The sequence below is a fragment of the Hemicordylus capensis genome, chromosome 4 (assembly GCF_027244095.1).
Source record: "Hemicordylus capensis ecotype Gifberg chromosome 4, rHemCap1.1.pri, whole genome shotgun sequence".
In the NCBI taxonomy this organism is placed as follows: Eukaryota; Metazoa; Chordata; class Lepidosauria; order Squamata; family Cordylidae; genus Hemicordylus; species Hemicordylus capensis.
Window position 1 is genome coordinate 294,843,214 of NC_069660.1, and position 72,089 is coordinate 294,915,302.

Consider the following 72,089-nt stretch of genomic DNA (forward strand, 5'->3'; position numbering starts at 1 on the left):
TCCAAACACCCCTCCAGGGAGTTATTCACACATGGCTTCATGCTGTGGGGTATCTGAAGAGCGAATCTGCCTTATAGCAGATTCGCAAATGTTTAATTTGGGTCGGTTCCTCTCTGCAGTCCCTGCAGATCTTTTTCCTGTGTTCATTCCCACAGCTTGCTTCAGGTTTTTTCTCCAACCAATCACATTCCCAGAGGATGAAGCAAGACACCTTTTGGGGGGGGGGGGTTTAGTTTGACAGTTAGTTACGGAAGACTGGCTTGCCAAGCAGCCAGATCAAACAACAGAATGCTTAATGGAAGAACCTGCCTAATCTGACCCAAATCTGACTGCCTTCATCAGCTCATCTTCCCACCCCCACCCATACCATTTACGAGGTCATGTAAGCTTAAAGCAGAAATCATTGCTTTCTCTCTGTGATGAAGAAAAATGCAGGCTCAGCGTATCAACTCAGAAACAAAGGGCTCAGGTTACATCAAACCTGTAGTCTCCATTCTGCATATGTAAAGTTGCTGCTTCCATTTAACTCAGGAATTTCTCCCTCCCCCTCCCCTCCTGGACTCCCTCCATATAATTTCACCACACCACCACAGCCCGCCCCAGCACTCACAACTGAAAATCACTCAGAGCAGACCCCACCCAACACAGCTGTCAAACTCCCCTTCATTGAGTTTTGAAAAAAGCTGAATTACTGGCAATGGCCACTCCACACATCAAAGTATGAGCAGTGGGGCATACCAGAAAGCTGTTTTTCCAAAAACAAAACAAAACAAGCTTCCACAAATAGAATTTTTTTTATCCCAGACATAATTCTGGCCAAGCTAGAATGCACAACAGTAATTCAGGGAAAAGCAGAGTTGGGTGTGTACTGGTTCCTGATAGTTTGCAGGGACTTTGGGGTTAATCCAGCTCATTTGTGGACTCACACTCTCCATTCCATAGGGGATGCAAGCTAAAAGCCTTGTGTGTAAAAGCTCCTGGTGGTATCTTTACACTGAGTCATAGGGCACTCACCAGCATAGGCCCTCCTCAGTAACTGGCCCCTCATCATTGGCTTTAATTAACCTACAACAGTCCTGGAAAATCTCATGAGTTCTTGGCCTGAAACGAGACCTCGTTCTGAAATCTTGTGAGAGCTCCAGCAGACTATTTAAACTCTCAGCCCCATCACCATGGTTGGACATTACTGGGGCCATTTTAGCCTACAGTCGTCCTTGCCAAGCCCATAATTGGCATTTTAGCCTACAGTCATCCTCACCAAGACCATAATTTATTTATTATTTCTCTGTTTTATTTATTTATTTATTTATTTAGTTAGTTAGTTAGTTAGTTAGTTATTATTTCTCTGAGCCATTTTTGGGAAGGGTGGTATAGAAATTGAATAAATAATAATAATAATAATAATAATAATAATAATAATAATAATAATAAAATAATTGGCCACAAGGCAGGGCAGCGGGCAGGGCACATGACACATAGGCCGAGCTCTCTCAGTATTTAGGGTAAGTTTCCATGCTTTCTCCTGCCTTGCAACCGCCATTCTACAACAACCATATTAAAAACATATACATCCAAGACTTGAATCACCAGCTGAAGATCTATAGTCCTGAATGCATCTGGCTGGAAAGTTCATATCTAGATGGATAATGCAATCACTCCAAAAAAGACAGTCATATTCGTGTCCACCAACATGAAGATCCAAGTAAGTAGCTGAATAAACCAAGGAATTCATAGAACAAAAAATGCCAAACGGGTTTCAGCCATTTGTCGGTCTTCTTCAATGGCAATAAATATTTATGACTCCTTGTAATCAATCAGATAGTTTCCAAAAGCAGAAGTAATGTTCAACCCATGCTTAACCTTCTTATAAGAAAATAATATCTAAAAAATTATATAATGCAAATCGTGCATGAAGTACCCAAATATCCATTTATTGTTATAGCTACAATCAACGCCCAGCACAATAATCCCTGTATCTATCTGACTTTGCTATATTAAATAGTCCCACCAAAAAACAGACTTTATATAGAGAACTTGGTGGGGCGCACTTTTGGTTAAAGTAGATCTTCACAACAACCTTGTGAGGTTAGGCTGAAACAGGCCCAGAATCACCCAGTGAGTTTCATAACTGAATGGGATTTGAACTTGGATCTCCCTTATCCTAAGCCAGGGCTGGACTGGGGGAATTGAGAGGGTGGTGGAATGTACGTGGGGAGGGCACCAGGTTTTGAGCAGAATGGGTGTTTAAGGGTGAGATTATTCACTGCTGCTGAGTGTGGCGAGGCACAGGGGCGCCCTGCGGGTGGGGCACACCAGGAATATGCCCTGTTGCCCTGTGGGCCAGTCCAAGCCTGTCCTAAGCCAATATTCTAACCACTACACTACACTAATCCAGCACCTGGCAAGTTGTCTTGTGTGGCAAGTGGACTGTGTTCACCTTGGAAACCATGGATTGTACAGGCCTCCATTTAGCACCTCAAATGGATATGAAATGAAACCATATATTGAAGTGTATTTTGTTTGATTCAGCTTTTGTGGATTGTGCCCCATCCGAGATGATCATTCATCCAGCTCTGAAGAGCTTTATGTTGAAGATTTGGAAAGATCTTACTCTTTTAAAAATATGCTAACCATTGACTTAATGCAGCCCCATTTAATTCAAAACCTTTTGTAGTTTCTTTGAAGAATATATGCACCGTGACATATAGCCTTTACTAAAGCCACAAATAACTTGGGTTTATTTGCTTTCTTGTTACTTTATTTGCAACAGCAACAGATGGACCTCACACTAGTTTTCAATCAAAGACACTTTGACTCCTTCTTTTTTTCAATATTCACACAGCAAAGACTGTGGCTCAGAGCTGCCATAATTCACAGTCAGGTATATCAAATAATTAACAGAATACAAGGGAAGGGGGAAAGAGGACAGGACAGAGGAAACACATTGAAATAACTTCTTGTAATAAGTGTAAATGAGGATGCTGTGACCAAAGGGTATTAAAGAATGAAAAGTCAGGTTGCCAATGTAGAAATGACAAATGAAAGTACAAAGAGGAACTGTTAATGTAACTGCTCTAGATCTCCTGGGCTCCATTAAAGTAAATGTGCAGAGTGTTTTATGCAGATGGGAAAGGCCTTTATCAAGGTTTGAAGCAGTGATCAACAGGGATTAACATTTCTCTGATGCTGACTACTGTAAAAGGAGACATCTTCAGAGGGTTTTATGAGACAGGTCCCATCCATAATGGGCATGCTACAAAATCAGATGCTGATGTAGAACAGCTTTCATCATCTGCTAGTGGGCTTCTCAGAGGTATCTGGTGGGTCACTGTAGGAAACAGGATGCTGAACTAGATAGGCCTTAGGCCTAATCCAACAAGGCTCTTATGAATGCTCTACCTTGGTGTACCTACTTTCAAGAGCCCACAGCAAGCAGTGAAAGATAGCTCCCTGTCCCGGAGGTGATCGTGATGGCTGGAAGTTCTAATGCCCTTCCAGGTCATGACTAATTTACACTTGGCTGTTGAGCCCAACTGTAGGCACTCTCTGCCTTGTCCACAATGCTCCTAAGGAGGAAGAAGATGGAAGAGGTCTTTGCCCCAGAAATGCCTGATTTGGGCTTCTGTTGTTGTTCCATTCTAGGACATGGCTAAATGTGTGTATGTGTGTATGTATATATGTGTGTGTGTGTGTGTGTGTGTGTGTGTGTGTGTGTGTGTGTATATCTCCATGTCCTAGAATGGAACAACAACAGAATCCCAAATCAGCCATTTCTGGGGCAAAGACCTCTTCCATCTTCCTCCTCCATCCTCCTCCTATATATATACCCTGCCCCTTCAATACACCACTTGAGGCAGCTCACAAAATTAATAAAATGATACAATATAAAACAATTAAAATAAATCAAAAGTTAAAATATCAGTTTAAAACAACATTTAAAAGTTCCAAGCTTTAAAAAACTACCAGATATAAGCAGTGGATTAAACATAAAGCCTCCCTTTGGTTGTTCTTTAAAAGCCCTGAGGCAAATCTCTTCCATTCTAGAGTGGAGGTCGAGTGGTCACAACTGAAAAGGCCCTGTATCTAGTCCCTGCCAACCAGCACACCTCATTCTCTCTTTCTTTCAAAATCCCCCGGCACCTCAGCCCCTCTTTCTCTCCTTTACAGGGATGTGCATGAATTGTTGATGTGTGCTTTTTAATTCAATTCAAGGCCAAATCAAAGCAGCCAGATTTGATTTGACCTCAAATCTAACCTCCTCAAATCAGCCCAGATTCTATTTGTGTCAATTCAGATTTGATTCAAACTCTAATCAATATGAAAAAAATTAAAGGGCTGGGGGGCATGAAAATAGGTGGGGTGATAGCCCAATGGGTGGCAATGTGATGTTTTTAGGAATTGTTGCGTTTCGAAACGAATAGAAATTGAGTTTTGACTGGTTTTATTTTTTCTTCCATAGGGAATAATGGGGATCTGAAGCAGTCACATTATCCCCTGTGGGTAATGCCCAGGTGGCCCAAAGTGGTTTGGAGGGTAGAGCACATTGGGTACCAACCACCCCACAAACTGCAATAGAGATTGCAGTAAAGTGCACACTGGTGCTGGGCCCAGATGCACGCAACCGGACCAACACAGCCTCCCTGCATGCATGGTACATGGAGGGCACCCCTCTCCTATTGATGGTGTTGCATGAGAGGATCTTGTATTCTGGGGCGAGCAGCTGGAGCAGCTGCCACAAGCCGACATTTTCCACCATCTGGAATGGGTGATCATCCACAGCCACCATCTCCCCAATGGTCTGGGCTATGAGATATACTTTAGCTGATCAGGGCATGAGACACTCAGCTGGGAAAAGGGCGGGAGACACTCAGTTGGGAGACACTCAGGGCAGGAGACACTCAGTCGGGAGAAGGGCCTAGAAGGAAAGCGGCTGGGCTGAATTCAGCAGAATGTGTCCCACACACACAGTGCCAGTGGGCTGTGGTGGGCACAAACAAAGCTGCAGGGATTTAAAGGTTTTTTTAAAATTTAAAAAATGGCACAAGGCAGCAAGCAGCAGGTGGCTGGCTAGTGGTTGCGGAGGGCAGGGGGCTTCAGCAGAATGTGTCCCACACACACAGTGCCAGTGGACTGTGGTGGGCTGCCGGAATTTAAAGAACAATAGAAACCAACTTATGCCAACCCTTCCCTTCCCTAAAACCACCTAACGAAACCTCCCACAGAACCTCTGTTTAAAATAAAAAGAGTTTTAAAGCTAAATAAATCTTTTTTTAATGAAACCTTAAGGGGGGGGAATCTCCCTAACCCAAACAGAAAAAACAACAACAATACAGACAGATGCACAAGTTAAAAACTATTTTGTGTGTCTGTGCGTACTGTAGTGTTTGTAGTATGTGTGTACATGTGTGGTGTGTGAAAAATAAATCATTGGGGTAACTAGGTCTTCTCCCACATTGCATTCAGTATGTATGATCCAGGTAGTCACTCTCCTCATAGGAACACAGGAAATTGCCATATACTGAGTCAGACCATTGGTCTATCTAGCTCAGTATTGTCTTCACAGACTGGCAGCGGCTTTTCCAAGGTTGCGGACAGGAATCTCTCTCAGCCCTATCTTGCAGAAGCCAGGGAGGGAACTTGAAACCTTCTGCTCTTCCCAGAGTGGCTTCATCCCCTGAGAGTTTTCCTCTCTCCACAGACCAGGCAGGCTATGTGGAAGAAACAATTGTAAGAATGAGCTCCGTTTTGCAATCAGTGAAGTAAAGTACCTTCTGTCAAAGCTCTCAGATTGTTTTAGATAACAGAATTTCAAGGAACGAAAGGTTTACTTTTTTTTAGAAATCCCAATAATTTTAAATACAGAATGTTATTTAGAAACACTGTGCAATTGCTTAGGCCTTATAATTAAAATGTCATTTCTTTAATGTTCCTAATAAGAAAATAATATTGCCTTGTTTGAAATGTGAATCAATCAGCTTGAGTGGCAGCACATTCTGCTTTTGATTACTGGTTTGAACTTGATGTAATGCATAAAAAGTAATCCTGGAACTTGAGCTAGAACATGAGAAGATACTGTAGCTTTATCCGGTAGACTTATAGCAAAAGCTCATTTGGAGTCTCAGTGGGAGACCCTAATAAGCTAGTAGATATGTTAACCCAGCACTAAGGGGCTTTAATTTAAATCTCTTAAAGAATGAACATTTCTGTGATTAAGTTTTACACTGAAAGGGCAAACACACGAGAGTGACCTTGGTGCTTATGGGTTATTCCAGTGGTTCCCAAACTGGGAGCCTCCAGATGTTGCTGAACTACAGCTCCCATCATCCCCAGCCACAATAAATTGTACCTGGGGCTGATGGTAATTGTAGTTCAGCAACATCTGGAGGCTCCCAGATTGGGAACCACTGGTTATTGTATAAAACTTTATGTCACCCAGGTGTTAGCCTTGGTGCTATACAGAAGATGAAACTGAGGAATGGGGTTGTAATTCAGTGACAAGGCATGTGCCTTGCATGCAGAAGCTCCCAGGACCAATCCCTGACAACTCCAGGCAGGACCGAGAAACACCCATGTCTGAAACCATGGAGAGCTGCTGCTTGTCAGTGAGCTAGGCAAGCAGCACTGAGCTAGGTAGACCAATGATCTGAATCAGGATATGTTCCTCCATATGTTCATAAACGGAAGGATGGTCAGCTCACTTCAATGCCTCCCCACTCTCTGTTTAGACTAAAACATCTGAAGCTGATCTTGCTGCATCCGGGCGGTGGGGGGGTGGAGTTTGAGATGAAGCATATCAAGTAGGATTTTGCAAAGCTGCACTGCTTTGATTCCAGAGCCACCTCATCACTTCAAGGGCCTGATTCGGTTTGGGGCTTTGGGAACGTCCTGGCTTAGCTTCAGCTCCATTTGAAGCTGTTGCTTCAATTTGGAGTCAAAGCCTCACTACCATCCCATTACCTTTTTGACCCTAAAGGAACTTTCTGGTCTGGGCAGGGGAAGGAAACAGTCTGAAGGCAGTTCATCTCTCTCTCAGTTTTGCCATTTAAAAAAACTCCCACATGGTTCCCCCTGAAGTCTTGGATATGGTGTGGGAACTCCTGGGAATTGTAGTCTTTTCTGGGGCTGCAGCCATGGAAAAGACTGAAGTTTCCAGAAGCACCTACACCCTTGCCAGCCCTGCAGGGCAAACCCTACCTGAAATAATTTTAAATTACAAGCTTCCATGACCAGCACTGCTCCCTCTCTGCCTGGAGCAAGATGAACCATCTTCAGTCTCTCTTGCCCCCACCAGGTCCAGTAAATGACTTACATAAAGTTGCAGCATGCCCCCATGGAAGAGGGATGCTTCCAGACTCTGTGCTCATCCTAACCACATCCTCGCTACTAGAGAGCTCCTAGAGCATCTATGGCTCTTATGAACTGATCCTGCTCCTATTGGGAAGAATTGGAGCAGTGTCACTACAGCAGTTACACACTTAGGAACATAGGAAACTGCCATATACTGAGTCAGACCATTGGTCTATCTAGCTCAGTATTGTCTTCACAGACTGGCAGTGGCTTCTCCAAGGTTGCAGACAGGAATCTCTCTCAGCCCTATCGTGGAGAAGCCAGGGAGGGAACTTGAAACCTTCTGCTCTTCCCAGAGCGGCTTCATCCCATGAGGGGAATATCTTGCAGTGCTCACACATCAAGTCTCCCATTCAGATGCAACCAGGGCAGACCCTGCTTAGCTATGGGGACAAGTCATGCTTGCTACCACAAGACCAGCTCTTCTCTCCCTCTCCTCTTCTTAGATGCCATGGAGGCTCTGTGAGTTCCTAGCAGCCAGGATACAATTCAGATGAGCACAGAGCCAGTGCACATTCCCCTTCCATGGGCTGCACACTGTGTTGTATGGAAGCCATTATCTTCAGGAATCATGAGAATGGCAAGAGGGTGGGTTAAAGAATGCTTCAATAGCCTACTCAAATTGGCCCAGTTCAATTTCAGCCAAGCTGGCCTAAACCAGATGGTAATTCAGTTCAGGCCAAATTGGACCAAATCCAAATAGGCTGTCAATGCTTCATACAGCCCCAGTATCGAGTGCTCCACTGCAGAATCATCACAAATCATGACATCTCATCAGAGCTGTAAGCATGCTATATCAATGTACTGTAGTTTGTTTAACTCAAAGATTTATTCTGGTTTCTTATTATCTAGAACCCGTAATAAATATTAGAAATGAAGGGAAAGAATTAACTAAAATTAAAAGCAAAAGCAAACATTTTGAAAAATGGATATATCATCCTTTGGGTTGGAACAAAACTATTGGGCAGAAAAGAGCCTTCTAATAATTAAATTGTCCTGTTGTTACACTCATGGGCTTCTGCCAAATTCCTGAATACCCATCTTCTGTTTTCAACCAGCTGAGAAGGAAGTAAAGAAACAAGACCGAAGAAGACAAAAAGAAGATAAGAGGTGACAAGGTTGGTGGGGTCAGTTTGCAGTGTGTCAGGTGGGCTAGAAATTACCCTAATGACTGTCATGTTGGGGTAAAATGGTGGTTGTCACTGCATTCCAGAAAGGTATCTATATGATGTAATATATATACAGGGTGGCACAGCAGGGAAATGGCTTGACTAGCAAGCCAGAGGTTGCCGGTTCAAATGCCCGCTGGTATGTTTCCCAGACTATGGGGAACACCTATATCGGGCAGCAGCAATATAGGAAGATGCTGAAAGACATCATCTCATACTGCGCAGGAGATGGCAATGGTAAACCCCTCCTGTATTCTACCAAAGACAACAGCAGGGCTCTGTAGTTGCCAGGAGTCGACTACAGGAGTCAATTACAGGAGTCAACGACACACTTTATGAGGTCATTCACATGAGGTCACATGAGTCTATGAGGTTATTCACACAACCATCCTTTTCTGGATAGGAGATGGTTAACCAGGGTACAGAGGCTCATCTAGAGCCTCAGAACCCTCCTCTCCTCAGTGACTGTCAAGCTGGGCTACCCAGCTTTCTTACCCTGCCCTTAACATAGGTAAGACAGAAAATGCTGGCTTTCCAACCATTGTTTTCTGTCATGAGGGTGACCTCTGAAGCTTTTGCAGCTCCCAGGGCCAGCAACCATGGAGTGCTGTGGCTTGTGAGACCAGGGGAAGGAGTCTTCATGCACTGGTGTGGGCTGCTTCTCTGCTTCCCATGCAATGCATTCTGGGATAATGGACAACTTCCTCCTCCTGATCCCAGCTCTCCCAGTCGCTGCCACACTAGTCATCTGTGTGTGTGATTGGCAGAGGCAAAAGGAGCCTCCCATCATCTATGGGAAGGTAGGTAGGTCATTTGGTCATGTAAATGATCACTCAAGGTGCTAGTTCTAGGAGCTTTGTGTCTTCACATGGGTGGAGGTGGGATTTTCAAACACATAAAACCATTCATTTAGGAACTAAGGTACTATTTCACATCTGTGCTGCTTGCATTTTACTTAGGGCGCATTGGGCTGGAATGAAATCTAGCTGCAAGTGAACCACTGAGAATTCACAGACTGTGCCTAATGTTAAATTGATTCTTTGGTTGACGATGTGTGTAAGAGTATCTCAATGTCTCCAGGAAACAGAGCTATTCAGAATACTTTAACCTGGTCAGCATTGGAGGAGACTGATGGATTCAAAGTTAACTCTTTTTGCCACATTAGACTGTGTGAGACTCTGTGTACAGGAAGAGTCTGTTTCTACTACATTGTACTGGGATCATGGTGTGCTGTGGTTCTGAAATTTACGCTAGTGCTATGGGATCCAAATCATCTGCTTTACTCTGCTTTATGACCCCCACTTTTAAGTGGGGGTCAACAAGGGACTTTGGTAGAAAAGGACAACATGTTTATGAAATGAACCAGTGTAGGCATTATGAAGGTCCAGCTGAAGATGTTAAAAGATGTTTAAGTAAACTGTTTGTAGTAGAACCATCATCGGTAAATAAGCAATGTGAATTTTGTTCGTGAGTCACTGAACAAGAGCAACAAGTCTTGTGAATTAAGAGTGCAGTGCAAAAGTGGTAATGTCAATCCAATCGCATCCTTGGAGAAGAAGACTTTCAGTTTTTGAGAGTTGCATTAAGACAGATTGATTTATAAGAGCTTTTCCCACAACCATATGTGGGTGGGTTAGAGGGTGAGGGAGCTCCTACTCCATTAGCAAGAGATTATCAGAGCCTCTGCTTGGGTTAGCTAACTCAGGAAACACACAATTAAGCCAGACAAGGTATTCATTGCTGAAATTGAGAACTGAAGGCATACAAAGAGGCTCTCCAGAAGAGCAGTGTGGAGAGCCTAAGAGGGTTCTGCGGGGAGAGAGGGCTTGACCCACTCTCCGCGCAGATGAGTAGGCAGCTTACCCTGGGCAGCCGGATTGGCTGTGCACATGATTACTGGCTCCGTTACTCCATTGGGGTGGTGGGGCTCCATTGAGGTGGTGAGGATTGGGGACCTCCCAGCCCCTGGAAGTCCCAGCATGCCCCCCACAAGAGTGCGGGGCATTCTGGGGAGCCCCCCGATGCAGGGAGGCTTGTTGTAGAGCCATGCCATGGTGATACATGATCATATGGGATTAGTGGAGTGTGCACTCTGCTAACCTCATTTGGGGGGGCAATTAAGCGGGCTTGCCACCAGGAGCCGCAGGAGTCACCAGGAGCCGCGGGCTTGCCACCAGGAGCGGGCTTGCCACCAGGCTCCCTTAGCCCAGTTTCCACCACCTGTGAGACTAGCCTCAAAGTCTTTTGAAGGTCTTTCATGCCTTCCCAGCATGATTTGCACTGCCAGTAAATTGGAAAGCCTCATTACATCAACAGATGCCCTCTGATTCTGAAGCTTCTGAAGCTATAGGATCATAGAGTGTGCTTTGCAGAGTGGCACATTCACAGATGGCAGCCCCTGTAGCCAGAGCTCTCTATTGTTTCCAGGCCTGCTGCATCCTGGTGACTGATATAAAAGGTAAATGGACGCACATGGCCAGAAAAGCAAGGTAGGAGAGCTCTCCTCTCCTTGTATCTTGGTTAAGAGCAGGATACAAAAACTGGGCTACCCTGCTTTTAGCAACCTCGGTTGGAGGGATTTTCATGAGTTCACACAATCATGCGAATCAGGGTATAATGTCTTCTAGCCTGATATAAATGATTGTGTGAACAGGCCTATTGTGTGTGCAAGGTTCAAGTCTGAGTTAATTAGTGAATGTCCTCCGTTGAGCTATTGCTACTACAATGGTTGAGGGATCTGTCTTTCCCCCACAAAATTCCTAGAACCTAAAGCAGTTTCTTCTATAAGTAGGTGCTAATAAGAGAGTCACAGTGCAACCCATCTTGCTTGCAGTAGTTCATAGGTTCTCCATCTAAGTGCTTCGGAATTCAGAAAATCAGACAGTTTGGTAGCTAGATCTGGGAAATTAAATCCACCCTGCTCTGTAGGCCATTGCATTTGCAATAGGGAAATCCTAAATCTTTTACCAGTCCACAATAAAATGAATGTAGTGTGAAGTCATTGAACTATATGATGTACAATTAAGGCAACTGTGCAAGCAATAAACAATATATTTTTAGATTTGCATTTATGTAGAGAGTCCCCATGCTTTTCAAGAGAGCATAACTAACAACTAAGCTTGTTGCAGTAATTACTAGGGCTGTAAACTGAATCAGAGCAATAATCGCATCCGATTCAATACTGTTGCCCTAGCAGCAACATTTAATTTGCATTGTATCATTTTTGATGAAAAATTGGTAATATTGGTAATTCAAGCATGAGATACAATACAGATTTTTTCCCCTGTATCATATCAAGCTGTATCAAACTCCATCTGATAATCAGATAGCTCTTGTATGCTTTTCTCGGTTGTTGATGACATCACACAACTTCCTTGTTGTCAAATCTGGTGATGTGTCATATATGGAAAATGCTGAGTGGGAGAGACCAGTGATGTCAGTGACATATCTTTGTCAATGCCTTAAGCTTGCAGCTGCTCAAAGAATACTGCAATTGGTTCATCTCCCTTCCAATCACAGTGCTTGGGAGATGGATGTAAAATTGTATAGTACAAAGTGCCTGAACCAAAACTCCACCCTTCTGTGAGTGACTCCTTAGAGGATCATTGGGAAGGTAGTTCTCGCCAAGGAAGGTTGCAGCTGAATATTTTACTTCAACTGTATGTATCTGTTCAAAGCAAAAGTTTTAAGGGGAGGGGGGCACCTGATTATCTGAAACTCTGATACTCCTGCATGAAATATGGGTGCTATCAAGCCCCAGGCCACCTAATGGTGCAGCAGAGAAATAATTGACTAACAACCAGAAGGTTGCCGGTTCAAATCCCCACTGGTACAGTGGTCCCTCTACTTACAAACTACTCGACATAAGTATTTTTCGAGTTACAAACGGCAGTTTTAGATCCGGTTTTAGATGCGTTTTTTTCGACTTACAAATTTTTAGATGGGGTTTCCTCGACTTACGAATTTTACATGCGGTTTCCTTGACTTGCCTGCCTGTTTACTGCCTGTTTATTCTTGAAAAGAAATGTTCCTGTGCAGTTTGCAAGCCTTACTGGGGGTCTGGGTCTTTTTTCTAGGCTCCGGAACGCATTAATCCGTTCCCAATGCATTCCTATGGGAAACCGCTTTTCGACTTACGAACTTTTCGACTTACAAATATGCATTCGGAACGGATTAATTTCGTAAGTAGAGGGACCACTGTACTATATCGGGCAGCAGTGATATAGGAAGATGCTGAAAGGCATCATCTCACAATGCATGGGAGGAAGCAATGGTAAACCCCTCCTGTATTCTACCAAAGTAAACCACAGGGCTCTGGGGGTGCCAGGAATCGAAATTGACTGGATGGCACACTTTACTTATCAAGCTCCAATAAGAGTCTACCAACAACTCTAAGAAGCTCTGCAATGCCTGAAAGGTTTATCTGATTTACAATAATATAATTTGATGATTTCCCATTATTTTGTATGGCCATGTATGGCCATTATATCCCATGGTAGCGTTGTACGTTTTGCTTTTTTTCTAGGATTTTTTTTTGGGGGGGCCGAATCAGGAACACCCCCATTTTGTTCTTTGTAAGAAACCAGCCAATCTGAAACACCCCAGTTTTGCTGTTTGTCCGAAATTGCAAAATCTGAATCTGAAACATTTTGGATTTTAAAAAACAGCCCCGGGGCAAAAGTTAGTGGGTGGGGGTGGTAGTGCCCAATGCACTGATTTTTGGTGAATTTTTGAAGTTTAAGATGTTCCTGATAGGGAATAATGGAGGTTTCAGCAAAAGTATACCTTCACGTTGGGGGGAAAGGGGTGGCCCAGAGCAGAGTAGGGTGGGTGGTAGTGCCCAGTGGGGGCAAGGAAGCTGCAAGGAAGCTGCCAGAATTATTTCAAAGGAATTGGGCAGAGGGCAGGTAATCATCCCTTTGCCCAATTCCTTTGGAATCTGGGTTGTGGCAGCCTGGCAGACACCCATTGGGGCTCTACCACCCAACCCACTCCTGCCCCTAAATCCATTCCCAGGCTGGCATGCAGTAGCCATAGGAGGCTGGCAGGCTGGGTTCAGGCTGGCAACATGGCAGCAGGCATAGGCAATGGCATGGCATCATCATGGCAACTTGAGGCATGCCATGTAATGCAAACTAGTTCTCTCTCTCTCCTCAATGAGGCAGAAAGGCAGAATGGTGACTGCTAACTTGCTAAGTGAATTGAAATCCCCATCTTGAACTCCCCCACCCTTGCCCCTTCTTTGACCCTTTCCCTGGCCAATGTGGGGTCAGTAAAGAGTGGCAAGAGGGAAAAGAGCCAATGCAGAACAAGGAGGGAATCGTCAGCAGGTCAGCCCATGCTTTAGGTCACCGATAGGAAGGCTGGAAGGGCAGGAAATTCAAAGATACGTCAGACACAAAATGGAGGCCGATTCAGAGATTGCCACAAAATGGAGGTCCGAAACAACAAAATGTTTTGTAGCCAAAACGGGGAGGTTTTGTTTTGTATACAAAACTTTCAGATCTGGGAAATGGGTGTTTTGTTTTGTCTATAAAGCCCCCGAAACAGGCTGTTTTGGGGACAACACATTTTGCATCTGAAACATTTCACACAGCCCTATTCCATGGGATGATGTGTCAAACAATTTGATCCAAGCTGGTACAATCATCATCATCATCATCATCATCATCATCATTTACATTTTATATCCCACTCTTCCTCCAAGGAGCCCAGAGTGGTGTACTACATACTTAAGTTTCTCCTCACAACAACCCTGTGAAGTAAGCCAGGCTGAGAGCAAAGTGACTGGCCCAGAGTCACCCAGCAAGCATCATGGCTGAATGGGAATTTGAACTTGAGTCTCCCTGGTCCTAGTCCAGCACTCTAACCACTACACCACGGTGGCTCACCGTGCACGATTTGTCACACAATTTGTCACAATTATCACATGCACGATTGATTAATCACTTGCATTAGATAGGAATTAGACTGATTCTGATGATTTTGTTTGTGCACAGCCTTAATAATTATACATGTGATATGCAGCAGTGATTCAGATCTCACTTTTTCAAATCTCGGATATGATTTCAAGGGCATGGGAACAGTTTCACATACTGTATATGGGCATTTGGAGTGGGGGCAAAGGGAGGCACCTGCCCTCCCCCCCAATTTAGCCAATCCCATTTAATTCAAAGGGGCTTACTCCCAGATAAGTGGGTATAGGATTGTAGCCTTTGTCACCGCCGCCCCCCGCCCCGCCGGAAAAAGTCCAGTGTGCCCCCATGTTCACACATCTCTACTTCTAAGCCTGTGTTCAGTAAATGCTCAATTCTTTGTGGCATTTTAAACATACCTTAACTTCTACAAACCACCACATTCCCCAGCTCTTGACAAAATGTATAATTTTACTGCTCAGTTTGCTATCTTTAAAATGACTTCGTTCCCATCAGTGCAACATTTTCCTTACCTTGATTACACTGCTTCAAAATCCATTACCCTTCACCAGGGTAGAAATAATTTCACCTTGATTGTATTGTGTCACAAATTTTGCATGTCACTCAAAGCATAATAGACCCAACATCTTTTTATTTCATTGGCACTAGTTGAAAAAAGACAGAAAGTCCATTTGCTTTGAATATACTAGAACAAAGCTTAAATGTTCCACTTACTGTACCTTTAACATTTTTTTACATCACATGTGCCTTTCTAATCTCTAACACAATAGTAGTTTAATATATTAAATGGATTTCAGTTCCTTTCTTCCTCAAATTTAAGCTCCTGACCTCTACATACAGAACTTGCCTTTCCTGTATCATGCAGCTATCTACACATATATCTATTTAAATTTGGGTTTTCAGATTTGATCTGATTTTTAATTAATTTTAAAATGAGTTTTTAAACCGCTTTGTATTCTATTTTGTATTTTCTTTTCACCTGTTTTTGTCTGTTATTATTTAATGTGTTATGTGTTTTTATTGTATGTTTTAATCCTCTGTTGTGAGCCACCCAGAGAACAATTTGTTATGGGGTGGCTAACAAATAAAGTTGTATCATCATCATCATCATCATCATCATCACTACTACTACTACTACCCAGATTCAAACCGGGCTGGCCCTAGGGTTTTTGGCATCCTAGGTAAAATTTGACTTAGATGCCCCCACATTCAGCTGCTCACCCATTTGCCAAGTTGATTACTCAAATGGTCACCATACATGCACATCAGCTAAGTGAGTGGTGGGGACAGGGTATGTGATTGGCGTAGACTTCTCACACAGCTGGGTGGTGGAATGAGCCATCAACAGTGGAATTGTGGGTTTTAAAAGGTATAATCTCCTTTCTCACTGACACCCTCCCCACCCTAGCTGCCATTGCCCCAGCTGCTATGCAGTGGGCAGCTATTCATGGTGGGGACAGTGGTGCCCCCCAAGAATTGATACCGTAGATGACCATAAGATTCAAATCATCACAGGTTGATTTTCTCAGTAGATCTGTTTGTATTTCTGGTGTTGGTTTTGACACGTAATCTAGGACAAGAAACAATTATTGCAAACTGTTAAAAAGTCAATTTGAGTTAAAGATTATGAACAAAAACTTGTGAATGGTTTTCTTGACCTATGGGTAATCTAGAGATGGAAACATGCACATGAGACATCCCATTGCAATAGGGTATTAAAAGGCAAGACCAACACCATGTGCCCTTGAGTCAGTGTCGACTTCTGGCGACCACAGAGCCCTGTGGTTTTCTTTGGCAGAATACAGGAAGAGGTTTACCATTGCCTCCTCCCACATAGTATGAGATGATGCCTTTCAGCATCTTCTTGCCCGATATAGGTGTTTCTCAAAGTCTGAGAAACATGCCCTCAGAGATTCAAACTGGCAACCTTTGGCTTTCTAATCAAGTCAATTTCCCCGCCACACCATTAAAAACTAGCATCTAACAGCCAGGTCAGTGCCCATCACTGCATCAGAGGTAGGCACCAAATTCATTATCAGTGCTGATCACTTGACAGGGGAATGACAGAACTGATTTCAGTCCTTCCTTTGCCAATCAAGAGACTTGTGTCTTCAAATGTGAAGTTCCATCTATTGGTTGATGTGAGGAAGTATGCACAAAGTCCATTCTTTGTGTGAGGAAGTCTTAATCAACATGAAATAAGGTTGCCAATGATATAAGCTGCTTGTACCAGATGTTGCATATTTTCCTTGGTTGTTGGAGAAAAGATAATAATCTGTCTAGGAATGCTTTACATATCCCCATTATGCAAATGGTCTGATTTTATTAGCAACGTAACATATTGGAAAGAACCTAAAAATTACCTTACTGGTTGGACCGAAAATCCTGCAGAGAAAAACTGTGCTATACCACACAATGGAAGAATGAAGAAAAGACAAGCTAATTGGTACAAGAAAAATTATGAACAAATCAAATTTCATGAAACATTTTGAACATCCATGTTATTTTTCCCTAGAGGAAATTGTTCCACACAGGCTATCCTAGAGAGAGCAGCTACATAACCCTACAATAACTGTTGAACAATTCCCCTCAAGGCAGAACACAGATTTTGAAATGTGCTGGGAAATCTGATAACTAGTTTGTTAATAAATCTTCTGGAACCTATTGAAGAAACCACTTTTTCTTCATTCAGTATTCTAAAACTTGACATGGTTGGATTGAGTTCTCATGTTAATATGAGAAGCAAACTGAAGATGCTTCAGGTCAGAAAACAAAGGTTGTCCTTATTGAATGATGAAATATCATGGACAGCCAATGTGCTAAAGAGAGGCACCACACTCATTAAATCTGCTGGTCTGACTGGGCCTTATGTTCTTTTGCCTGTACCTGAATAATCACAGCTGCTATCACAATGAAGCACAAGGAGAAAGTTCATTGAATTCATGTTCTTTGTCAGCTTTTAATAGTTCTGATTGCCTAATTATCTGCTCCAGTGCAACAGTAAAATGTTGCAACATTTCATTTCCCCCTCAAGGAATGAGCACAGTCTCTAAGAAGTTACCATCTGCTCCTTTTCTTTAAATACTAAGGTGGGGGGAAAAATCCATCAACGCTCCTACTGTTGTCAACTTTATGCCACTATTTTTCATTCTGGTTCACAAAGGGCCCGCTTTCCTCCAACAAGGACTTCATGCTCTCATTTGAATGGGCTTTGGCTGCAGTCCAGAAAGCCCTGAAGACATGTGCAAGGGCTTCCATGTGTACATTGTGATATCTTCGTGGCTTTTTAATTCACAACAGTTTCTTCTGATGAAGTGCCTACAAAAGTTCCCCAGGTTGTAGGGATGGGTCGTTGGTACCATGCAGTACTGCTTCTGAAAACGAGGGCTTGGTGCACAATCCCTTGGGTAGGGCCATTTTCATGATTACAATATTCTCCATAGTGACTTCCGGAGCATCTATAGAGACTTTTCAGCTATTCCACTTAGCCCGTTATCTTGCCAAACTCTAATAGGCTTCTCCTTCTTAAACACCCATTTCATTCTGATTCTAATTATATTTTCCCATTCTAGGCACGCTGGCTGACGAATTAATATGAATTAGAGGAGCCTAATTTTATACATATGTTGGGACACAGTATTAGTTTACAACCAAGAATCCACACTGTGGATTCAATTGCAACTTCCATGGTCATGCAAATGGCCTATGTGCCAGCATGGAGCTCCAAAGCAGTCTGGGCTACTCAGGGGGAGGCTGGTGGTGGGAGAGCTGCAGCCGCCCCTGTCCCCCACAGCTGCCACTGCAGCCCCCGATGGTGGTAATTTTAAGGCAGTCTCTACCTTTAGAGAAGCCCTCCCCCCCCCACTTTATTGGTAAAGGGGGATCCCCACCAGATTTCTTTTTACCAGTAGAGTTCAAAGTCAGCTCGGCTTGAACTGGGCCCAGTTCAGTTCAAACTCAGACTGGCCGAGGCTGATCGAGTTCAGCCTGGAAGCCATCGAGCCGAGCTGGCTAGCTATCGAGCCTGACTCGAACCAAGCTGGCTTACACACCCCTACTGCTCGGCTGCACACAAGCAGCCTTTCCCTGGTGATTGCCTGGTGGAAAACCTCAGGCTATCTGGTGAGGCAGCACCAGGATTGCCCCAATCCCAGAGCTCCACATAAGCAGCCCTACCCGGGTAGGGTTGTGCAAGCCCAGGTAGGGCTACTCATGTGAACAGCCTCTAGGATTCACAAATGCTTTCCTATGTTTTGGTCTTTTGACACGCTTTACTCTTATTATTTACATGCCCCCCAAAATCAGTCTCTTCCTTTCTTTCTTTCTTTCTTTCTTTCTTTCTTTCTTTCTTTCTTTCTTTCTTTCTTTCTTTCTTTCTTTCTTTCTCTCTCTCTCTCTCTCTCTCTCTCTTTCTCTCTCTCTCTCTCTCTCTCTCAGTGGTGATTTGGAAAACACACGCAAGAGAAAAAGAACATGGCTCCTTCAGGAAATGAAGTCACAATGCCTATCTATGCTACATGTGCACGATGTATACGTTATTTAAATCAAACAAACAATCACCATATTTTCCAAAGCACTGTGATACTCATACATAACACTATGTTTGCCTACACTGAAGCAATTTGCATTTTTGCTCTTTTAAAACACACATGGCATATTCATATTTATTTCAATAACTAATTATGAGCTAATCTTAGGCCTTGCACCTAATTTTTATTATATTATAGAATACATTTCAGAAATTAGGCACCATATTCCAGAGGGGGCGGAAATTAGCTGCTGCAGTGACTGAATATGCTTTGGTAAAATGACAACCAGAGTTTGGATAATAAACAATAATTTGAAGCAACTGAGATAAATTACCTTTTTCACCCTTTGACGTGTATGTTAGTTAGAAGGTTTCATCTAAACAATAATCTTTCCAATTTCTAATGTATCTCTTCTTGTTGTTGTTTTTACCCGCTATTTTCACGTTTCAATTACATCTCCTATTAGAGTTCTGTAAGTAAATTTGAGCTTGAAAATATCAGGGGAAATGTGTATATTAAATCCAGTCATGATAAAATACATCAGCTACCTTTATGCATCAACTTCAAACAAATTAAACTGTAACTGGAGGCCTGATAAATCATTAAAAAGTACATGACTCTTGTGTAAGATTGTCCATCACTGACTTTAGCTTTGTCCAAATGCAGGAGGACACTATAATATTGCATTCATTTCTGCGTTGACCCAGTTTTGTACCTCGATGATCAGATGGCAGCCTAGATGATCAATCAGTCAGGAGTGACTTCACAGAACTTTGGTGCGTAAGTTTCCTAGAAAAAGCAGATGTAGAAATGGCGACACATTCCTTGATTGCATCCAGGTTAGATTACCTCAATGAAATGTACTTGGGCTGTAGGGTTGCCAACATTGTGTTGGCTAAAATCCAGATGGGGACTCCGAGAGGGGGTGGGAGGCCCAGGGGCATGGCCACCTAGAGGCGGGGCTTATCATTTTTAAAAAAACCCTTTTAAAGCCGTCGCTGAGCGGTGGCAGAACAGGGATGGCGGCGGGAGCTCTCCCGCCTCCCAAACTATGTGATTGGCTCTGGATGGGGCAGAGCTCACTGGGGTGGGTGCACTAGTGACAGGTGCACTGTGGCTGAACTGAAAGCACTCACTGCCACTGAATGACGGCAGGAGGGACGGCCGTGCACAGAAACCTGAAATTGGCCCATCTGCCTCATTTGGGAGGAAGGCGGGGCTGAAAAAGGGTCTCTTTCACCGCTTTATCTCCGTGATTCCATCCCTCCTGCAGTCAGCCAGTGGCAGTGAGTGCTTTCAGTTCAGCCGCAGAGTGCCTGTCGCCAGCTCACCCGCCCCAAGCAAGCCCTGCCCTATCCAGAGCTATTCACATAGTTTGGCAGGCAAGAGAGGTCTTGCTTCCGTCCCCAATGTGCCGCCACTTAGTGGCAGCTTAAAAAGTTTTAAAAATTTTGCAAAAAGGTCAAAAAGCAGGAGAAATTGAATCCCAAACAGGACAAGCATTCCCCTGCAGGAAGTAGGGGCATCCCGTGCAGTGCGGGACAGTTGGCAACCCTATTGGGGTGCCTTTGAGCATTGTTTGGAAACTTCAGGCATTCAAAATAACAGCAGCTACAGTTTTAGCTGCTGTTAATTCAACAAAAAAGGCATGTTCTAAAGTGGAGGCCATGGGTGGATTGAGCCAGTTCCCATCAAATCCAATGGGACATAATCCCAGGGAGGGGTTTGCGACAAGGGTTTTTTTTTCATACATTTTTGCAATTTAAACTGCTTTGAGACCTTCTTGGTTGAAAAATGTGTTGCAGAGTGTGTTCTGTCTGTGTGGTTTACAGAGCAAACACCAATGAAAGGTTTAAGATAAATTTACTTGTGCGACAAAGGCACTCAGAGATCAGTACAGAACTTACTATCTCATACACAAAGAAACAGGAACAAACAGGAACAGGAAGGAGAATAGAAACTCCTAACTAGCCCAACCAATACAGAGGAAACTATAGTGCCCCCACTGCCTTCATAGTAGATTACATGCAAACTATACAGCAAGCTAGGCTGCAGCTGTTGCATTCCTCAACGAAGCGCTATATCAGTGGCGCATAATCTGCACAGCAAACTTCATATTATTCGGGCTCAATGGCTGTGTGGGTCTCACCGCTGAGTTGCTACTCCAAGAAAACATGGGGGTGGCTCCATGCAAATGATGGTGTGTGACAGTGCAGCTCTGCCCGATTCCCAGGATTCCCAGGGGGAGTTGTGCAGAGCTGTAGTGTCGCATAATGTCATTCTCACGGAGCCACTTCTATGTGTTGGAGTTTGTGATTATTTAGCAAAGTCCAAGGAAGCTACCACTCCAGTTAGGAATGCAGAGTTTAGTGGTTGCAGCTATTTAAGGAATGTGCATGGAGTTCACTGTAAAGTCTAAGCTAAATTGATTTATTGGTGAAGTACATTTGAGATAGGAAAGACCTATCCGATCTATCAGCTCCATATGAATAGGTGGGGGGGGGGAGAGAGAGAGAGAGAGAGAGAGAGATTTCCATCTTCTATTTAGGAGGAAAAGAAGAGGACTGACTCACTACAGGAAGTCTCTGAGGAGTCAAAGCAGGAGTCATAGAGTAGAGGAAAGCAGGGAGAGGTAAGGAGATCCTCATTAACTACCTCTACTCCCAATACCCCTAGTGGCCATTAGGAAAGTTGGTGCAAAAGGTGGATGCACTGGGATTCCATCTCCAACACTATGTTCACTAGAAGCAATGATGTAGCAGTGAGTCCCACACAGGCAGCAAACCCTCCTCCTCTTAAGTGCACGTCTCTATGCACAGACTGGGAGCCAATATTGTTCATCACCATCATCATGAAGCTTGCAGGAGAGAGAAGAGGAGAGACAATATCTGCTCCTAGGTAGACCCCAGGGTGTGAGACTGGGTGCCTGCCTGTTTGCCTCTCCTGCTGCCCCCCTGTCTGTTATCTGTCCCCCAGGACTGGCTGCTGTGCTGAGGTGAGGCCTTGCAGGATTGGGGCAGGGGAGGAGGGTGACTTGGCAGTTTCCTGCATTCCATCTGCCTAGAGCTGCCTGCTCAGGGCTATATAGGCTTCTGCCAGTGGCGGCGGACCCGCCACTAGCAGGGTTGCCACCAAAGGGGCGACACCAAAGGGGATCACCCCTTTAGGGGAGCCACTTCAGGGGACAGTGAGGGCGAGGGCCAGGTCTCTTGGCCTGGGTATCTTTATATGGCGGGGGGGGGCATTTAATAGTGGAGCTTCTGTTTTAATTTGTCCTGGGTGAGACATCCTTAGAATGTGTGTGGGCTTAACTGGAGATGGGGAGACAGAGGGCATGTCCACTGACTGTGGGGTGACCATTCCAGTTGTGGTGGGGAACAGAAGAAGTAACCTTGGCAGGTCAGTGGGCTGTTACAGGGGAAGGGGACTTGGAATTGGTCACTTTGGGACCAATTTGTCTGGGGCAGCTCGGGAGTTCATAGCGGCCATGACGACTATGGGCCTATCCCAAGTGGTCTCGAGGCCAATGCACATCGCTGGTCACACGCTTGATTTGGTCTTTCACTCTGATCAGGGTGGTGTTCCGTGGGTGGGGAATCCTGTGATTTCCCCATTTTCATGGACGGACCACCAACTGGTTAAGGTTGGACTCACAATCACTTCCCACCTTCACAGGGGCGAGGGACCTATTAGGATGATCCGCCCGAGAAGATTATTGGATCCAATAGGATTTCAAGAAGCCTTGGAGGGATTTAGTGTTGGCTCTGCTGGTGAACCTGTTGATGCCCTGGTGGAGAATTGGAACAGCAAACTCACTGGGGCAGTAGACATGATTGCTCCTAAGCGTCCTCTCCGACCTGCTTCAAAATTGGCCCCTTGGTATACGGAAGAACTACGGGGGCTGAAGTGGCGAGGTAGATGACTGGAGCACAAGTGGAGAAAGACTTGGCTTGAATCCGACAGATTGCAAGATAGAGCTCATTTGAAGACCTATGCTCAGGCCATACGTGTGGCAAAGAAGCGATTCTTTTCTGCCCATATTGCATCCGCAAGTTCACGTACGGTGGAGTTGTTCAGGGTTGTGAGAGGGCTAGTGAGTGCCCCTCCTCCCTTGAATCAGAATCTGGAACCATCGATTACCCGCTGTGATGTGTTTAATGAATTCTTTGTGGGGGAAATCTCTCGTATTCGGGCTGACTTAGACTCCAGCTCCACAATTACCTCAGTGTCTGATGTGGAGGTGTCCAGCGACTCCTCTTGTGTGATTAGGTTGTATCAGTTTCAGTTTGTGACTCCTGAGGATATGGACAAGCTGATTGGAATAGTGCAGCCTACCACCTGTCCTCTTGACCCTTGTCCGACATGGCTTATATTATCTGGCAGGGGGGTTGTTGTAGAAGGCCTGGTAGAGATTATAAATGCATCTCTGAGGGAAGGTAGGATGCCTCCTTGTCTTAAGGAGGCAAGTATTAGACCACTTCTGAAGAAGCCTACCCTGGATCCCTTGGACTTGAACAACTACAGGCCTGTCTCCAACCTTCCGTGGATGGGCAAGGTAATTGAGAGGGTGGTGGCCTCCCAGCTCCAGACAGTCTTGTATGAAACTGATTATCCTGACCCATTTAAAACTGGCTTTCGGGCTGGCTATGGGGTGGGGACTGCCTTGGTTGGCCCAATGATGATCTCCAATTGACAGTTGACAGAGGAAGTGTGACTCTGTTGGTCCTTCTGGACCTCTCGGCAGCTTTCGATACTATCGACCATAGTATCCTTCTGGAACGTCTGAGGGGGTTGGGAGTTGGAGGCATTGCTTTGCAGTGGGTTTGCTCCTACCTCTCGGGCAGGTTCCAGATGATGTCCCTTGGAGACTGCTGTTCTTCAAAATCTGAACTTTTGTATGGTGTTCCCCAGGGCTCGATATTGTCTCCAATGTTGTTTAACATCTACATGAAACCACTGGTAGAAATCATCAGGAGATTTGGTGCAGGGTGTTATCAGTATGCTGATGACACTCAAATCTATTTCTCCATGTCAGCATCATCGGGAGAGGGCATAACCTTCATAAATGCCTGCCTGGAGTCGGTGATGGGCTGGATGAGGGATAACAAACTGAGACTGAATCCGGCTAAGACGGAGGTACTCATTGTGCGGGGTCGGAACTCGAGAGATGAATTTGATCTGCCTGTTCTGGATGGGGTCACACTTCCCCAGAAGGAACAGGTAAGCAATTTTGGGTGTGCTTCTGGATCTGAGCCTCTCCCTGGTGTCCCAGGTTGTGGCAGTGGCCAGAAGTGCCTTCTATCAGCTTCGGCTGATACTCCAGCTGCGTCCATTTCTTGAGGTGAATGACCTCAAAACAGTGGTACATCTGCTGGTAACCTCCAGACTGAATTAGTGTAATGCGCTCTATGTGGGGCTGCCCTTGTACATAGTCCGGAAACTACAGCTGGTCTCTGGGTCATCTCAGAGAGACCATATAACTCCTGTATTCAAGGAGCTACACTGGCTGCCGACATGTTTCCGGGCAAAATACAAGGTGCTGGTTATAACCTATAAAGCCCTAAACAGTTTGGGCCCTGGGTATTTAAGGGAATGCCTTCTTCTGCATGAAACCCACCGCCCACTGAGATATGCTGGAGAGGTCCGGCTGCAGCTGCCACCGGCTCCTCTGGTGGCCACTCAGAGATGGGCTTTCTCCGCTGCTGCCCTGTGGCTTTGGAATGTGCTCCCTAGTGAAATAAGAGCCTCCTCATCTCTGACACCATTTTAAAAGTCTTTAAAAACACATCTCTTCACCCAGGATTTTAATTAATGTTGTTTTAATGTTTTAAATGCTGTTTTAAAATATTATTTTAAAATTTGTAATTTGGTGTAATGTGTGTGTTTCCCCCTCCCCATTTTTGTCTTAACGAATGTTTTACTTTGTTTTTATCCTGTTGTAAACCACCCAGAGACATAAGTTTTGAGCAGTATAAAAATGTTTTAATAAAATAAAAGTAAATAATAAAAATCATCATCACCTGGGACACTATATGGACTCCATGACTCTGAATTTTGTGCAATCTGCTCTGGCTTTGAGTTTATTTGAGCTCACCTACAAACCCTTATGGGCTCAGCACCTGTATACCTCCAGGACTGCCTCTTTCGGCTGGTTGTATCCCGGACCGTGAGTTCTTCTCAGCTAGCCCTCCTTAGTGTCCTGGGTCCTGGTGTATTGCGGCGTGCCTGGGCCTGTAGGAGGGCGTTCTCTGTGGCCGCCCCTCTTCTTTGGAACACTCTTTCCCCCGAGATTTGTTCAGCCCCCTCCCTGGCTGCTTTTAAGGTCCTTCTTAAGACCTACCTGTTTCACCAGGTGTTTACCCTTTAATAATAATAATAATTATTATTATTTCTTGTTTACACAGTCAGACAGGTGTTATTGACTGGTTTGTTTTATCCAGACATTGAGTCCTTCCCAAGGACCTAGGATGCCAGAATTTTATTGTCAATTGTTATAGATACTGTCACAGAATATAGGCTGTTCCCAGTAAAGCTGCTTTTTGTAATTGGCTGATGGTGATTTCTGTGGCTCCTATGGTGTTGAGGTGCTCTTCAAGGTCTTTTGGAACTGCACCCAGGGCGCCAATGACCACTGGGATTATTTTGGTCTTTTTCTGCCACAGCCTTTCATTTTCAATTTGTAGATCTTTGTATTTTGTGATTTTTTCTATTTCTTTTTCTTCTATTCTGCTATCCCCAGGTATTGCTATGTCGATTATTTTGACTTGTTTTTCTTTCTTCTCGACTACAGTTATATCTGGTGTATTGTGTGGCAGATGTTTGTCTGTCTGTAGTCAGAAGTCCCATTATATTTTTACATCTTCATTTTTGACAGCTTTTTCAATTTGATGGTCCCACCAAATTTTTGCAGATGTTCCAGTGTATCATCCCTGCTACCTTGTCATGCCTTTGTTTGTAGTCAGTCTGTGCAATCTTTTTACAACAGCTGATTAGGTGGTCCACGGTTTCATCTGCTTCTTTACAAAGGTGGCACTTGCTATTTGTTGTTGACTTTTCGACTTCAGTGTGTACAATGTTATCTGCCTGGAGAATGCCCAAGTATTTGTAATGTTCTTTCTCTTCCAGGTTCTTCATCTTGCTTCCATTGGGCAGTTCGATTCCTTCTGTTTTTTGTTATTTTTCCTCTGTTCATTATTAATGCAGCACACTTGTCTAGTCCAAACTCCATTGTTATATCACTACTGAATATATGGACAGTGTTTAGCAGTGATTCAATTTCTGACTGGGACTTTCCATACAACTTCAGATCATCCATGTACAGCAGATGTTATATTTTACTTGATGTTTTAGATGTTTGGTATCTGAGGCCTGTTTTGTTGAGTATTTGTGAAAGTGGGGTCATGGCGATTACAAACAACAGAGGGGATAGTGAGTCCCCTTGGAAAATGCCTCTTCTAATGCTAACCTGTCCAAGTGTCTCACCATTGATTGTTAACTGTGTACTTCACATGCTAATTGCTTTTTTAAAATAAATATCTGAATGTTTTTGCTGACACCAGTTGTTTCTAAACATTTTAGTATCCATGTGTGAGGCAATGAATCGAAGGCTTTCTTGTAGTCAATCCATGCAACCCTTAGATTGGTTTTTCTTCTCTTTCAGTTTTCTAAAATCATTTTGTCAATCAGCAGCTGGTCTTTTGTGCCTCTGGTGTTTGGGCAATTTCCTTTCTGTTCAACTGGAAGCTGTTTGTTAGTTAATAAGTGTTGCATGACTTCATCTGCTATTATTCCAGTTAATAATTTGAACATGGTTGGCAGGCAGGTTATCGGTCTATAATTACTTGGAACTGCACGTTTTGCTGGGTCTTTCATAATGAGATGAGTTTTCCCAGTTGTTAGCCATTGTTCAATATCACCGCCTTTCATAATGTGATTGAACTGTTTGGATAGTTGTTTATGAAGGCTTGTTAGGTGTTTAAGCCAGAAGCTATGCAGTTCATCGTTGCCTGGCGCAGTCCAATTTTTAATTTTCTTTGCTCTTTCACTATTAATTCTGGTGTTATTATTAGATCTTGCATTTGTTGGTTACATCTGTTTCTTCTTTATTTGGTGTTTCTATGTTTCTTGCAGTTTCTCCTTCTATGCTTTGGTAGAAACATCTCTGATTCGACTGGAATTGGAGATTCTGCCTGTGTTGTGTAATTCTGGCTTCGTATCTGCTAATGTTCTTTGGCACCTGTGTTATTTGCTGCTTTATTATTTCCAGGACTTCTCTAATTTTCCTTAAATCTAGGTGGTATTTTTGGATCAGATACTGTTTGGTGTTTTCATTCTTCAGCATCTTGTCTTTCATATCTTTCAATTTACTAGCATCTGATCTGAACCTGGAGATTTTATTTTCTAATCTAATCTTCCATTTAGGTGATGTACTGCTTTCTTTTTTTACAGGTCCACTGATCTTATATCTGAGCTCTTGTGTTGTTATTGTTGCCGCACTGTACATTAGTTGGTTTGTTTCTTGCAAATTCTTGGTTGTTATTTCTGCAAGTGCAGCATTGACATCTTTTAATGCCTGATCAAGTTGTTTTTTGGCTACTGTTTTTAGAGCTGGAAGTCAAACCCTGGTGGTTGTTTGGTTCTTGTGCTCAGTTATGTTTTGCTTTAGTTCTTGTTGCTTTTCTGTTAAACGGCATTTGGGTTTTTGAAGAGAAGGCAAAGGGGAGGTTGCCTGGTTTTGATTCTGAAACAGTATTATTATTATTATTATTATCATTATTATTATTTTAATATTAATTGTTATTTGGTATTATTGTTCTTCACCACCTAGAGTCTTTGGAAGAGGCAGTATATAAGAAAATGTAAGTAAATAAATAAATAAATAAATTTATGGATACTGTTCAAAGTAATGGTTATTACTTAAAAAGCCTTTCATGATTGGAACCTAGATATTTGACTGGCCATTCTTTCCCAGAAGAGCCTGTCTGCCCACTGAGTTCATCATCATAGATTCTGCTTCTCAGCCGTTGTTGTTGTTGTTGTTATTATTATTATTATTGGAAGTCCAGTTGGCTGGAACCTGGGGCAAAGATTTCTCCATTGTGGTACTCAGACTGAAGATCTCCCTCTCACAAGAAGCTCAGTTTCAACCACCACTTCAGTGGTGTTTTGTTAAATTGTTCCTGTTTCTCCAAGCTTTTAGTGTGATATGAAGTTTCACTCCCTGCTGTTGCAATGACTAGTTCTTTATGTACTTATTGTGTTCTATTCTGTGTTTCTAAATTATGCTGTTAGCTGCCTGGGGCAGGGGGTGGGGGCTTAATGGGAATGAAAGGCCCAATATAGATATATAGATAGATGGAGAGACATGGAAGTGTGGTTACTATCTAACTGGTTTTATTTTTAGTTCTAACCCTGAGACATGAAAGCTTGGATAGTATGATGGTGGACAGGGTGAGGTGTGAGTCAGAAAGCTGCCTGCTGCTGAAACCTTGCCTCAGTGGCATATTCATAAGGTGGCCTTAGGCATGTCATAAAAAGTTGATTCATTTACACTCTAGGGAGTAGGGTTGCCAACAGAATGCTAGATTCCTTTCTTTATAGAAGAGTAAACACATATGCAGACATAGATGCCAGTACTCTAGATGTTATGAATAAATCAAGCCTGGCTTTATTCAGATTTTTTAAAATAGGAATATGAGCTAAAGATCACCCATGACATAAAGATCTCACAAACACACCAGAAAATCATATAATATCAATTTTTCAAGTTACCTGTTTTCAAGTGATTTGTTTAGCAACTGATCTTTAATCCACCATTCATAAACTACATGACAGAAGCTACACCTTTGCCATATCACTTGTAGATTCAAGTGACTCAAATTCCAAAATTCCAAAATTAGGATTCCTAGATTGCTATGAAGTGGCTGGTTTTCACTGAACTAAAGTCAATTCAGTAACCCCAAAACCTTTGGTTTAAGATGCAAATTAAAGTGCTTAATTTTTTAATGCTCTAGAATGTGAGGAAATTGCAAGTTAAGGTGCCCTCTGAATGTATGTGCCATATAAACTGCAAAGACTTTGTGCAGTCTTTGTGCAATTATGTTGGTTTTAGAAATGAAGCTTCATGCATCCACACTTGCCTTCATCTTTCATCTTGAGATTGGGCTGGAGACGGATGTATCCAGGTAGAAATTCAATAAGTACAGCTTCCCCATCACTTGCTACATATGCTCCTGGTTGATTCCTGCCTGCTGCTGCTCTGCAAGGTAAAGTGCTGTATAACTATAAATGAAAATTATAGGACATGTTGTGCTGTCGAGTTGGTGTCGACTCCCGGCAACCACAGAGCCATGTGATTTTCTTTGGTAGAATACAGGAGTGCTTTACCATTGCCTTCTCCTGTGCAGTATGAGATGATGCCTTTCAGCACCTTCCTATATCACTGCTGCCCGATATTGTGGGAAACATATTCTTGGAAACACACCAGTGGGGATTCGAACCAATAGCCTCCTACTCTCTAGGCAGGTTACTTCCCCACTGTGACATTTACCTGAAGGCAAAAAATTAGCCAACACTTGTTTTCTAGGATCAATTTTTAAAGAGCAGCATCTTTGCAATTTTACATCAGATCTGCACCAGATTTGTTGAGGTGGTGTCATGTGTCACCTAGTTGATGTCAACACATGTTCAGGCAGGTTGGACATCTGTCTAACCTGTCCAGCCATTGATAAATGGTTTGTTCTGAGCTTCTAATGGTAGAATTTTGGAACAACCAGTTAACTTAACTATACAGGTGCTACTATCCCAGTATAATTATAAGGTCAAACTAAGTCAAACATCTTAAAATCAAACTAAGGTCATTCTCAACCTAGGGCTGAAGCTCAGTGGGAGAACACAGGCTTCACAGCAAAGAGTCAATCTTTGGAAAGGCTTGGGGGAAACCCCAACTGCAATCCTGGAAAGCCTCCATCAATTGCAAGGGAAGGTTGCAGTGAAAGTGCTGCCCAACAAAGAAGAAAGAAAATGTTGAGCTAAATGAACCATTGTTGGACTCAGTCAGCTTCAGACAGCTTGGTATGTTCATGTGGGCAACTGGTCTATTTTATACTGTAAAATGACAGACTGGTGTTAAAGATAGATCCACATATGACTTTAAGGTGGCCTTTGGTACACCGTTGGCTTTCAGTCTCCCCCCACTCAACCCCTGCACTGGCCTCTTGGCTTCAATAAGAATAGTGGCATTTCTCACAAGGGGTTTTACTTCCTAGACACTCCCACCTCCCACATCCTATTGCAATGGAATCATAGCAGCAGCAGGAAGTGCTCTTAATTACTTCAAATAGTTCCATTCATCCCCACCTGCCGCCACTGAAAGAAGTCAAAGGTCCACAGAGGGAAGATGAAGCTTTGTGGTGCAATAGTTAGCTGCAGGTTTAGAGATGGCTGACATTGAAAACGTGGCATCTGTGTAAATTACAGTGTGTAAAGTCCATAAGGAATTAGGGGTGTGCACTGAACGGTCTGGCCCAGTTCGGTCCGGCCCCCATTGAACCACCCCCCGGGTCCGGTCCGGCAGGTCCGCAAACTTTTTTTTTTTTAAATTAAATGTAAAGTAACTACCTGTAGCCTCTTTGGGGGGCTTGCTGTAGCCGCGGGGGGGGGGGGTGTCCGCGAGGATTCCCTCTCCCCCCCACCAGCCTCCCTCATCAACGCCGTGGCCGGGTAAAGATAGTCTTTTTGGCTCTTTTGGGCCTCCATAAACATGAGCAGTGGCCATTTTGGCTGCCTCTGTGCATGCACAAATGCCTTCTGTGAGGCCTTGCATGGGCTACGGCCTCACAGAGGGCATTTGTGCATACGCGGCGGCTAAAATTGTCACCGCTCACCTTTACGGAGGCCCGAAAGGGCCAAAAAGACTATCTTTACCCAGCTGCGTTGGTGATGAGGGAGGCTGGTGGGGTGAGACGGAACCCTCGCGGATCCCCCCCCCCACGCAGCTACAGCAAGCCCCCCAAAGGGGCTACAGGTAGTTACTTTACATTAAAAAAAATTTTTTTTAAGTTTGTGGGCCTGCCGGACCAGACCGGCAGTTCGTTTCTTTTACGGACGGAACCGGGGTGGGGTGGGGGTTGGTTTGATCACAAACCCATGAACCCCCAGACCAAACCATCGGACCGCGGACCACCGGACCGGTTCTGCACATCCCTATAAGGACTGGCTGCAGTGAAAGTGCTGCCCGACCAAGATGAAAGGAACCACAGCTATTATCTGAGGAGTTAAAGGGTGCAATGAACAGGTCTGCATGAAACTCATTTGTAATGTAGCTTGCCTTGACACGGAGGCAGAAACTTCTAAGCCCTTGACAGCATAAATGCTGAGAAATGTGTGCCTGTCAACTTGAGTTGTGCCAAGAATAGTTGGCACAGGCTACTTTTAATTAGTGGGTATGCAACAAAGTCTTGATACTGGTATAATGAAAACCGTAATACTCTGTGAAAAAGGGTTTCATTTCCTATATATATATATATATATATATATATATATATATATATATATATATATTTACTTTCTATACAAACAAGTGGAAACATTTCCATGTCTCATGCTGAGAAACCCAAAGGAGTTTTGAGAACAAAGATGGCAAGTCTATTTCCAGTAAAGGGCAGGGGACAAAGTGGAATTGGAAAAGGTCAAAACTTGTCCTATTTTCCTGATAACAAGTCCTGATTTTTCTTGTCTTTCCCATCTATTTTCAAATTTACAAGGCAATTGTGCAATGTACAAATATCATTAAGGCACCTGCATTTCAGCAGGGTCTTGTTGACATTTTTCTCTCTCTACTGTATGATCTGAAGTGTTGCAATCTGTTCTCTTCACTGTCATAAAGAATTTAAGTAGCAGTATGAACCCTGCATTCCAAGTCTGCAGTGGATTGAAAGGCTAGATATCTGAAAGCTAATATTAAGTGTACAAGTTTGCTTCTGAAATTCATGCAGTGGTTTTGTTGTCAATACAGTATCCTGTTCTCAGAACTAATATCTGATTGTAAACCTTATGTTTTAATATTTGCACAAGACCATTGGGCCCATGGTACCGTATGCCAGCCTTCTCACCCTTCTATGAAAACTTCCATTAAATGCAGAGTTAATACATAAGGACAGTTTGAAGGCCAAAAAAGAAAGGAAATACAAATTTCATCTAATCTTTTTAATGGGTGGATTAATATGACAAAATTTGTCCTTAACATTTGGTAGGGATAATACTCAGCACAGATGTCCATTTTACAACACATGTGCATTTTGTGTGTGTGGTTTCAAAAAAGGTTACCACTTGCGGGGATAATACCATCAGAATACCACTCAGGGGGATCATACCATCAGCAAGAGCCTTCCTCTCAGGGCACCTGCCTGCTTCCTGTATCTCTGGATATCCATAAGGGATGTAACAGTCAAATGCAGCCTATGAATATAAAAACCAATGCATGGTGGGTCCAAATGACATAGTCTGTTACTGGATTTTATCCAGGAAATTAACCAAATAAGACTGACTTGTGCATGTTGGATTTTTCAAATGTTATGCCTCCACATGGATGCTCAGTAAAATCAGAAGAAACAGAGGGTTCCTGCCTGATTCTCTAAGTCTCATTTGCGGCACACCACTATTAAGGTTCACAATACAAGGACACAATAGCCCTCTTCAGACATTACTGTAAGGATGGTGTGCATGAGTAATCACCACTATCAGCACTGCAAGATATTCCCCTTAGGGGATGGGGCCACTCTGAGAAGAGCAAGAAGGTTCCAAGTTCCCTCCCTGGCATCTCCAAGATCGGGCTGAAATAGAATCCTGCCTGCAGACTTGGAGAAGCCACTGCCAGTCTGTGTAGACAATCCTGAACTAGATGGACCAAGTGTCTGACTTGGAAGAAGGCAGCTTCTTATGCTCATATCCCCACAATTAATGCACCTGCCATCACGCTTACAGCATTTGTCTTTTCAGATGAACACTGTAAGTGTGAGTGGCAGGGCAGGGGGGGGTGAGGGAGAATGATTGATAGGATGGCGTGGGACTTCTGTCCTTGTGTAGTATGGCATACTCAAGTATGCTGTTCTCTCACAGTAAAGGTTGAAAAGGGCTACTTATGCAGGTATTAGATACCCTTCTGCTCAAGCTGGCAGAGCAGAAGTCTCTTTATTGCGCTTTGTAAAATGATCTAGGCGAGTAGGAAAATAGGATATGTAACACTTTCAGAATATAAAGCTCCCAATAGTAGAAAAGTGATGCTTACATTTTTGCAAAAATTATGACACAAACCCATAAATTAAGGAAACGTTGGCTGCAGATCATTCACTGTTTTCTGCTCTTTACTGGCAGAAATCTTATTTAATGCTCTAAATAGGCAAGTGCAAGTGAATCTTGACATATCAACTCACTCCTGAAAAATAGTTGTTTTCTATCATATTGATGGCAGAACTACCACCTAAGCCCATGGTCTGGGGGGCATGCCAGCAGGGATTAGAGCCGGTGACCGCCGGCATGGTAGTCAGGCCTTTTCCCTGTTGTGCATTTAGGTAGCTAATAGGAGTAATATAGGATATCGCTATTTCTCATAGGGAGAGAAAGATAGAGAGGCTGTGCTCATGAGCAGCCAAGGCTGGGCTAGGGCAGCTAAGCCCGGGCTTGGCTGCCTGTGGGAACCATCAGGAGCCGCACAGCTCCCAGCTAGGTCAGACTGTTAAACGAAGTGAAGGGAGTGAGCCCTGTTTAACTGACTGTCTGCTTTCAGCTGGTGCTGCCTGGGGGGATCCTGCATGCTGCGTATTATGGGATTTCCGGGGGCCGGGATGATGCGTCCTGCCCTCTGCGCTGCCTGTGGCATGCCCAATCCGTGATCCCAGCAACTTCACATATATTGTGACGGGAGGAGAGCTGGTCTTGCGGTAGCAAGTATGACTTGACCCCTTAGCTAAGCAGGACCTGCTAGATAAAATCAGCCAGTGTGGCAAGGATCTAAAGAACAAGTGGTAGGCCGCACCGCCTCAAGCAGCTAATCCATATCCTCAGGAGTCACAGAATGAAACTGATCCAATCTAATACTACAAGAGGGATTGCTGGACACCTCCTTCATAAACCATGCAAATGTACTGGAGCCCAAGTCAGCCCGGATACAGGATATTTTGTCCACAAAAAAAACCATTAAAAGCACAGCAGAATGTTTTCATTATTGAATCACAGCAGAATGTTATTGCTCTCCTGCATATTGCCTCTGAGGCTGGAAGTGGCCTATAGCCCTTAGGCTAGTAGCCATTGATATACCTGTCCTTTGTGAGTTTGTCCAAGTCCCTCTTAAAGCCATCCAAGCTAGTGGCCATCAACAAATCCCATAGCAGAGAATTCCACAGATTAATTATGCTCTGTGTGAAAAACTATTTCCTTTTGTTAGTACTACATTTCTTGGCAATCACTTTCATGGAATGAGCCCTGTTCTGGTGTTGTAAGAGGGGGAGAAAAAATTCCTCTCTGTCCACTCTTTCTAGGGGCATGCGAGCTGGCTCGATTCAAACAGTGGTTCAAATTGAACCAGCCCAGTTTGGGCGGTCCATGCTCAAACTGGATCAGCCCCAGTTCTAAGAACCAGTTATTCATAATTTTAAACACTTCTACGTTTCCCCATAGTTGCCTCTTTTCCAAACTAAAAAGCCCCAGATTCTGTAGCCTTGACTCATAAGGAGGGTGCTCCAGGCTCCTGATCATATTGGTTGCATTCTTCTGCACCTTTTCCAATTTTACAATTTCCTTCTTAAGATACAGTGACCAGTACTGTATGCAGTAATGTAAATGATTTGTATAAGGGTATTCTAAATGATACCATAGATTTGTATAAGGGCATTATAATATTAGCATTTTTAGTTTCAATCCCCTTCCTAATGATCCCTAGGATGGAATTAGCCTTTTTCACCGCTGCCGCACATTGAATTGACACTTTCAATGAGCTGTCCACCATGACTCTAAGATTATCTCCTGGTCAGTCACTGACAACTCAGACCCCATCAGTTTATGTGAAGTTGAGATTTTTTGCCCCAATATGCATCACTTTGCACTTGCTTACACTGAACTGCATTTGCCATTTTGTCACTCATCCAGTTTGGAGAGAACCTTTTGGAGCTCCTCACAATCTGTCATGGATTTATCTACCCTAAATAGTTTAGTGTCATCTGCAAATTTGGTTCACTTTGCTGCCTACCCCAAGTTCTAGATCATTTATGAATAGGTTATAGAGTCCAATACAGATCCCTGGGGGACCCCACTTCCTACCTATCTCCATTGTGAAAACTGTCAATTTTTACCCTCTGTTCCCTGTTCTTCAACCAGTTACCAATCCGCACATGAACCTGTCCCTTATCCCATGACTGCTAAATTTACTCAAGAACCTTTGATGAGGAACTTTGTCAAAAACTTTTTGGAAGTCCAAGTATACTATGTCAACCAGATCACCTTTATCCAGATGCCTATTGATACTTTCAAAGAACTCCAAAAGGTTAGTGAGGCAAGACTTGCCCTTGCAGAAGTCTTCAACAAGGCCTGTTCTCCTTCAGCAAGGCCTGTTCTTCCATATGTTTAACCATGTTGTCCTTAAGTATGCTTTCCATCTATTTACCAGGCACAGATGTTAAGATGATTGGCCTGTATTTCTCCTGATCCCCCAGGTACCTTTTTGAAAATTGGAGTTACATTAGCTACTTTCCAATTCTCTGGTATAAAGTTTGACTGTAGGGACAAATTACATATTATTCATTGGAGATCATTAATTGATTGACAGTTGATTTCATTCAGAACTCTTGGGTGGATGCCATCTGGTCCTGGAGATTTGTTAATTTCTAGTCTTTCAGGACAATTTTGATCATCCTCTCTTGTTACCTCAAAATGGCCCAATTCTTCAGCCTTCAAGCCTAAGAAGCTCAGTCCTAGAGCAGGTATGTGGTCAATATTCTCCACCGTGAAGGCAGATGCAAAGAACTCACTCAGTTTCTCTGAAATCTCCTTATCCTCCTTAATAGTCCCTTTCATGACCTCATCATCTAAGGGTCCAACCATCTCCCTGGCAGGTTTTCTGCTTCTCATATATTTAAATAAGTTTTTGTTATTCTCCTTGACACTTCTGGCTATATGCTCCTCAGACTCTCTTTTTGCATCCCTTATTGTCTCCTTCCATCTCTTTTGTCAGAGTTTGTTCCTTTCTGTTCTCTTCATTTGGGAAGGACTTCCATTTTCTGAAGGGAAGATGTATTCCCATTTTATAGGTCCCCTGACTCTACTTGTTAGCCAAATCGGCATCCTCTTGATCTCCATGTCAGCAGATGAGCTGTCAGACTGGGAGTGGGATGCCTCTGTCGCATCCCAGAGGGTCTTATCCACACACCTCTCTGCCTCTCTAAGCTTCTCCAGGTCAGTCATCATGGCTTTGAGAGAACGAACCTGTTCCCTGAGAGCCAGGAGCTTGTGCACCGAGCACACCCTCCTGACTTCTGCTCTTCAAGCAGATAATCATACATGTAACACTCTGTGCAATACACTGAGAAGCACCCCCCTCCCCTCTTGGCATTCTACCTTCATAACTAGTTTTATTAGACTATATAGACCTTGTTTACTTGAAAGCTAGGCTTACTTGAAGCCTTTCTCTGCTGGTCTGCTGCCATCAGGTGAAGATCTTCCTATTTCAATAGGCTTTTTGCTTTATAGATCTGTTTGTTTCTCCTGATTGTTGGCTGTTTTTATATTGAATTTTAGACTATTTATCTGCTGCCATATATCTGGTTTTGATATTGTGTTTATTGCTGTTAGTAGTGATTTTCGTAAGCTACCGTGAACAATTTGTTAAATATAAAAACAGGGATTTTTAAAATAAAAAGTAATAAATAGCATTATGTGTCTTCAGGAATGTTGTTTCTTATTTTTCTATAACAAAACCTTCCCATAGCATTGTAATAGTGTTTTGAACAATATTGACAGAAGATGAATGACATGCATCTCTGTTTAATGTAACATCTTTGAAAGTAAGTGGGAGACCGAAAAAAAAAAGATTAATCTGGATTTCATTTAAATCATAATGAGCCGACAGAAAGATTTTTCAATGAAGCTTGATACAGTAAGTTGCAACCAATCAGAAACTTGTGTAAGTGTAAATGTAGATGTATTTGAGCAGGGTATTTTTAAAAATTATTTTTATTTAGAACTGCTTTTCAACAACAACAACAAAAACTTCAGAAACTGGTTTAGATAGTAAAAGGAATGTGTAGTAAGAAATTGTTCCCTGTTCCATAGGGACTCACAATAGTAAGTTAATTAATATTTGTAAATTAATCATATTAATTAATTTAAGGTAATTAATATTTAATGGATAGATATAAACATATTGGCCTGAAAGAGAGTTTTGGTGGCTCATTTTCATGACCCTGGAGTCATTTTCAATGACTCGGGACTCCCCAGTTGGGAAATTTAGTAGAAAATGCATGCACTCCACTGGGACCCCAAAACAAAAGGACCCTGGGGAGTTGGTGGAAGAGTGGGTCTAAACTACCCTACTTAGTCGGCAACCTGCAAAAGCCTGCATTCCAATCCAGACCTTTGCTTAGGTAACATCTTTCCTGCTTTGACGTGACCTTCCTGCTCAGTTCCTATGACTCAGCCTAACTCTTGCTCTCCCTTGGAGATTTATTGTATGTATGTATGTATGTATGTATGTATGTATGCATGCATTTATTTATTTACATTTATATCCCACTCTTCCTCTGAGGAGCTCAGAGCAGTGTACATGTTTATTTTTATCCTCACAACAACCCTGTGAGGTAGGTTAGGCTGAGAGATACATGACTGGCCCAGAGTCACCCAGTGAGTTTCATGGTTGAATGGGGATTTGAACTCGAGTCTTCCCAGTCCTAGTCCAACACTCTAACCTATCTGGTCCATATTCTTCCTGAGATTCTTGCTTTCACCCAGAACCCTGCTTCAGATAAAGGCTTGACCAGTGACCACCCCCACTTACTGGTCTGGGATTGAATACACATTAACAATTTCCTTTGAAAGACCAGGGCTGCTTAGTAAGCCAAAAGCTAGAGGAACAAGATGATGCGTATGCTAATAAAGTATTGCCCTTAATACCCTTATGTTGGGCCTACATCATCTGGCTTGGTCTATAGACGCAGAGAATGAGGTAAGGATAATGTAGCATTGAGAACAAGAAAGAGGCAGCACACCAAGCTATGATTAAAATAGTACAGGTAAAGGCTTGGCCACAACTTTATTAACAATAAATAACTGCATTAGGGGTGTGCACAAAACCAATATGCTCAGTTCAGTTTGAGTATGAATTGGACTCAAACAGAACCAGGCATGTTTGGTTCCCCCCTCCCTCAAGCAGACACCCACCCACCCCTGGCTCAGCTCAAATTCGAGCTGGTCCAGGAGTTCTATTTTTTAAAAAATAATAATAATTAAGAACTCACGACCTCTCAAAGGTGCTGCCGCAGCCACAGAAATCTCTCCAGCAGTTCCCCATCCCCCCTGGCCTCCCCCTGGTATCAAAACGGTCCGATTCAGGTGGTTCTGGGCCTCTTTGCCCTTTCAGTGGCCATTTTGGAGGCTGCCGCGCATGTGCACTGGCCATCTGCATGACAGGGGTCATGCAAATGGCCAATGCGCATGTACGGTGGTCTCCAAAATGGCCACCACCAGCGCAAAGAGGCCAAGAATGGAAATAAAACTACTCAAACCGGGCCATTTTGAGACTGAGGAGAGGCCAACAGGCGAAGGGAGGACTGCCGAGTACTCCCCCCGCCTGGTGGACACTGCAGCGCCCCCCTGGAGGCAGTGAGTTCTTTTGAAAAAATATGCTAGAACCCCCGTACTGGTTGGGGGCTGAGGTCTGGCTCGATCTCGAGCCAAACTGGGCCTGGCTTGGCTCAAAGGCGAACTTGAGGTCGAGCCAATTTGCACATCCCTAAACTACATACAGTGATCACAAGGCTTTACAGAGGTAGCTGGATGTCAGAGATTTAAGAAGACAGGCATAGCATCCTAGTGTGCTCACCCATCATATCCTAAAGGGGTTGCTTGCAAGCTAAACTGCAGGCCAGACAGTCCCACAAAGGCAAACAGAAGAGAGGCCAAGGCAAAAGCCAGCTATTCAACTGGGGTTTGACCAAATCCTGCATTCCCAGGCTGGCAGTAAAATCAGGAAGTTTACAGAAACCCCAGAAGGTCACCATGCCTGATGGGGTTTATTCAGCTTGGCAGTTTATAAGTTGTATAAGCCAGATACGTTTTACAAATGGGTGCAAGCAACAGCAATCCCTTCTCTGTACATATTGAGCCGGGTCTTACAATCACTGAGACCCAGTTTAGCAGGGTGAGCGGGGAGAGTGGGATAAGCCCGCTCTCTCCTCACACGAGCTGCGAGGGAGCCTTGGGTGGCTGGATCAGCCGCCCACATGATTGCCGGCTCCGTGATGGAGCCGGCGGGGGCTGGGGAGCTTGGGGGCCACGCAACCCCCAGAAGCTCCAGTTTGTCCTGCGCAAGTGCGCAGGGCATACTGGGGAGACCTCCGGAGCCGGGAGGCAGCTTTTCACCTCCCCTCCGGGCGTCTCCTCATGAGTAGCTGTAGCACGGAGCCGCGCCCCGGCTACTCACAATTGGAAAGCCCAGGTTCGTGAAGCGCTAACTCCACAAACCTGGGCTAAGGGGAGAGCTAAAAAAGTGGGCTTGCGCTTGTAAGCCACTGGGCTCACCTGCGAGCCCAGTGGTTTGCACGATCAGCCAAAATCGGGCTAGGCTCTCCTAGCCTGATTTTTGCTGATCGTGAGAATAGCCCCACTGTATTTTGTGACCTAGCACATCCCTAAACTACATACAATGATCACAAGGCTTTACAGAGGTAGCTGGATGGCAGAGATTTAAGAAGACAGGCATAGCATCCTAGTGTGCTCACCCATCATATCCTAAAGGGGTTGCTTGCAAGCTAAACTGAATACATCATTCAGGATATGGTTTGGTTTGTTGACAGTGGGTCTGGCACCATATGCAATGATATTTATTTATTTATAGTTCAATTTCTATACTGCCTTCCATAAAACTAATCCCAAGGTGGTCCCCCCCCCAAAAAAACCATAATAGAACTTCATAAATATCACATTAAATCATCAAACAAGTTAAAACAAGTTAAAACAATAAAAACACCAAAAAGCAACAGCCACCAAAACAAACAAACAAAAAACCACACGAACAAACAGAATAGCAAGAGAGCTGAGAAACCTGGCAGTCCCTAAGAGCTAAAAGCCTGAACAAATTAAAAGGACTTTAGTTGTTTTTTAAAAGCAGCCACAGGCGTCAAAGTGTGGACACTTATTGGGAGAGCAATCCAGATCCTGGGAACAACAACAGAGAAGGCCTTGTCTCATGTGCACGACAATTTAGCCTATCTCAATGTCAGCACATGGAGGAAAGCCCCCTCTGATGACCTTGTTAGACCGGCAGAAACTCTTAGGAGCAGGCAGTCCTTCAGATATCCAGGGCCCAAACTCTTGAGGGATTTCTTGTATGTCAGCTGACTGCATATAGAAATAATGAGCTATGTGACTGTATGCACCAATATAATTCATCTGCTGCATGTGATATCCCTAATAAGTCTATATACCTTTACTAGCTGTATATTTCAAAAGAAACAGACAAGAAAGAAAGAAAGAAAGAAAGAAAGAAAGAAAGAAAGAAAGAAAGAAAGAAACTCTTTCCTTACAAGAGACCTGGCCCTGTAATTTCTTTCTCGAACTTCCAGATGTTCAGAGAACAGAAGCACAATAATCAATACCATTCAAATTTGTTTGTTTCCTACATATCAATTCACTCTTCTCTTTAGAGAAACTTGATAGCCAGAAGGGTGGGAAGTGATGACAATAGTATCACTTGGCATGAGAAGGGACTCAGACTGTGAAGTGAGTCTGAAGGCCAGATGGAAGAATGCTACATAACCAAAGCCATTTTCACGGCAGTGCAAATTCACTTAATCATTTTATGACAAAAACCATTAAAATGATGGATAGGGCTAAGGATGTTCCTAATTTCCGGCTAGAATTTGAGGAAGAAACTACTTGTTTCAGGTATGTCCCACATCTTAGCTAATATGCTAGAAAAGGGGAGGGGGATTTGCACAAAAGGAAAGTATATTACTGAAAGGTGAATTACTTTATGATTAATGAGTCTGTGTGATTTTGTGGAAATCAGGGAGGCTGGCAAAATTAGGCACATAATAAAATAATGTTCTGCTAATTATAAAAAATTACAAGTGTAGGTAAACTGTATAAATTAATTTTTTAAGATCTAGTGGAAAGAAATTGGAGCTGCTAATGAAAAGGAACATTGTGTAATGTACATAAAATGGCTCTTATCCAAGGAATCAGTAGTAGGCAGTACACACCTGAGTACCTGTTAGGCACCCAGAAGGATGGAAATGCAACTGGACTAAGTATGTCTCCTGCTTTCCCCTATTGATTCCCCATGCCCGCAATACAGAGCAGGAGTGTGTGTGTGTGAGAGAGAGTGTGGGTGTGAGAGAGAGGGAGAGGGAGGGGGAAGAGAGAGAGACAGAGACAGAGACCCATCAGATGAACTACACTAGCAGAGCTAGTGTAAATCATTAAACTAAATGCATATACACAGCACATGTGGTGTGCTTTGTATATGCACTGGTTGCTGAACACAGGAATTTCCTCATATGGAGAAATGGGTACATACCTGAGATAAATTTTTCACAAACCTTAGTTAAAAGAATAAACAAAGGTATTGCCCTTAGGAAATAATTTTAAGAGGTAAATAATTATGTTTCTGAGGTAGACAGTGTTAATATTTAGCCTTTGGCAAAGACTTGAAAATCAATTTGCCAACGTCTTTTGTCTATAGACCTTTCCACAATTAAATTGTAATGTAGTGACCCTCTGTTGACAGCCTGTAAGGACAAAACTATATTAATGTACGTGGGTTACGTACAGCGAAGCACCCAAGCGATTCAAGAGTGCCGCTCATGGTCATTCCATGCCTCTCCAAACCATGTCCATGCTGCTCAAAGAGGCTCCATAGCAACTAAGAGTTTCAGCATCACTATTCCCAATGGGAAGCTCCTTGCTACGGTAATTGTGCAACTATTAGTAGCAATGAAGCCTCTGCAAGCTTGTTAGCAGCATGGATGCAGTTTGAAGAGGCTTTCTCACTGTGCTTGTATGTAAGCCACTGTACCAATGGAACAGTGTTCTGAGAGTTTTACATTATATGAAATTTGAGCAGTTTTCTATATTTGTGTGATAAAGATGTCCAAAGTTCAGCCTTACAGAAACATAATGCTGTGCTGAATGTTGGCTGTTAAGTAGGAAAGTGATGCTACTTGCTCGGGATTGTTACTATATTCCTGGGTTACTGTAAGCCTGGGTGTGCACAAATCAAAATCTGTGATTTGATTCAAAGTTGAATCACCTCAAACTGATTCGTCAAAAGCAGCCAGCTTGGCCAGCTGCCACAACAAATCAGTTCTAAACTGAGTGATTAGTGCACCATTTTGATGCCAATTTTGCTGGAGAAACAGGCCTCAAAATGGCACTCCCTCCCACCCCCCACCCCCCGCCAGGAGAGCTGGTCTACCAATTGGGATTGGTGAGTAGACCAGCCCTCCACTTCAGACTTGGTGCGTCAGCCTGCATTAGAGGGTAGGTCTAGACCTGTCTTCTGAGTGGGCTGGCATGCCAAATCCAGAACAGAGGACTGGTCTACTCTCTGATCTCAATTAGTAGACCAGCTCTCCCCTGAAAAACAGGAGAGCTGGTCTAACAATGGATGGTTAGTCCAGCCCTCCTCTCCTCCACTTAGTGCATCAGCCCACCTTGGAGGAGAGATCTATCCGGGTAGACCTATCCTCAGAGGCGGGCTGATGCACTAAATCTGGAGCAGAGGGTGGTCTACCTGCCAACCCCAATTAGTAGATCAGCTCTCCTGTTTTGGGGGGGAAAGCTGGTCTACTCATTGGGATTTGTAGGTAGACCAGCCCTCTGCTCTGGACTTAGCGTATCAGCCCAACATGGAGGAGAGGTCTATCTGGGTAGACCTGTCCTCCGAGGCGGGATGATGCACTACATCTGGAGCAGAGGGCTGGTCTATCCGCCAATCCCAACTGGTAGACCAGCTCTCTCCAGAAAAAAGTTTCAATTTGAGGCCCGTTTTTCCAGCAAAATGGGCCTCAAATGGAGTTTGAATCACCCAAGTCAATTTGGGCCAAATTGGGGGTGATTCTCTTCAACTTTGGTGAACACCCTGGTTGAATTGGGACCAGCACTGAAAGCCCAAAGGGCTGAGCTTAGGCCTGTATCTGGGATTATCATTTTGCAAGGAACTGGAGTGTGAATTTTGGCTCTACTGAGCCAAACTAACTGAATGGAATTGTTTATTCTATATTCAAGGCTTGACAAGAGGGGGAAAGACTCGCCCCTCCCTGCTCTGAAACTTGTTTATGCATTGTGCTATGCCAAGGTTAATCATGGGACCCAGCTTGAAGTATGCAAATGTTGAGAGTAATCATATTTAGAAGGTCTTAGGATGCAACACATAGACATCAGTACCTACATATTTTAGGGGTACATTATATACACACAATTAATTCCGAAATGCTTTGCATGTTATCTTTTAACATTTTTCTTGGGACCAAAAGGCACCAAGACGTATTCAGGCTGACCACAAACCTGTCAATCTGGGCAGAGACAGGAATGTTTTGAAAACATCAAAAGGGAAACAGCTCCATCTGATTCAGTAAACAAGTGTCAGATACGACCCAAAGAAATGGCAGACTCCTTGACCAAATATGGTAAGAGAGTTCTAGGGGAACTGGAGTTGCTGATATTAGACTGGAGACACAGAAAGAAATGATATGACTGTTATGATATGAGATATGGATAACGGGTCTGGAAAAAGGTATAAAAAGGACACACACACACACACACACAGAATGGAAAGGGAGGAAGAGATGAAGTGGGGGGGGTCTCTCCACTCAAACCGCCCACCAGCACCCGTTAAGGGAGAACAAGGGAAGGCATGCTCTCACTCCATGGGAGGAGTAGCATGCAGCCCCTATCTTGTGAAGGCAATTCGTGCTTAACAAGAAGGTTGCTGAAGTTGCTCCGGTCTCTAAGATTGGAGGGACCTCCATTTCTGTATATTTGATTACTCTGCCAAGCCACCTGGACAGGTAGAAGCCTCTCTGCACACTCAAGCTCTCTATTCCTGAGTCTCACAGCCGAACGTTGCCTTGCAGGATCCGGTAAATATATTTGCAGACATTGCCTTCAGCCCAGCATCTTTTAAACTAGCATCCCTGCCCAACTCCCCCCACCCCCTGGTCCTATGGATCTCTTTCTCTCCACCTTCTGCTTCCCAGAAAAGTCTCTGTCTCTTCCTTAGCCTGTGGCTGTCAGCTTTCAGTGAGTCCACTTACTCACTTCAGCCTGCTCTCCCCGGTCCCTCATCCTCTTTCTCTGTTCTCATCCCATTCACTCTGGACTGTTGGCCCAAGGCCAGAATAGGCACCTCCTCCCTTCTTTGCTCTTCCCTCTTCACCCATTCCCCCCCCTACTTTTTCTCACACCTGGATTTTTGCTCTCTTTTCTTCCTCTCTCTGCTTAAAATAGAAACTAAACATTTTGCCTTAGCAAAAGAACAGCTGGTAGATAACACACACACAAAGTTCATTGCTAGTGAGAGAAAATGATTTTAACTGCTATTCATTGCTAGTGAGAGAAAATGATTTTAACTGCTACTGAAAACACTACACTACATTGGGGAAGAAAAAAGGATTGATTTGCTTGCGTGCTTAATTGCTTAGATGTAACCATTTGTCTTAATAACTTTATGAAACTACACTTGTGTGTGACATCTCTTCCCCTCTTAACGCCCGATTTGCTCCATGATCTGAGAGCTGAACCAAGAGTAGCCTCTGTTGGCTAAGTTGGGAGGGGCTGTATGATCCCTCTCTCCCTTGCAGGGAGGGTGTTGCAGCCTGCTCACAACACGACCCTGATTCGGGCACTCTATTTTGAGGGATGAATTTGCGAATCACCCCCATTACAACCCAAATCAAGTCAAGGGTGAATCAAATTGCACATCCCTACTGTAAGTTCACCTCAAGTGTTGCAGTGGGGAAATGCTTGACCAACAAGCAGAAGGTTACCAGTTCAAATCCCTACTGATATTATATCAGCAGTGATAAAGGAAAATGCTGAAAGGCATCATCTAGTACTGCACAGGAGGAGGCAATGATAAACCCCTCCTGTATTCTACCAAAGAAAACCAAAGGGCCCTGTGAGAGCCAGGAGTCGAAATTGACGTGAAGGCACACTTTACCTTACTGTAAGTTAACTAGATCTGAGCCAAACTAATTTTCATATATTTTTCTGCAGTAAGTAAATATTTTATCATATGCTTGAAATATATATTTTAATGCATTTTAGATGTATTTTGGCCCATTTTAAGAAACTGATCAGAATCTCTGTCTTTCTCATGTTTAGAGTAGAACCAAGCTACCAAGGATTTAAGGGAAAAGATTGGTGGCAGAGAAAATAAATGGAACTGTGCAAGCTAGGGTTTTATAATCAACAGAACTTGAACACCTCCATAAAATACCATGAAGCTCTTCTCACAATCTTTGAGAAGAGCTTCTGTTGGGTCTGCGAGGAGAGTGGGCTAAGCCCGCTCTCCCCGCAAATGATCAGAGTGCAGCCCTGGGCAGCCAAATTGGCCGCCCACATGACTGCCAGCTCCATCACAGAGTGAGCGGGGGCTGCGGGGATTGGGGACTGTGTGGCCCCCAGAAGTTCCAGGATGCCCCGTGCAAGCATGCGGGACATTCTGGAGAGACCCCTGAGTCAGGGGTCTACTCGTGTGTTGCCGTGCACCACAGTAACACATGAGCAAAGAAATGAGGTTAACAGAGTGCTAGCTCCATTAACCTCATTTAAGGGTAGGGTGTTCTAGGTGGGCTAGCTGCCTTGGGAGCACCAGGCTCGCCCGCGAGCCCAGTGATTCCCACGCTTCACGGAAAGCAGGCTAAGGGAGCTTAGCCCACTTTCCGTTGATTTTGAGAATAGCCTCCATGTGATACATGAGACAGAGGAGGTCATCTCCTCTAGAGCAATGATCAATTCATAGATTTTTCACTTGCTTGAGGCATGGTGAGTTTGGAGATACTACCATAACTTTCTGATCTGTGAAGGGAAATGTGAAATCCTCCTGAGACATTGCACTAATCTTTAAAACTCTTTCAGCTTCCTTTGAAGATATATATTTCACCAAGGAGAAAACTTCCAATGTGCTTTGAAATTTGGCCTTTATTTAAAATCAGTATAAGACATGTTAAGACATATTATAAGACATGTTATAAGACATATAAGACAGTATAAATCAGGATACCATGGACAGCCAGGAAAACAAGCAAATGGATCATAGAACAAATCAATCCAGAAATTTCACTCGAGGCACAAATGACCAGGCTCAAACTATCATACTTTGGACACATTATGAGGAAACCCAGCTCCCTTGAGAAGTCCATAATGCTGGGAAAAGTTGAAGGAAAGAGAAGAGGATGTCCAGCAGCAAGGTGGATGGACTCAATTACGACAGCAATGAATGCACCACTGAGAGACCTTAAAGGCCAAGTTGAAGACAGATCATCCTGGAAAGACTCTATCTATGTGGTTGCTAAGAATCAACACTGACTTGATGGCACTTAATCAATCAATAAATAAGACATGAATACATATTAAGGGATATGTAGACACACACTTGATAATCAAAACTCTTTTTGCATTTCTCCAAACTGCCATATCACACTTAACGAACAAAACATCTATAGACACTGTAGATGGGTTTACATATAGCACAGTACCAGAGATTGCTGCCAGCTGGTGCAGCCCCACCCCCACCCCACAGACACACAAGCCCTACATCCAATAACAGTAATGATATACAAAGACTAATATGAACCCACCAACCTGGGCATATCCTCCCCTACTTGCGGGATGGAACCCAACATCTGTAACTTAGATTTGAAGTGAGTGACAGATGTGTTCAAGACCAAAAATAGAGTAGCATACAGTGAGACTAGTGGGTCAATACAAGACCCCCAATCACAGTGTATCGTTATCAAGACTGAAACTAGAGCTTGTGCATGCACCCGGGGTTGCAGCACCATGTGGCAATCTCAGGTGCTGTGCTTTGTGTGAACCTGGCCTGAAAATGCATATTTAATTTAATTTAATTTAATTTAATTAATTTATTTATTTAACTTGTATACCACCCAAACTTTCGTCTCTGGGCAGTTAACAATAACATAAAAATAATTAAAACAAATATAAAAGGTTAAAACAGTTTAACAATTTCAAAACAGTATAAAATTAAAACAGTATAAAATTAAAATTACAAATTTAAAAAGCTGAAAAGGCTTGGGTGAAGAGGTTGGTCTTCAGATGTTTTTTAGAAATAGTCAGGAATGGGAGGATCGCATCTCAGCAGGGAGCGCATTCCACAGTCTCGGGGCAGCAATCGAGAAGGCCCATCTCCGTGTGGCCACCAGACGAGCTGGTGGTAACTGGAGACGGACCTCCTAGAGTGACCTCAATAGGTGGTGGGGCATATAACGAAGAAGGTGTTCTCTTAAATACCCAGGGCCTAAGCCATTTAGGGCTTTATGAGTTATAAACTTGCTAACTGGGCAAAGAGGCACCTTTTACCGTGGTGATTCTCTTTATTTAGCAGGGGGAGAGTAACTGGCCCTATCCACCCCCAGCACAGTACTTCCAGTGACTGTTGCTGGTGTGTGTCTTATGTTTCTTTTTAGAATGTGATCCCTTTGGGGACAGGGAGCCATCTTATTGTTTGTTATTTCTCTTTGTAAACCGCCCTGAGCCATTTTTGGAAGGGGGTATAGAAATCAGATGATGATGATGATGATGATGATGATGACGACTTTGTATTCTGCCCAGAAACCAATTGGCAGCCAGTGTAGCTCCCTCAGCAAGGGAGTAATGTGGTCTCTCTGACCACATTATATATCTGACCATTTTAACTGCCTGACGTGTGTATTCCTACAACTACTAAATATAGTGTCCTATATATGTGTACATGCAATAATGTGTCATCAGGCTATTTAACACATGTATGGACAGCAGCCCTCTTCAGGCATTTATGTAACTGACTGCACGATACACAGTTACTCATTCATACAAGTATGTTGACAAGCTCCATCTCTCACACCAATATGTTCCATCACCCTAGCCTGCTTTCGACATTATGCTAAAGATGCTGTAGCCAGGTACAGCATCTAAAATGGGGCTGTAAGTCCTATCCCATCCTCATCAGTCATCACCAACAACAGGCCACTCACCTAATCCTATCTAAGTTCGATTCTGGCCAGTATTAATGTGCAGACCTTCTTAAAATGAGACTGAGATCTTGCCTGTGAATGCATGATTATTATTTTTTTAACCTGATGCTGGAAATATTTAAAAAAAAAAAAAAATCTGCATGAAGATGGTTGCAGCTTAAAAAGGGAGTTTTCTTGATTTATATCCTATGCACAGTCATTTGACATTTGAATGGAGTGTAAATTAGAACAGAATTTGATCCCCACAATCTGGAGTTCTAGAATAAATTCATGTCAGGAAAATTAACAGATGGTAGAAAACCACAGGTCATCTCATTAAACTTATATAGTTTCAGCTGTTTCAAAACTCAAAATCATCCCTGAGAGAGGCAGTTCATTCAAAACTATTTTCCCTTACATTTTCCTTGCAGCTAATGTTCACTGGTATTGGTGCCTGCCAAATGTTAGAAGATGAAGGCGATGCACTTCTGATTTTTAACAGTAAATTCAGAGCAACTGATGTTTATTTCTCTAGAGAAATTCACAGTTTTGCATGCTGCACCAGATAGTATTTTTACAGAACCTGATATGTAGCAGCAGTTGACATCTATGGCAATTTTTTTTGTCATATGATGTTTTAATCATTTATATGGAATCCATTTAGTCTTTGAACCACTCAGAACAGGCACATTTCAAACTCTGATGTTAGATTTCAGTTCTGAAATCTGAGTGTCCATTTTCAAGGTGAAAAATATGCATTGTGGGAACTAGTCCTAAGTCACTGACGCTTTCTGTTTGTTGTCATCTCAGTATATGGCTCTCTATAGAGTTCTGTTAGAGGGCTGTATACAGTGTGCATATATTCCATTATGCCCCCCTTTCCCCCTGTCATATGATCTAAGAGTATGTTCCTCTAGGATCTTCATTGCTTCTAATATGCCACTAACCCATCCTAGCAAGCTAGTAGGACTGTGTGGAGTGGAAAAGAGTCCACATGGAGCTGCCTTAGCACTTTGAAGGAACACTTTGAGGGATACTTGATTTGAATCAACACTTTGTGGGATCAATTTGACTCAGCCCAATATGAAGCAGTCACTTTAATTCGGTCCTGAAACTTCAGTGCCCCTCCCTTGCTATCCCCCGATCCCTTTACTTACTTTACAGCAGCAGAAAAGTGACCTGCAGCTGCAACGCTCAGCTTCTGTTTCAAAAATCCAAAATTTATTGGGAATAGTAGTCTTTTCTGAGGCTGCAATGGCTGAAGCTTCTAAAAACTGCAAACCTCCCCAACACCCCCCCCCCAGCACCTTTCCCAGGACTACAGGTGGTGTTTTGTTTTTTTAAGCACAGACCAGCCTCTTCGAGGACTTTTGAAATTGTTGCCATGTGCACCTCTCAGCAGTACATATGAAGTTGGACCATTGGTCCATCTAGCTCAGTATTGTCTACTCTGGAAGTTGCTCTCCAAGGTTTTAGGCAGGAGTTTTTCTCAGCCCTACCTGCAGATGCTGGAGATTGAACCTGGGACCTTCTTCATGCAAATCGGATGTTCTACCATCGGGCAGGGGGGGGGACCTTCAGAGGCCAAAGTGGTTTCACATTTATTCAGCTGGATCCATCTTTGATTTAGCCCTGATCAGGGGCGTATCTAGGGGTAGGGCAGGCAGGGCACATGCCCCGGGCGCCACTTGAAGGGGGGGTGCCATTTCGTAATTTTTTTTTTTAATGGCTACCAAAAACAAAATGGCCACCGTGCATGCTCAAATGGCCTCTGTGAGGCTCTAGGTCATGCCAGGCTTTGCAGAGGCCATTTGAGCATGCACGGTGGCCATTTTGTTTTCAGTGGCCTTTAAAAAAAAGAAGATTATTTTTAAAAACAGCCACTGCACATGCTCAAATGGTCCCTGCGAGGCCCTAGAGGCCAGCGGGGTGAGGGGGGATTTTTGCAAACCCCCCCCAGCCTTTAGGAAGCCCTCCAAAGGGGATACGGGTAAAAATAATAATAATTATAATATAATATAAGACACTGTACACATATTCAGATTGGCACTATGTACAGAGAATCAGGGCTTGTGAATACTGAGCTGACACTTATGAGCTAGGATTGTAGTTCATTTGCTCTTACTTTGCTTCTTGTGATAAGTGAGTTAAATGTGATGTCTTGCTAATATGGCTATTAATGGTGAGTTTGTCTTTGAATCAGTGTGAAACCCTTAATATTAAGGCCCACTGGGAGTTTCTTGCTCTCTTTCTCTCATTTTAACTGTCTTTCTGAAAGACTAGAATATATTCCAAGCAGTGACACAGTTCACTCTGCATATCCTTTAATTATTTCCAGAGTATCTGGGAAAAGTCAAATTCTCCATTGATTTTTAAAACTTATGTAATAGTGATGCTACAATACATAGTAGAGAATTAGACAGGCACTTCTGTTTAGTTTTCCAAGTACACCTCCACATAGTATTTGGGTATTTCATGAGCCCCCACATAGTGAAATTTGTAGTTTTCCAGCATTTTTTGGTCTGGCTAAGTCCACTGCTAAATAGTTTTTGAAATATTAAAAGATTAAGGAGCTTGACTAGTATTTTTCAGCTGATATTATGGTAAAGTTATCTGAAAGATGGGTGTCAGATGCTTGGACAGGGGGCGCGATTTCAGTGTTTGCCCTAGGCGCTATTTTCCCTAGATACGCCTCTGGCACTGATTCAATTCAAAATTGTTCCAGCTTCTGAAGCTTTGTGCAGCTCTACAAAGTGGCAGCTGGACTGCTCCACAGCTTTCTGCACATTCGTATTCCTAAGGATCAGTTTGCAGGAATTCTTTGAGTTGAAGTTGCCATGCTCAATCCTGGTGCTCCTCTGCCAAGTAGCATGGGTTTAAAAGCTGGGCTAAAAGTGAAGTAGGCAGACATGTGTGTTCCTCCTACTTCACTGCCCAGTTGGGTGGAAGCTCTGGCAGCCAGCACCCCAAGCTTCCATAGAGCTGGGGGGAAGGAGCAGCCCAGCAGTGGAAAATTTCCCAGTGCATTGTGCAAGGGATACCAGAGGACACAGCTTGCTTCCCCTCTCCCCCTTGCCACTCCGGGATTGCTCGTGCACCAGTAGTATGGGCATGTGGCATGGCAGAGCCCAGGAGCAGTGAGAATTGTGGGGGTAGGGGAGTAGTTAGTGCCTTCCCCACAGCCACAGCTTCAATGGTCATGAGGATTACCTCATTATCATTCTGAGGACAGCGGCCGACAGCCTAATTGTGTGAGGAAACTCTCTGGGGAAATGCTGGTAGCCTGTGTGCAACTCCCCCAGTTATCATATGCACACACTGTTGTGCCAGAGGGCTAAGACTCCTGAGTACTGCTACTGTTCTGGAAGCACTCTGCAAATTTCCGATCTTGAAGAGTGCTTCCAAAATGTGAGCAGTGCTCAGAAGTCTTAGACCTCCAGCGCAACAGTGCACACATAGGAGTGCTGAGGGAGTTGATCATGGACTCCTGATACATCCTGTCATACAGGTACTGTGGCCAGATATTTAGGGCAGGGGCCAAGGATGAGAGCAAAGGAAGCAATGGAGGGCAGAAGAGCCCAAGGATGAGCTGAACTCCTGAGAAGTGAACCTAGGGACAGAAGCCAGCAGTAGATCAGGGAGGAGATGGGGTCAAGATGGCTAACAAACCTTCTTGCTCCAGGAAACCTTCCCCCGTGACTGAGGCCCAGAGCCTGGTAATAACAGCAACTAGTTCCCCTTCTCCTCTCCAAAGCCAGCGAGAGTCCACACTAAGTCATCTGCAGATTTTGCACACATCTTTGCTTCTACAAATTAAGCTGATGTATTTTGCAATGGGTATATTGAAGACATCATTAGAGTGTCTTTCACGTGCTTAATTGAATCATCCATAAATCTTGCTACACTTCAGGGTAGCTCAGTGGTAGATCATTTGCTTTGCACGAAGAAGTTCTCAGGTTCAATCCCTGGCACCTCCAGGTAGCACTGGGAAAGACTCCTGCCTAAAACCTTTGTGAAGCTGTTACTGGTCAGTGTAGACAATACTGACTCAGGAATGGTCTGACTCAGTATAGAGCAATTTGGGAGCATGCTGTAGCCAAAAGGGGTAAAAGGTAATGTGTGCCGTCAAGCCGATGTTAACTCCTGGTGCCCACAGAGCCCTGTTGTTTTCTTTTGGTAGAATACAGGAAGGGTTTACCATTGCCGCCTCCTGCGCAGTGTGAGATGATGCCTTTCAGCATCTTCTGATATCGCTGCTGCCCGATATAGGTGTTTCCCATAGTCTGGGAAACATACCAGCGGGGATTCAAACCAGCAACCTTCTGCATGTTAGTCAAGCATTTCCCTGCTGTGTCACTTAAGGTGGTCTGCCAAAAGTGGGGTGGATACTAAATATACAGACAAAACAGGGCAGATGGGTGAGTTTCAAAGTCATAACACTTCTATCTGGGCTCATTATTTATCTTCACTATCTTCCTAATGACCTGCTTGACAACAAGATATATTTTCTTTATTGTTTTTCCTCATTGGAACACATGGGGAGTTTTCACTTTCTGGAAAATTTTATATGTACATTGTGATATTTTATATAAGAAGTCAAGAGCATCAAGCATGTAATGCATTTTATTGAATGCATTACAGTTCAATTAACCATACATGCTGGTCGGCCACCGATTCCAGCTGGCTCGATTTCAGTGTGCTGTAGGTGATAGCTCTTGAAGCGTGCAGTATCAAATTAAATCCCAAACATGTTTATATTTGAACAGCATGAGCAAAAAGATGAGCAGACACCTGGATTTCATATTGTTCAAGCTGTTATCCACTGAAGGGTGCATTGTCCAAATGGAAATAAAAACTTGCATGCATCAGGTATACAGTATGTGGAGGAGTGGGAGAAAAACAGATAACCTATTAATGAATTGTTCAGGCTGTTGGTCATCAGCTGGTTTTAGGCTGGTCAGATGCATGCATCTGCACAAGCAGAAACATATCCCATTAAATTCGACTAGCCTGTTTGGTTTCTTTTTGACTCAAAATGGAGCGTTTTCTGTGATGCTCTGATTTTCGTAACTATCTGAAACACTTGCAGCATTTTTTGAAACATGTTCGATCTTTCCCTTCAGCAGAGACACTTAGATTAGTATTTCTGAACAATGAATGTCCTCTAAGTCAAAGTGACAGTTGTTTTAGCATGGGCATTGAGGAGAATCGGAGCTCTTGGCTTGTATGAAGCTGGTAAATAGAAGCCATATTTATACTACAGAACTTATTTTGGCTTTATACCATTTATACTGTCACGGTGCCCTCCAAATAATCCTCAGAACTGTAATTCAATGTGATGCTGAGGGTTTCTCATTGAGATTTCTCTTCCTTCCTCGTAGAACTACAATTCCCAGAGTTTCCTCTGCAGATAAAATAATTGTTAAGCCAATTTAAGGCTGTAATTTGGAGATGTCCAATGGACCTGAAATTCAGAATATGATACACTAGCTGCTTTGACATTGAAGGCAACATAAGGAAGTGTACTTCCATATGCCTGATCCTCACCATCTATGCTAGGAGTGAGTCTTGCAGAAAAGAGGCAAATAGAGATGCTGAATAGATGGAACAGAACAAGACTTGCATCTAAAAACTGGACAAGCAGCATCTTCAAAGGGGCTTCCTTCCTGTGTCAGAGAAAGGGCATCATTTTGAGCTTGAAATGAATTGCAAAATCCATTTTGTTCACACTCTTATTAAGCAAGCATTCTCTGCAAAGAGTGTGAACAAAATGGATTTTGCAATTCATTTCAAGCTCAAAATGAATTGCAAATCCTTGAACTGATTAGTCGAAACAGTGGCCAAATCCAGCTGCTTTGACAAATCAACCCCAAATTGATTCAAATGAATACCTCAAACTGATTTGAGTGAATTTATTTTACTGGTTGGGTGGTAGGTAGCACCCATGATGTCCTACCACCCAACCCACTTTGATGTCCCTAGGACCTAACCATGGAGAACAATTGTTCCCTATGGCCAAATCACTTGAATCACAGGCAGAACCTTGTCTGGTGCCCAGCTCTGTTTCCCTGGTGTTTTTTGTCCCTTCCCCCCTTTTTAAAAAAATTATTTTTTGGGTGGGTGAGTGCCTGACTGGTGCCTACCTGCCTTCTCCCAGATGTTGAGTCCCAGTGTCTGCTTAGCCTGAGTTCCTTGAGAACAACACCTGGCCAGACTCTAGCCAAAGATGCCAGAAGGCAAGCCCTCACCCCACAAACATACCCCTGGATCAGGTAATCATTTTTCTACCCAGTGCCAGAAAACCAATAAGCAAGGGGAAAACAGGACTCAAAATGGTGCTGAAATCACTTGAATCTATTTGAGCTTGAATCGGGGTCATTTCAATTCAAATTCGAAACAGGCCCTTTATTTTAAGAGTGTTTCATTCTGATTTTGGATAACTTGAAACAGCCTGTTTTGAGCTCAAATTGATTTGAATTGAATCATTTTGCACATTTCTATTGCTTAATTAGCATGTGTGCATTATTTGAGATAACCTTTTATTTTGGAAATTTTTTATACATACGCAATTTACACATGATGAAAGTAGGGGGGGCTGTGGGGGAGGCAGGCTCCTACCTGCCTCCTCCCAGATGATTGGAGGCTCCTACCAGCTCTGCTGATCGCATGCCTACCTAGACGACGACCATAGTGGTGATTGGCAGAACTGGGATCAGGAGGAGGAAGTCCTCCAGTATCCCATAATGCATAGCACAGGAAGCAGAGTGGCAGCCCATGCCAATGCATGAGGGCCCCTCCCACTGGTCTCCAAATCACATCAGCCTATGGTCACCAGCACCCGGGAACTGCAAAAGCCACTGCGGGCACCTACAACACTACAGAGCAAGGTAGCACAGTGGACATTTCTGTCCTATGTAGGGTAAAGGCAAGGTATAAAGCACTGGGTAAGAGAGGGTTCCAAGGCTCCAGACAAGCCCCTGTGCCCTGTACTCTCCTACCCACAGAAAGGGCTGGTCAGGGGAACAACCTTATCTATATATTTAATTATTTTAAACGTACCCATCATTATTCACATGTGTGGCAGCTCTCACGAGAGCTTGCAAGCAGCTGCCTGGATAGCAACAGGGATGGGACAGGGGAGAAAATAGCGAGGAGCAGGAGGTGGCGGCAGGCCAGCCTGGCCGCCAGGAGGAAGAGGAGGAGGAGGAGGAGGAGGTGGCGGTAGGCCAGCCTGGCCACCAGGAGGAGGTGGCAGGCGGGTTTTCTGTCCAGCCTGCCGTCCAGAAAGTGGGGGGGGGGCAGAAGTGGGTGGGGGGAGAAGAAGCAACCCGCCAGCCAGAAAGCCAGGCACACCGGTGGGGGCGGGGGGGACAGGCAGCAATGGTGGGTGGGCCAGCCAGAGGCCCAGCTAGTTTATTATTATCTTCTTCGAGTCATAGTTCTTGGAGAGATGTCTTAGTTCCAGTGGTTCCGAATGCCTTTCAATTCTCCTGCTCCTCACCCTCTCCCATGTAATTTCTTCTTCCTTACAGATTTCATTTTCCTCCTTGGCAGTCTTCTCCTGCTGTTGTTGCTGTTTTTGTCATTGCTGCAGTTTCCCCTGTGTCCTGTCCAAGAAATGTAAGAGATGGTCAAGTGGACTCTGACTTAGCTATGTGGTTCTGCTTTTTAAACACATCTCAGGAACTGTCCTCTACATGGCATTTTAAATAGGTGCAGAATAAAGTGGGGAGAGGGTTTGTTCCTCAGATAGATGTTGCTTGCTCAGAATTTGATTGATGGCTCTATTGGAGGATCTGGCAAGTGTTTTAGCCCAGGCTGGCTTTGCATGTGGTATCAGAGGAAGTTACTTCTTTTGTACCAAAGAACTTTGCTCAAATGTTTCCATCACTGGAAATAATTTGCTTTCCAGCACCTTGCCACAGTGCACTGTATTTGCTTTTGTGCTATGATCTAGCAAAATAAGGAAGGCTAACATGTGGAAGGATTTTGCCTTTGAGTAGGTTGGTTGGACTGGATAAGGCTTTTGGTCCCTTTGAGACATATAATATTATTTACTCGAGGATGTTTGGATTAGACAGACCACACCATTCCATTTCTTCTCTTCATATTGGTGACTAAACAAAGGTTTGAGATAAATTCCCAGATATATGGACACATTTCCCAGAACATCAGCAATCCATTGTTCTGGCTGATTTTTGCAGGCTGGGTGGCCTATGCCGATATCCTCAGGACTTGTAATTTTATACAATGTCTTTGTATTAAAACATGTCTTTATCCTTCCTAACTTCCTTACAGAGATTTTTAGGTCTTGGCTCTTCATAAGAACTGCCTTGTTGGATCAGACCAAGCTCTGTCAAATCCAAATATCTGTTTCCAACAATACTAGCCAGGGGCCTCTGGGTTCATGCAGGCAGAACATGAAGATGGCCCCCTTCCCATTTGCTTCAGCATCTGGTATTCAGAGGTATATCATTTCTGAACGTGAAGGTCTCATTTAGCTGTCATGGCTAATAACTCTTTATAGCTACTAACAGGAGCATAAGAAGCTACCTTATACTGAGTCAGACCGTTGTCCATCTAGCTCGGTATTATCTACACTCACCAGTCCATTACTACACTTACTGCTAGCAGTGCTTCAAAGCCTATAGGCAGGAATCTCTCCCAGCCCTACTGGGAGATGCCAGGGATTGAAGGTTGGGACCTTCTGCATGCAAGTGTGCAGATGCTCTTCCACTGAGCGTGGTTCCATCCCCAACTATCCCCTCACCACTTCTTCATCCAGTTCTTCAAAGAACCTAAATCGGTGACCACCTAAACTAGTAGCTATATCTTTGGGACCGAACACATGAGGTAATATTTTGAAACTGCATTATACTGATTTAGACAATTGGTCGAACCAGTCTACAATTGATTCTGACTGGCAATGGCATTAAGTTCTCAGGTGTAAGAACTTTCCCATACCTAACTGAGATCCTTCTAGTTGAAGAGGCTAGAAATTGAACCTGGAGCTGTCTATATGTACAGCATGTACTATACTACTGAGCTATCCTGCCTTCCTTAAATTTGCACTGTGTAAATATATAGTTCGTTTTATTAGTCCTGAACCTACCACCAACCCACTTCTTTAATGCCTCAGATTCTAGTTTTCTTAGAGAATGAAATGCATTCCCCACACTCTCAATTCATTCTTTGGTACAGGACCTCACAGTTTTGCATTTCTCTGAGAGCCTCCATGTACAGTAATAGTGCTATATAAGTAGTTATGAGGAGGAGAGCAGGTCTTGTGCTTGCAAGCATGAAATGCCCTCTTTGCTAAGCAGGGTCCACCCTAGTTTGCATTTGAATGGGAGACTACATGTGAGCACTGTAAGATATCCCTCTCATGGAATGGGGCTGCTCTGGGAGAGCACCTGCATGTTTGCATGCAGAAGGTTCCAAGTTCCCTCCCTGGCAGCATCTCCAAGATAGGGCTAAGAGAGACTCCTGCCTGCAGCCTTGGAGAAGCTGCTGCCAGTCTGTGTAGACAATACTGAGCTAGAGGGGCCAATGATCTGACTCAGTGTAAGGCAGTAGGGGTGTGCATAAAACTGGTATGCATGAATCAGTTTGAGCCAAGTCATGACCCAGGCCACACAGATGGCCAGTGCGCATGCGCAGCAGCCTCCAAAGTGGCCACTGCCAGCACGAAGAGGCCCTGAATAGGCCAAACAAAGACTAAAATGGCCCGAATTGGGCTGATTGGAGACTGGAGGGAGGCCGGCAGGAGAGGGGGAGGAGAACCATCAAAGGAACACCCCTCACCCCCTGCCCTGTGGCAGTGCTACCCTCAGGCAGTGAGTTGTTTTTTAAAAAATTGTCAGAACCCCCGGACGGAGGTGGGGTTGGCTTGAGGGTGAGCCGAGGGCGAGCTCTAGAGCCAGCCAAGTAAAGTATAAGGCAGTTTCCTATGTTCCTAAGGAACAAATCCATAATTGTTTTATCTCTTTGTGTAAGGCAGGATGGCACAACCTATGAAGTCAGAAGTAGTCAGCCAGCCAGCCAGTCAGGTGTGCAGATTGCCCTCCCCCCCGCAAAGGTCTGAGGAGTCATTTCTTCATTTTACTGAACTCCCCCCTCTCAGAAAACCTAACAACCCATATCTTCAATCCCCAAAATATATTTTCCCCTGACAAAGTGTCTTTCCTCTTCTCTCCAAAACACGTAAGGGGGGGATTGCTTCTTCAACTTTCCATCTGTCTGCAGCCCTACAGTCAGTCATGTAATTTCATTTGCCCCCCTATGTGCCTGGGATAGCAAACATGCATACCTAGTGGGCTGTGTTCAGTTCAGTAGGTCATACACTGCTCAACCCTGCTGTAACATTGTGGAGTTTGCTAGCTATATGTTTCCCCAGTACTTACTTACTTTACAATTTCTTCAGCTGCCAAAAAAGACCCTCTTTTGCTTCGCTGGTGTCGAGTTTCTGATTTACCTTCTCTGAAGTTCATTGGTAGCAGCAATGTCAATATCACATTTCTCCCTCACCGCTTCCCTTGAGCTGCTTCTGACAATCTATTTTGACATCAGTCCAGCGCTAAGGCATTCAAAGACTTGAGCTTTTGCCTGTTTTAGCTTCTGACTATTTTTGTCTTCCACAATGGTTTCCTTTCCTTTTTCTTTCTTCCCAGAAGGCAAATCTGCTTTTGGGAAGAAGCACAGAGTACAAGTTTCTCCTGGAAAAGTTAACATGCTTTATGTCAGATCCTTTGACAATTTAAACTGTATCCTTGAAATGGTTTTATTAGCATCGCTCACTAGCCTCTTACAATCAGTAATTGTCTCAAAGGCCTCAAACGGCATCACAGATATTATTCTTGTGAGCATATTCTCCTCACCCCCCATCCTGTCAACTAGTCTTTTATGATTTACAACATCTGTGTGTGGGTATCTCTCGCACGCGTTCTTTGTCTTTGCTGCTGGCCACTTTTCATCAATCATCTCTCGCCCTGAAGTCCTGTTGTAGCCCATGATTTAAATTTACTGTCCTGAGATATCTATTTATTTAACTTAAGTTCCATCTTTTGCTTCCTCTGACAGTACCAGAAAAGATTTGACTCTTCCTTCTGTTCTTTGGTCATCTGCTGTCAAGGCAGCCAGTTGCAATGAAAGCTGTGGTGATATCATGACTCCCACTTTTCAGGACTGTTTGAAATGTGCTGTTGATATTGTCTTATCCGTTCAGCATGACTACGTTTTTGCTTCCTATGTGGCACACAAATCGAGCTCAACGAAGACATGGGTGTAATTGAGTTTGTAGCCTTGAATTCCCTGCCTTAAAAGCAAATGGAGAAATGCTGGAAAAACAAAACAAGATGTTCTGGGATTCTGTAGGGTGGGGGGTGTTGGCAGGGTAGAGTAAAGACAAGCTGCAAAAACAAAGGCATTACAGCATTTTTTAAGGGGGGGGGGCAAAATTAATAAAGCAGTAAACCTTAGGAATTAATAGCCAAGTATTGAATCAACTTGGGCCCAACAAGCCAAATGCTTTGGGCCCAACAGTCAAGCATGGTGGCCTGCCTGGTGGTTCACAAGTCCCAGGAAGATAGCACATACTTGACATTTCTCAGGTATGGGCTGTATCAGGGCCTTGCATCATGGGCCAAATGGCTTACCCATTCCCCAACAGGGCCCTTGCAGTTATGAAGGTCCTGCCTCGGCTGGACCCCCACCAGGTTTCTCAGCCCATCTTGGCATCTCCTGGCAGGGGTTTGGAGGAGAGCAGCATGGTCACAGTGGACTTCATAGTGCCTGGCTTGGAGCTTCACACATGGACCAGTAGCACACGAGGGAGCAAGGCTGCAGCTGTCTGGAGCTGTCTGGAGTGCAGCCAGGGTGGGTGGAACAGAAGCAGCCAGACTGGAAGTGATGTCACAGGAAGTGCCCACAGGTTTGGGGCTTCCAGGGGGTGGGGTCAGCCTGCCAAGTCTACTTGGGGATATTTAAGGGAGAGCAGGCCGATGAGGAGGAGGTTTCCCCAGAGCTGTCAGGCTGAGGTCCTCCAGAGAGAGGTTCAGTCAGGGAAACCCCAGCTAGGAAAGGAAATAGAGTGGAGCAACTTCCTTCTCTGCATGCTCTGAGGCTTCGGGAGAGGAAATGGCAGAAAGTTTGCCCAACTGACCCCCATCTAGAGGATTGACAGGCTGCCATACATACTTGGAAAGTTGTTTTTGCATTGGAAGGTAATAAGTCATGCAGGCCTATCCTAGGGAACAGGGAAGAGTTTATTGACTGTGCAGCAGCTAATTATTGCAGACTCCACAACTGATGGTACAATGTAGGAGCAATAGCTGTTAGGGCGGTACACAGATGATGCTATTGGATCTGATACCGATATGTTGCAAATGATTATGGAATCATGCAACCAATAATTGTACTAACTAGGATTGAATCATTCAGTGCATCAACAGGAACATGTGTCAGGGTCAATGCATCAACCCATAGGAAAAAAATGGGAAATCATTAAAGTGCCTGTAAAAATATTATTGTAAGCCAGAATGGAATGAAACTTTCAGGTACAATAGACCTTTCTTAGAGTTAATAGTGAACCTTTCTTAGAACTTGATAACAGCCCAATTTCATGCAGAACTCCCAGGGTTTCTGAGATGCAGGCAATGCTTGAAGAGACACTGATCTGAATTAGGGATGTCAATCATATCATTGTTTTCTTCCCCCTTCTCAGCGGTTTTAAATATATGACACATCACCAGACTGATCATCAAGCAAGCTTCATGATATTAACAAAAGAGAAACGAGCACAAAAAGAGCCATCTCATCACTGAATAGTTTTTGATATAGCCCAATAGGATACAGAAAATATCATACTGGGCAATGCTGATATTAGCAATGTTGCATCAAATTCAATATGGTGAAAATGCCACTGATTGGGACTGTATTGAATCAGATTTGATGCACAGCCTTAGTTTTACTGCTAGACTAGTATAGATACATAAGAAAATCTGGGTTCTGCCACTTGTAGGGTTGGCATGCCTTTTAAGTGTTATCTTCTCCTCCAGGCATTTCACAATTAGACCAGTCTCTTGTGTCTTAGAGAAACACCAAAATACATGCTCATTACTTGATGACCGCGCATCAAGGGATGACTTACATGGGTGAATGAGATGAATTGAGACAACTTGACAAAACTTTAAAAGAATCTCACATAATCTGAAACATAAATACTGAATAATGGAATTGCTAACACATTTAGAGGTACTCCAGCCCTTGCCACATGGTTGGAAACTCTGTAGGCTAAATGTGTGAAGGAGGAACAGGATCATACCAACTATCCTCGCTCCATACCTCCATGCATGCATAGGCTCTGTGCACAGAAAATGTGCATGCACGCAACTTGTACACACATTGGCTCCATGAACCAGGAGCCCCATGAACCTATGAAAGCTGGAAGTTCATAGAGCAAACACCACCTGGCTCCCTCCCTGTGTTCAGCTTACACATCTTCTGACCCTCTGAAAATGGCCTTTTATGTCATTTGCTGTTGTCACCTTAAGTGGCACAGTGGGGAAATGCTTGATTAACAAGCAGAAGTTTGCTGGTTTGAATCCCCGTTGGTATGTTTCCCAGACTATGGGAAACACCTATATCGGGCAGCAGAGATATAGGAAGATGCTGAAAGGCATCATCTCACACTGCGTGGGAGGAGGCAATGGCAAACCCCTCCTGTGTTGTACCAAAAGAAAATCACAGGGCTCTGTGGGCACCAGGAGTCAAAATCAACTTGACAGCACACTTTATCTTAACCAAGTAATGTGCAGGCACAATGTAAACTAGATCTTGATCAATGTGTGATATTGAACATGATCCTTTTATTTGATAGAAACTGAAGGACCTTTGCTATTTTGTGTGTATGAAGGCAACCATTATTCAGGTTTAAATGGAGCCACAGAAACTGGCACAGCAGGGAAGTAACTTGCCTAGGGTGCAAGAGGTTGCTGGCTCGAATCCCCGCTGATGTGTTTCTCAGAATATGGGGGACTCCTATATCAGGCGGTAAACCCTTCCTGTATTCTACCAAAGAAAGCCACATGGCTCTGTGGTCGCCAGGAGCCAACACCGTTTCAATGGCAAAACAGCAACAACAACAGAAACTTGGGGAGGGGAAATTTTTTGCAGCTGTCTGGCAAAAGCAGCCTGGGGGACTGCATGGGCTGAATGCAGTACTTGGGGAAACTGATGTTGCTTGAAAGACTAGGAGGCGGGTCTGACGATCTGTGAGACCCACTTTGGCCGGGTTTGTGGGGAGAGCGGGCTAAGCCCGCTTTCCCCGCACATGAGCAGGGCGGGAGCCCTGGGTGGCTGGATCGGCTGCCCACATGATTGCCAGCTCTGTGACGGAGCCAGCAGGGGCTGGGGAGTTTGGGGACCACACAGGGCATACTGGAGAGACCCTCGGAGTCAGGCTTTTCAGTCAGACCCTCGGCTTTTCACCTCCCCTCCTGGGGTCTATTCGTGAGTAGCCACTGCATGGAGCTGCACCGTGGCAACTCACGATCGGGAAGCCAGGGTTAACAGAGCGCTCACTCCGCTAACCCGGGCTTGGGGAGGGCTACAAAAACAGGTTACCCACTTTGACTCAACCGGGCTCGGCTGCGAGCCCGGTGAGTCTCACAATCGGTGGAAAGTGGGCTAAGCACCCTTAGCCCGCTGTCCACTGATTGTCAGAATAGCTCCTAGATATTTGGGCCTGTTTATCCCCCATATATATTCTAAAAAGAGCCCCTGGTGGCGCAGTGGTAAAACTGCCGCCCTGTAACCAGAAGGTTACAAGTTCGATCCTGACCAGGGGCTCAAGGTTGACTCAGCCTTCCATCCTTCCGAGGTCGGTAAAATGAGTACCCAGAATGTTGGGGGCAATGTGCTACATCATTGTAAACCGCTTAGAGAGCTCCGGCTATAGAGCGGTATATAAATGTAAGTGCTATATATTTTGTAAGTAAAACCATTAAGTAAGCCTATGTTATTATCCTCTGACAAGAAAACTGACCCTGAAAATGGCCACCTTAACTTTTATTGCTTGGGAAGTGAGAAACATTAAAAAGTACATTTTAGGAGCTCTTGAAATATCACTGCTCCAAGTGATATCTGTAAGCTTTAGTGATGTCACTGGTTTGCATTTACCTGATTCAGAATAGTCTTATCCAGATCATAATGAGCTAACATAGGGTATTGGTTAGAGTGTTGGACTAGGCCTGGGAAGACCCGGGTTTGAATCCCCATTCAACCATGGAAACTCACTGGGTGACTCTGGGCCAGTCATGTATCTCTCAGCCTAACTTACCTCACAGGGTTGTTGTGAGGATAAAAATAGCCATGTACACCACTCTGACCTTCTTGGAGGAAGAGTGGGATATAAGTGTGAAAATAAATAAATAAATAAATAAATAAATAAAATAATGCTCTGCTGAATCAAGTGCCATTTCCCCCCCAAATTTTTCTCCAGCTTGGTTTTAAACTAAGTGTGGGGAGATATGAATACAACAAATATTTATATACTGCTTATCAACAAACATTCCCAAAGCAGTTTACATTGATATAAATAAAATAAAGTGGAGATCTCACTGCAGGCCTCCTTACATCGCCCAGGGTACCATGAGCTTTGGATTCGTGTTCATATTGTCATCCCAGGTGTCAGGTACCACAGGGAATTGAATTTTTCTCTGGTACCCAAATGCTTAATGTGGACATCAATGACTCTGGAACGCTATAACCCAGAATTCTTGTTTCCTAGGGCACTGTTCAAGGTGTCACTGGGAGTGAGTAGAGGTTTCAGAACAAGGTATCCAGTGAGAGTTCAGTGCAACATCTCTCTAGTACATTGAAAAAGAGAGGAGCAGTGGGGCATGGATCAGGGATTTGTGGGAGATGGGTGCTTGCAGCGAGGGAGCCATTTGGACTGCACTACGTTCATGATGACATACACAGGAACATAATGGGGTCCACATTTTAGAAGTGGTCTGAGGGGGAAATTGCTATTTTCTGGTTTTTTAAACATATCATGGTTTGCTGAGCTCAATGCTGAAGCAAACTGAAGGACGACACCCATCACAAATAAGTTCCTGACTCACATTGTGAATAGATAGGCTCTGCTTACTGGCAAGTAGTGGCCCAAAGGAAGTCCGAATTAGCCTTAATTCTATATATGGAGATGCAGAACGGTAATGTTTCCCCCCCCCCCACTACTTCAGAATAGAAATTTACAATATACCATGTAATCCAATTAGCATTGTCCTGGCACTGTGAAATGGAGGATTAATGAAAACTTTATCATTTAAGAGGCATGCCTGGTGGGTTGGGAATCCTTGTGAATCTGACTGTTGACTCAGGATCGTTTTTTAGCCAGTCAAGACAGTTAAAACACTGTGCTTTGCTGTTTCCTCCCAAAGAGGGGTGCATTTCATGGCATGCATCCTTTTATATTCACACAAAATTTGAAAATCTTGAGTCTGCATTTTTCCTATTCATTACTTCTCCCTTTTTCCTATGCTGTATCGAAATGATTAACTCCATGAGATTTGTGCCAAGCAAATAAAAAGCAAACAAAAAGGAGGCTGGGAGGGGAAGAGACTCATGCCAAGACAAATGCAACCTTCTACAATTTTTATCTGAAAATCAAAGAGGAGTGATTAATCTCGTCATATAGATACACACAGATGGGGAACAAATTCTACTCTTTATGCTAGGCACGCATATTACTTTAAAAGAAAGCTGCAGTCATTTTGCTGAGTGAAGCAACTGGGAAGTTCACAAGGTAATTTTAAAAAAAATAAATGCTATATAATGTGTGTGTATTGTCCAAGCAGATAAAGTTTTTAATGATTTCTCATTAGCAATGCTGTGGCTGACTACATAGAACAGCAAAAACAACAGCTCTCATCATTTTGACTGCCTTGTTTATCTCAGGGTGGCAGTGTTAGAGAACAGTTTGGTCCTGTAGCTGGTTTACACAACTTTATTGATGCCATACTGCATTTGACAAGCTTCACCTTGTGAAGCTCTATGCCAGAAGGTGGATTATATAGCATGGGTTGTAGTAGTGGTGATGATTTTGATAAGGGAGATCCATGTCACCCCACATTACAAATCATGGACTCTACTGTGAGATGACATAGATTCTACACAGTTCTGACACTACAACCATACTGTCTTTGGCTTTGTGAATTCTCACTGTAGCAGTAATTTGGTTTATTTCAGCCAGTGAGGATGTCGGAATTTAGAAACCACTCATGCAAGATCTCCTTAATTTGGAAAAGGTGGAGCAAACAAACTTGAGAATCTTTTCACAAGGCATCTAAGCAGAGGTGTATCTAGGGAAAACAGCGCCTAGGGTAAGCATTGAAATTGCGCCCCCCCCCCCAATATCTGGCACCCATCTTTCAGATAACTTCACCATAATATCAGCTCAAAAATAGAAGTCAAGCTCGTTAATCTTTTAATTATCAAATTATGGCACTACCTGAAAATTATAAAGGCACCTTTCTTGCTTTCACTGATGCAAACTGCTGAGGCAGCACAGATACAGCCTTCTTCAGAAAGCAGGAATCACACCTATCAGCTGTTCAGAGAGGTACTGGAGACTGGATGTAGTCCTTACATTCCCTGATCAGCATGTTTATTGCATTCCAAATCCAGCAGTGTGTATTAGCAACCCCCTGCCAACCCCCACCAACTGCTATCTGCCAGCAAGCAGCACCATTCACATTTTTTATATCCCGCTCTTCCTCCAAGGAGATTGGTTTTGGGAGGGATGCGGAGAGGGGTTGCTATAGAGCCTGCAGAATTTAAGGAAGTTTAAGGAATAAGGAGCGCACCTTGGGATTGGTGTTTTTGTCTGGAAGAGTTTTCAGTCATGTGCACTGTTCCCTCTGATGTGTACGAGCCCCATCTACATCACCTCTAAGGCGTGTGCATGTGCTCACAAGTTTTCTGATGTCCGCTCAGTTAATTTTAGATCCCACTCAGGTTGAATCAGGAAGGCTCTATTCTGAATGCTTGTGCGCACACACTGCCTTGATACTCCTGCCCAGAACAAAACTCATTCTGCACTCAGATGGGGGGAAAAATTAGAGAGAACACTGGTCATGTGTTATCATATAAATAATAAACACTCTACCATATTCAACTAGCAATGTAGGAAGTACACTATTTTGCCTTTGTATAAGTGTTCCTTATAAATGAAGTTTTCTTACAGCATTGAAGAAATTTATATACAAGTATTACCCACAAATCACACACAAATCCACAAATTAGCTTGCTTGTGCCTCAGATGTTCACATGGCCAACATCTTGAATTGGAGTGCATGATATCAACACACACCACACCCTTTGGGGATCCCTATGTGTCCTTACATCTGTAGCAAATTTGGTTCAAATCAGTTAGGCGGTTCACAAGTTAGCCCACTTATACCTCAAAAGTTTACACATCTGCCATCTTGGATTGGGGTGGATGACATCACCACAAACTATGGCGGTGAGGTGTCCCTATGTGTCTCTACAACTGTACCCGATTTTGTTCATATTGGTCCAGGCGTTGCAAAGTTGATAGGGGGGAACACTCGGACACACACACAGAATGCCGGGTGATCTCATAAGCCTACTGGAAAGCAGTCTAATAAACACTAGTAAGTGACGCCTGTTGTTGACTGGGCAAAGTAATTTGGCGTACATTATTTATTTATTTATTTATTTATCATATTTTTATACCGCCTGATATGCATATCTCTAGGCGGTGTACAAAATTTAAAATATTTAGAAGTCACAAATTAAAATACATGACAATAAAAACAATATAATAAAATTATTAAAACAAGTTTTTTAAATTATTACAATTTTAATAATTATGATTTATAATAGCTAGATTAGATTTATAAAAAAGTTCAAGAAATTAAATATGTCATATAATTATTATTAATGTGCTTGAAAAAGGGAACTAAAAGAACAGTTTAAAATTGATAAGTTTCCAACTTCAAACATTATTCATTTTATTGAATAATTATCATATATGGTAAATTTGAATCATAGTAAATTTGAATCTGAGAAAAATCTTCTGCTTCTCTGGGCACTATGTCATTTTAGAATTATTTCTGATTATGGAGTGTTAATCTATTGAGAACAATAGCAGTTAAAATATGATAATATCCCTAATTTCTTCTAAAAAATTACTTAATTAATTAATTAATTAAGTAATTAAACCTTTCCCCCAGCATATTCCGGTATAGTGCATTCAGCTAATGTAAGTGGCAGGACTGTTCATGCAAAATTTGGTATCTGTAGGTATTGAGAAATATAACTGTATTTCAAACCAACCAATCAACCAACCAACCAATTCTTCAAAATATATAATAGATGGACTAGGTTATAGGGGTGTGCATTTTGGAATTTTCTTGTTTCGATTTGTATCCGAATAGAAAAAAACCCATTTTGTTTTGTAGCCAAATTTTCTGAATCCGAATCAGCCCTGTTTTGTTTTGTAGCCAAATTTTCTGAATCCGAATCAATTTAGATTTTTTAAAAGGGTACCAGGGCGAAAAGAGTAGGTGGTCCTGGTAGTGTCCAATGGGTGGAAACTACCACCCAAATTTCAAAGGAATTAGGCAAAGGGCTGATATTTTGTGAATTTTTTTAGTTTACACATCTTTAAGAATTTTCCCATAGGGAATAATGGGGATTCCAGCAAATGTATCGCTTCAAATCAAGGGGAAAGGGATGACCCCGAGTGGAGTGTGGTGGGTGGTAGTGCCAAGGAACTAGGGAAAGGGGCCAAGGAAACTCAAAAGAATTAGGAACATAGGAAACTGCCATATACTGAGTCAGACCATTGGTCTATCTAGCTCAGTATTGTCTTCACAGACTGGCAGCGGCTTCTCCAAGGTTGCAGGCAGGAATCTCTCTCAGCCCTATCTTGGAGAAGCCAGGGAGGGAACTTGAAACCTTCTGCTCTTCCCAGAGCGGCTTCATCCCCTGCGGGGAATCTCTTGCAGTGCTCACACATCAAGTCTCCCATTCATATGCAACCAGGGCAGATCCTGCTTAGCTATTGAGACAAGTCATGCTCAACCACAAGACCAGTTCTCCTCTCCATTGGGCAAAGGGCTGATCTTTAGTGAACTGTTGAAGTTTACGTGTCTTTTAAGATTTCTCACATAAGGAATAATGGAGGTTTCAGCAGCCCCATAATTCCACTTGGGGGGCACTGGGTGTGTTGTGCACGTAGTGCATAGCTTGGATTTAGTAATCTTACAAAAAACAAAAAACAAAAAACCCAAACCCACCCTGCAAGCTCTATATCTCTGTGATTGTATCTGCATTTCTGTAATATTACTTTTTAAATGTTGTGGATGATATCTTAAGAGATAATAAACCAGGCCTTGACACTTTTTGTTTCGAACCAGCCCTAAAATTTAGGAGCCAGGCAACGAGCACCTGACAGAATTACCAGACTTGGTGATGGGCATTATGGGATTTTCTTTGACCCCTTTCCAAGTAATATGTTTAAAACGCAAAAGGAGCTGTTTGGGACAAATAAATATTTTATTAAATAATTCTCTTTCTTACTATCCTAGTCTAGGTGCCACAGTTAAATTTTTAGGCACCATGGCTCCCTGGCACCTGGGATTTGTCAAGCTCTTTGTCATAAATATTGTAATTAGCAAGGGACCCACTGCCTAACATCCTGTGTCCCAGTACTACGTCAGGACTAGTGTTCCCTCTAACAGGGATTCCCAGATGTTTTTGACTACAACTCCCATAATCCCCAAGCAAAAGCCATTGCAGCTTTTGAAGGCAATCACTGTTAGAGGAAACACTGGTCATGACCCATGCTTTGAAAACCACTTTTTAGACTCTTCTGATGTGAACCATGGCTTCTGAAATTCTGAGTGCCTCAGGAAGAAATCATATTGAAGCTGCTGCCTTGCCGCAAAGGTAAAGGAGAAAGGTTCCTTAGGGCATGAGCCAGAACCTATACACTTGAAGAAAGTTCCACTAAAAAAAGCAGGACTGATCTTCAAAGAAAATACTTGTGGGATTTAGGTTTTAGATTTCACAGCTGAAGTACTGATAATATAGAGGTTAAAGACTTTACACAATAAAGGGAATAAATGGTTTAATTTCAAGGGATTGCATGGAGTAACCATTTAAGTATGAGAATACCTGGAAAATAAAAAGAAATAGTAGTTTGTTTGTGAATCAACCTGGCACTCATTTAATTTGAACATTAAGGTTTGTTTATGGAGTCTGCAAAAGATAAAATTAAACAAAACAGTTGGTTGGGGATTTTTTAAGGAAAACATTGCAGACGCCAGCCAGTAATATAGGAAAAATCAATTATTGTGACTGAGAAGTAGAAAGAGAATGGAAGTTTTTACAGTTACAGAGGGGATAAACATTGATCCAATTAAATTCCATTCATTTGAGAAATGGTAAAATAAAAATGTAGAAAATAAAACAAAAAAGCAATAAGTAGAGATGGCATTTTTTTCCTCCATCAAAAGTTTGAAGGTACACTAAATGTATGATAAACTGCAGTATTTGGGCCAAATTCCAAAGTAAGAACACCCCCTCTCACACACACACCCCACACTTAAAATAGACCTTTAGACTTGTGTCTCAAAATGTACTATTTGCATTATTTCTAAACTTGTCTAAAAAAATATTTCACCTTCTAGCTTTGATTCCTTCCAGATCCAGTTCCATAAACTTTCCATCCCCTGGTCAGATCTACTGTCTGGACACAAATAACATTCACATTTACTGCTAACCTTACACATTTTCCATTTTGCCTTAGGAACATGTGTATTTTCCCCAAGAACTTAACACACTGAAACAAAGCAGTGAAAACCCCTCTGCAGATATTGTTATCTCTACATTCACTGAATGTAGTGGCAGTGGGGGTATGCCAGCTAGCCATACTAATGCTCTGCCTTACCTTGCTAGAATATCCCAGCATTCAGCACTTGTCTGCAGAAGCAATCACATGCAGAGAAAATTTCTTCCTGTGACTGAGAACACCATAGGCTCCAGCTTTTCTGATTTCCCAGGACCAGTCTCTCTTTTCCAGAATCTGTCCCTGGTAAATCACTGCCTGTTTTTGCTTCTTGAGGATACTTTGTTCAGTTTTTAGCCTACCTTCTAGGAGGCTTATGAGATCACCAGGCATTCTGTGTGTCCATGTGTCTGTGTGTGTGTGCCCTCCCACCATCAACTTTGCAATGCCTGCACCAATATTGTATGAACCAACGTGGGTACAGTTGTAGAGACACATAGCGACACCTCAGTGGTGTAGTTTGCAATGATGTTATCCACTCTAATTCAAGATGGAGGACATGTAAACATTTGAGGTGCAAGTGGGCTAACTTGTGAACCGCCTAACTGATTTGAACCAAATTTGCTGTAGAGACACATAGTCTGGGATGATGTCATTCACCCCAATTCAAGATGGCAGTTGTGTGAATGTTTTAGGTGCAAGTGGGCTAACTTGTGGACTGTCTAGCCAGTTTGAACACAATGAGGTACAGTTGTAGTGAGTAATACACAGGGACACCTCAATAGTGTAGTTTGTGATGATGTAATCCACCCCAATTCAAGATGGAGGACACATATTTTGTGAACTGCCTATGCCTAACCAATTTGAACCAAATTTGCTACAGCTGTAGGCACAAGGGAAAGCCTCGACGGCATAGTTTGTGATAATGTCATTCACCCCAATTCAAGATAGCAGATGCGAGATCATTTGAGGCACAAGTAGTCTAACTTGTGGAATGTCTAACTGATTTGAACAAAATGAGGTACAGTTCTAGTGAGTGACACACTGGGAGACCTCAATGGTGTAGTTTGTGGTGGTGTAATCTGCCCCAATTCAAGATGGCGGACACATAAACATTTGTGATGCAATTGAGCTAACTTGTAAACCGCCTAACCGATTTGAACCAAATTTGCCACAGCTTTAGAGACACATAGGAATGCCCCAGTGATGTCGTTTTTGATGATATCATTCATCCCGAAGCAAGATGACGGATGTGTGAACTTTTGAGGAGCAAGTGCACTAACTGACTAACCAATTTGAACCAAATTTGCTACAGTTGTAGTGAGTGACACACAGGAGCAACTCAGTGGCATAGCTCGTGATGATGACATGCACCCTGGTTCAAGATGGTGGACATGTAAAAATTTGAGGCACAAGAGACCTAACTTGTGGACCTCAATTTGAACCATTATAGAGATAGTGAAAGGAAAGTAGGCAGATTAGTTCTTACTAGAACAACTTGTTTTCATGTGAGCTTGTTCAGGATTCAGCTCCTTCCCCAGAGTCGCTCCAGTTAGGTAAGTGGATGTTTATTCTCTAATGCACTTATTTACTATGCAGTCCAGCAAATATAGTAGCTGGAACCCAGTCCTCAGCAATGTGGTTGAGGAAGCTTGGGCAGTAATCCATATTAAATTTGGTTATTGATGTGTTTCTCTATTTCATCTGTGAAAGGCTGGAAACTAAAGAATAGTGGCCACCAGGATTTCACTGATCATGGGGGTAATATTGGTTGCAAAGTACTAAGGAATGTGAATGGAAAACCCCTACTTCCTCTTTGCCATTTCTATTAGATCATAAAAAGTTTA